This window comes from Dryobates pubescens, chromosome 23 (genome assembly GCF_014839835.1).
Source record: "Dryobates pubescens isolate bDryPub1 chromosome 23, bDryPub1.pri, whole genome shotgun sequence".
Lineage (NCBI taxonomy): Eukaryota > Metazoa > Chordata > Aves > Piciformes > Picidae > Dryobates > Dryobates pubescens.
In genome coordinates, this window is record NC_071634.1 from 9,062,411 (window position 1) to 9,132,390 (window position 69,980).

Consider the following 69,980-nt stretch of genomic DNA (forward strand, 5'->3'; position numbering starts at 1 on the left):
TGTGTGGTTTGGATCCCAAATCAATGAGGCCAAATGGGTTTGCAATCAGCAGAAATGACTACGTTGCCTTAAAAAGTGTCTCTTCCCCTTCTGCCCCAACGCCCTTGCTTCTTGTTTTCCAGGCTTTTTTCCCTCTTCTGAGGGCATAAGAAGAATTGGTTGGAGGTTTCTAACCACCATAAAAATGCATTGTCCCAGAAGGAGAGTGTTTATCCTGGGTTTTTTTAACTTAGTCTATATTTACCTCCTGGGTCAATGTGGATAAGCAGTGACCTCAGCCGCAAGTCAGGATGGGTTTCTGCTGGCAGCTCCCTACAATGTGCTTTGAGTTAAGGTACTGAAGCTTTTCTCTTTGGTTGGTTTTTTTTTTCCCCTGCAGTACAAATTCTGGGGGAGGTGAGGGTGAAGCAGAACAATGGAGTTAGAGCCTGAAGACATAGAATCATAGAATCAACAAGGTTGGAAAAGACCTCAAAGATCATCAAGTCCAACCTGTCAGCCAGCACCTCAACACTACTAAACCATGGCACCAAGTGCCACGTCCAATCCCCTCTTGAACACCTATAATCATGCATGAAATCTATAAAATGATTCAGGAATTTCTTCAGCCTATAAAGTAGCAAAGAACACAGCCTAAAGTTAGCAGATCTCATCCTCCCATAAAAACAAACCAAGACAACCCCCAAAATAACTCTCTGTGAGCTACATTTAATAGAAGCATAGAATCATTTTGGCTGGAAAAGACCTTTAAGATCATTGAGTCCAGCCAGCATCTAACTCCACCAAGTCTGGTGCCAAATCATGTCCCTCAGCACTACACCTCTGTCTCCTTTCAACACCTCCAAGTCACAGGATCCTAGAACAGTTTGGGAAGAGCATTGGTGTGAAGTGGATATGTGATGACTCCAAAAGGTATGACACAACTACCTGCACAGGCACAGCTCTGGGCTGGCTGAGCCATGTAGACCTCGCAGTCCTGTAGTCTAGAGGCATCATCACTGCACTGCAATCCCTGGGCTGTGTTTCACTGACCTTACACTGCAGTCTGGAGCAGAAGCAGCTCATGGAATGCTTACCACCAGGTGTCTGCAGAATCTTTTTGGTTGGAAAAGGCCTCCCACACCATCCAGATCAACCACTCTCTAACTCTACCAAGGCTGGTACTAAACCATGGCCCTCAGCACTACATCTCTGCCTCTTTGAAACTCCTCCAGGAATGGAGAGGCTGAGGGAGCTGGGGTTGCTTAGCCTGGAGAAGAGGAGGCTCAGGGGAGACCTTACTGCTCTCTACAACTACCTGAAGAGAGGTTGTAGTCAGGTGGGGGTTGGTGTCTTCTCCTAGGCAACCAGTAACACAGTCTCAAGCTGTGCCAGGGGAGGTTTAGACTGGATGTTAGGAAGAAGTTCTTCATAGAAAGAGATTGGCCATTGGAATGTGCTGCCCAGGGAGGTGGTGGAGTCACCATCACTGGAGGTGTTTAGGAAGAGACTGGATGGGGTGCTTGGTGCCATGGTTTAGTTGATTAGATGGTGTTGGATGATAGGTTGGACTTGATGATCTTAAAGGTCTCTTCCAACCTGGTTCATTCTATTCTATTCTATTCTATTCTATTCTATTCTATTCTATTCTATTCTATTCTATTCTCACCACCTCCCTGGGCAGCCTGTTCCAGTCTTTGAGAACCCTTCCAGGGAAGAAGTTTCTTCTAATGTCCAACCTAAACCTCCCCTGGGGCAACTTGAGGCCATTTCCTTTCATCCCATCACTTGTTCCTAGGGAGAAGAGACCAACCCCCAGTGAATCAAGCAGAAGTTAAAGCTGGAATCTTTATTATCAGCTCTTTCTTTGCTTGCTGCCTTTGGCCATGGGGTGGTTGTATTTTTCCAGGCTGTTCTCAGCCCAGGCTTTTTTTTCCCCATGAATGTTGGGATTTTCACGTGTCTCCCCTGCATTTCTGAAGCTTCAAATGAAACTCTGAGCAACAGATGATTCATAAGAAAGGCACCAAAGCTGGCAAGAGCTGAACTCCAGCCACAGGAAGCAAATATGCAAAACATCATGTATCCAAAATTTATCAGACAGATCAGAGCTCAGCAAGCAGTGACAGACCAGGACGAGCAGGAGCTGGGGGTGAAAAGGGACTCACCACCCAAAATCCAGGGAGCAGAGGAATGATAGGACACAAACAGCCCCTTGGTGGCTGTAAACACGAGGTAATCAGTGCAATTAGCATCAGAGCAGTTCCCAGCCCCAGGAGGATGGCAGCTCTTGTTAATCTGCTTCATTTCTACCCAAAAAAACTTCAGCCTGCCCCTGCCAAACACCCTGGCTGTACATGGCCCCTGAAAAGCTAGGATCAGAACAGACCTTTATTGTGTCCTGGGGCTGAAAGGCCAACTCCTGCTCCAGAGATGAAAAGCAATTAATCTTGAATGACTGTTTGTACAGTAACTCTCCCCCTTCCCACCTCCTGGCCCTGATAAGTGGCTTTGTGCTGAGGGGACAGGAGCACCTTTCAGGCAGCCCATCAGCCTCCAGTCCTTCCTGGCAGCTCTTGGATTAGGGGGAAAAAATCATTTAGCAAGAAATGCTAAGGGGGGGAAGATTTAGACTGGAGATTAGGAGGAGGTTCTTTACAGTGAGGGTGGTGAGACCCTGAAACAGGTTACCCAGGGAGGTGGTGGATGCCCCCTCCCTGGAGGTGTTCGAGGCCATGTTGAATGAAGCCATGAGCAACCTGGGCTAGTGGAAGGTGTCCCTGCCCACAGCTAGATGATCTTGAAGGTCCCTTCCAACCCTATGGATCTATGAAATGTGCAGGGGCTGCCCAGCATTTGCCTTCTCACTGGGTAGGAAGAGTGGGGGCACAAGGGTGAGGGGCTGGTGGCAGCTGCTGTTGCTGTCATGGACCTCTGCCACAGCCAGCAAAGCATGTCACTTCTGGCAGTGGGCTCCTGGCTCCTATTCAAGCCCCTGACATTGCTGATGGTGATTCAGACACCAAAGTGATTGCTGAGACCAACAGTCAGAGCTGAGATCAGCAGGGTTCCCTCTGTGCATCCATTTAGACTTCAGCATTAGCTGTAGCTGTTCTCACCAGGGGCCAAAAACTGCCTGTAGGCACAGACACCAAGCCAAGCATCTGGCAGTCTCAGATGGGATAGCAGAAAAAACTTCTCTCCAAAAGCAGATGGGTCCTCTGAGACCACCACCACCATCATCATCATCATCATCATCATCTTTGGGTCCAGAAAAAGGCTGGTGAGGGGTCTGGAGAACAGGTCTGGTAAGGAGCAGCTGAGGGACATGGGGTGGTTTAGTCTGGAGAAGAGGAGGCTGAGGGGAGACCCCATTGCTCTCTACAGCTACCTGAAAGGAGGCTGGAAGGGGGTGGGGGTTGGTCTCTTCTCCCTAATAACAAGTCACAGGATAAGAGGAAATGGCCCAAAGTTACACCAAGGGAGGATTAGGTTGGACATCAGAAGAAAATTCTTCCCTGAAAGGCTTCTCAGAGACCAGAGCAGGCTGCCCAGGGAGGTGGCTGAATCCCCATCCCTGGAGGTGTTTCAAAGAGGCAGAGCTGTGGTGCTGAGGTTTAGCACCAGCCTTGGCAGTGTTAGAGAAGGGTTGGACTGGATGATGTTAGAGGTCTTTCCCAGCCAAACCAATTTTGAGATTCTATGATCTCCAGCTATCATTTTGTCTCCAGATTCCTCTCCCCTGTGTACAGAAAAGCCAGGCACACCACGGTGGCAAGCCCCAGGCGAGAGTCCTCTGTGGTCTGGCTGTGGAATTGTGTCTGATAGGAGCTGGGCTGCCTCCAATCTCATTTACCCCCAATTAGCTCACCAGGCTGTGTGGCAGTGATCACTTTTGTCTGCACCCAGGGATTTTTCACTTTAGACTGAGCCCTCTTAAACACTCCAAACACAGGTGCCACCAAACCTGCCCTGCCTCTCCCACAGGGGCTGGGGACCCTCTAGCTCCTGGGCTTTGTGCCTGGGGAAGGCATTGACCTTAACAAGGGTGTGCTGGGTGATGACAGGATCTCATCAGCCTGGGAACACCGAGGGGAGGTTCTCCTCCCCTTGCTGTTGATTTCTGTTGAGGAGTGTTAAATACCCATCAAAAAAGCATGTCCCCTCCTGCTCTCCATGCTCCTCAGGCTATGCCTTTTCCAGCACCCACTCCCATCTACATTTTTCTTCTATTTATATCCCTGCTCAGCAAACCCTCATGAACTGACAGAAACAAGAGAGCTAGAAAGCTAGAAAGTCATGCACAGAAATCTCCTGGCAGGGTCAGATGGCTTCCCACAACACTTTCCCAATGGATTCATTGTCTCTGATCTCTAACACTTCTAGCATCACTCCAGGGCCTGCTTCAGCAGGGTCACTTCCACACTGTCCTGATAAAAACAGCTCAAGTCATAGAACCATAGAATGCATTGAGTTGGAAGGGATCTCAAGGATCATCTTATCCAATCCCCCTGCAGTAAGCAGGGATATCTCCAACTAGATCAGGTTGGTCAGAGCCCCATCAAGCCTGACCCTGAATGTCTCCAGGGATGGGGCCCTGGGTGAGATGTTCCACCACCCTTATAGTAAAGAACTTCCTCCTAATGTCCAACACAAATCTACCCTGCTCTAGTTTTAAACCATTGCCCCTCATTTTGTCACTCCATGCCTTTGTACAAAGTCCCTCTCCAGCTCTTCTGTAGCCCACTTCAAACCCTGGAAGGCTGCTCTAAGGTCTCCAGGCTGAACAACCCCAACTCTCTCAGCCTGTCCCCACAGCAGAGGTGCTCCAGCCCCCGGATCGTCTTCGTGGCCCTCTTCCAGACCTGCTCCATGTCCTTCTTGTGTTGAGGGCCCCACAGCTGGTCACAGGACTCCAGGGGAGGTCTCACCAGACTCACTGGAATCCAAGCAGCCCAAAATATTCCTCCAAAATGGGGGGAAATGGATTCTGCTTGCCTTAGCAGTTTTACATCTTAGGTGCCAAGCGAACCTGAAGCAAGTGTCTCTGCTTCACCTCTGGGGAGGGAGAAGGCACTTTTGAAGTCTATGACATGAGGGTCTGCCCAAAGAGAGGCCACTCTCTTCACCGACCTTGCAGAGCCATTTTCACCCAGGGTAGGAGGATTATTCCCCAGCATGCCTTAGGCAGGTGGACAGGATTTCTCCACCAGCATTTCAAATGAATGCAGGAGAAATTACATCTGTGAACCCTCCCAGCCAACAAATGTTACCAGGACTCACAAATTCCTATTTTATTGCTGTCCCCAAGACAGCAATGGGAAACTTTCCATCAGCTCCAGCAGATCCTGAGTGTTTTATAGCCCCACAACGATCACAGTTATTTCGCTGAGATCTGGAGCTGGACCGTCGCTTGCTGTCAGCTCTCCAGAACGCTGCCTGCCACCTGCAGGCCCCTGCAGATCCCAGCCACAAGTGTCTTTCACAACATCCGTCTGTGCATCAGTGAGCCTACAGCTTGTAAGGAGCAGATGCAGCTCCAGAAAGGCAGCTCAGACTCTTGAGCAGCGCCTGGGGGCTCTGCCATCTCCAAATGCCTGCTTGCCCTGCACGCTCCCCCGGCGTGGGATGGCTCGGGGCAGGGGGGAGAGGGTGGGAGGGTGGAAGGCTTCCAGCTCCTGCAGGAAACAAAGGCAGGCACAGCTGGCAGAGGAGCTGCAGCATGCCCATAAATCCTGGCTGATCGTGGTGTTGCTGTGATGTGTTGTGAAGATCCCTTCTGAAGAGCTGGACCCAGACATCATTTGTAAACCCTTCACCGCTCGCCAGCAGTGCGAGAGGGTTTCAGGCACCCAAGAGCTGTGGCTTGGGCAGGGCTGCAGCCTCCTGCTTCCCTCCTTCTCCTTCTCTGTGCATGAATCATAGAATCAGAGAATGGAAGGGACCTCTGAAGGTCATGGAGTTCAACTCCCCTACCAAAGCAGGCTGACCTAGGACAGGTCACACAGGACCACATCCAAGTGGGTTTCGAATGTCTCCAGAGATGGAGACTCCACAAGCTCTCTGGGCAGCCTGCTCCAGGGTTCTGTCAGCCTTCAATTAAAGAAGTTCCTCCTCCTGTTTAAATAGAACTTCCTTGTCCTGTCACTGGGCACCACTGGTCCTTTCCTCCTGCCACCCACCCTTGAAGTATTGATCAGCATTGATGAGATGCCCTCTCAGGCTGCTCCTCTCCAGACTAAAAAGCCTCAATTCTCTCAGCCTTTCCTCATCACAGAGATGTTCCAGTACCCTCAGCATCTCTGTAGCCCTTTTCTGTACCCTCTCAGGCAAACCCCTGTCCTTCTTGAACTGGGGAGCCCAGAACTGGACATAACACTCGAGAGGGGAGGGACTTTTTAGGGTGTCAGGTAATGATAGGACTAGGGAGAATGGAGCAAAACTAGAAATGGGTAGATTCAGATTGGATGCTGGGAAGAAGTTCTTCCCCATGAGGGTGGTGAGACACTGACAGAGGTTGCCCAGGGAGGTAGCCGAAGTCTTATCCCTGGAGGTTTTTAAGGCCAGGCTGGACGAGGCTCTGAGCAACCTGATCAAGTGTGAGGTGTCCCTGCCCATGGCAGCAGGGTTGGAACTGGCTGATCCTTGAGGTCCCTTCCAACCCTAACAATTCTATGTGGCCTCAGTAGGGCACAGGAGGGGGGCAGAAGAACTTCCCTTGACCTGCTGGCCACACTCTTCTTGATGCAGCCCAGGATGCCATTGATGTTCCTGGCCACAAGGGCACATTGCTGCCTCAGATTCCAAGGCAAACACACTTTTCCCACAGATCTTTTCGCTGCCCTTTATTCAGCACAGGCTGCAAACAAATAATGAGCAGCAGAGAGCTACCTGGGATTAAACTTTGGTCCTGGCAGACATCACAGAGGGGATGTACAGCCTGGAGTCCCTCCTTAGTCACGTAAGCCAGGAGTAATTAGAAGAGGTTGGAGAAATGCCAGCTGAGGGTTGCCACTGGGGAGCATAATCCCTGTTGAAACCCAAGTGCCTCAGCAAGTCATGCAGGTATTTGTGCAAATCCTGTGCTGGAGGAGAGAGCAAGCTCTCAAATCTGCAAAAGGAAACCAAACACGGGGTTTGCTGTTCATAAATCCTGTTCTTGCTTGGATTTCTGATGGGACATCATTCCATTGGGCTTTTGTGTTTGCACTGCCATGGTGCAATGCCTCCAAATTGCTGGGGTTTTCACCATTTAGTCCATTTAGTGAGTGGTGGAAAGGGAGGGAATATTTTGAAGGTCTCTGGACTTGATGATCTTTGAGGTCTCTTCCAACCTTATTGATTCTATGAAGACAGATGTCAGCTCTCAAAACCATCCTTGTCTCTATTGTCAGGGTTTCCCAGGCCAAGGAGCAACCTCTGGCTCCAGAGAAATTCACTGCAGGCTGGTTTGCAGCCACAGCAGTCATGGCAGCCTCTGGAGTGGAATGTCTGAGTCCACACTGCTCATCCAGGCACAGAAATCTTGGTCCTTGTGTATGTTATGGGCAAGCCCTGTGAAGGGTGAAGCAACCCCAGGTTGTTTCTGACATGAAGTGTTTTGAGGTGGGTTTGAAGCCTGGAGAAAAGAAGGCTCTGGGGAAACATACGAGCAGCCTTCCAGTACCTGAAGAAAGCTACAAGAAAGCTGAGGAGGGACTTTGTACACAGGCTTGTACTGATAGGATGAGGGGAATGGCTTTGAGCTGGAAGAGGGGAGATGTAAACTGGAGATGAAGAAGAAATTCTTGGCAGTGAGGGTGGGGAGACACTGGTATAGGTTGCCCTGAGAGGTTGTGGATGCTCCCTCCCTGGAGGTGTTGAAGACCAGGCTGGATGAGGCTTTGAGCAGCCTGGGCTAGTGGAAGGTGTCCCTTCCCATGGCTATATGATCTTCAAGGTCCTTCCAACCCAAACCATTCCAGGATTCTAAGAGGAGAAGCAGAACTCAGCCCTCATCTGCCCGGGGTTTGTCCTCTGATGCAGCCTGAGTCTTTCTTGCAATGAGCAAGATGCTGCTGGAAGCAAAGAGAGGAGCTGGTGCTGCTAATGAGCAGAGTGCACCTGGGGGAAGCTGAACTGCATTCAGAAAGGCTCCTTGAAGGCAGGTGTGAGCATGGGGTGTAAAAGTATAGATGGGGAAGGACTGGAGCAGATACTGCTGGCAAACCCCAACCAACCAAACTAATAAACCAACCAATCTGACAGCAAACCAACCAACCTAACAAACTAACCATCCAATCTCACCAGCCCACCCACCCACCCTCCCTGTGATGCAGCTGTGATTTCATGGAGGAGTTATCACAGCACAGGGAGGTCAGAGAGGCCTGGGTGCAGGGTTGTGGTTTCCTTTGGAGACCAATCTACAGGAGCTGCTGACCACTGTGATGTTCTTGGGCAGCTGCACAGCCTCTCTGGGGTGAAGCAGCTGGACCAAGACTCAGCACAGTGGTGGTTAATTCCTGGGTTTAAGGTGACTTTTGGGGGGTTGTGTCACTTAGCTGCTCCATCTTTCATTTTCCATGTGAAAGATGAACCTAACAGTGTCTCCTGTGGTGTCCTGGCTGAGTCCCCCTCACAGTGAATGCTGGCTGCTGCTGCACCTCCAGGCAATGCCCAGCACAGTGGGGGCTAAAATGTCTCTGGCATGGTTTGGCACTAACACAACAACCAAGCAAATGTCCTGCTGTAGATGGCTCCTCCTGGCTGTGGGTTGGTTGGCTTGGTTTGTTAGTTACCCCCTTTCGTTCTCACCGTGGGAGATGCATTTTGCTTGATTTTCACATGACCACCCCTGTAAAACCCAGCATCCAGAGGAATGTGAGGCACAGGACACCTATTTCTTCTCTATGCTTTAAGCATTTCTGTTCCCACTTGAAAACCTTTGCAAAACCTCTCCTCCCACACAGGAAACTGGGATTTTCAGCTCCTTGGAGGCCCAGACTCCTCCAGAACTGTGCACCTGGGTAAGTTATAGTTTCCATGCAGCATGCACATTTCCAGCACCTCCCCAGAGCCTTTTCCCTGTGGTCATCAGAGATCTCATAAGAAATGTACATGTGCATGCTCTGAGCTGCCAGCAGAGCAGCACCAGGGGACAGGTCATGATAGAAACTGCGCTGCTCTTTCAGGAGACCAGAGGCTGTTTTGGGCTTGGGCTGAGCTGAACCAGAAGGTGCTCTTCTGAAATCCCTCCCTACGAAACCAAGGGAGAAAAATAAGCCCTCCCCAACGCGGCAGGCGAATGGGTTTAAGACAAATGTGGTGGAGTGGTGCTAATGAGCTGGTTGTGCCTCCTGGCTCTGGCTGGGGCTTCTCTGCAATCCCATCGATCACCCTGATGAAGGCTCCATATCCCCATGCCTTCTGTAGACAGCAGCTCCCACCAATCAAGCCTTGTGCTCATCCCAGAGCTAACTCGGTAACGGCTCCTTGCTGCCGGTTGTTTGTCGCTTTGTTTGTCTCAGGGAAATTGCCTTGAGCTGAGCTGATGCTAATCTCCCCCTGGTGGGACTTTCCTTTCTCCGGCAAGGCTGCTCCTAATGGAGTGGGGCAAGGGAAAGCAGAGCCACCTCCTGCGTGGGTCGGGTGAAATTCCAGGTTCTTGGCAGCCAAGAGATTTATAATGCAGGGAGGCAAAAAGAGAAAGAGGTTAGGAAGCACGTGTTGGAACAAGAATAAACATCCTGGGTTATAGCCGGTCACAGAGATCTTGCGGGGGGCTGCTCCAGCGGGGACTCGGAGCCAGGGACAAGCCCTCAAGCCCGCAGAGCACTGACATTCCCCACCTAGTAAATGAAACAGGAAATTAGTGCTGAGGGGAGCTCGCAGACTCATTAATAACCACTTTGTTCGGTGGGAAACCCAGTGGCTATCCACCTCCCTGCCCGTGGGCTGCTCTCCCGCCCGTGGGAGAACCTCCCTGCCGCCGCCACGGCGAGAGCTGGGCACATGCAGGCCGCTCTCGTGCCAGACAGGGTGTGATGAGGTGGGCTGGTAGGGGCTGGAGCTAACATTTGGAGGATTCAAGCAAATGGCAGCCCCTCAGGGCTTCTCTCTATGTCTGCAGACACACTGCAGAGTGGCTCCCTGCATCACAGACTCACAGAGCGCTGAGGGTTGAAAAGGACCTCTGCAGATCATGGAGTCCAAATGCCCCCTGCCAAGGAAGCTTCACCTAGAGAAGAGTCCAACCATCAAGCCAACACCACCATGGCCACTAAACCATGCCCCAAAGTGCCTTATCCACATCTTTCTTGAACAGCTTCAGGGATGAGGACTCCACCACCTGCCTGGGTAGCCTGTTCCAATCATAGAATCAGTCAGGGTTGGAAGGGACCACAAGGATCATCTAGTTCCAACCCCCCTGCCATGGGCAGGGACACCTCACACTAGATCAGGCTGGCCAGAGCCTCATCCTGCCTGGGCTTAAACACCTCCAGGGACAGGGCCTCAACCACCTCCCTGGACAACCCATTCCAGGGCTTCACCACTATCTGTGTAGAACTGCAAAGTCACCCCCTCACAAGAAACAATTCTTAATATCATTCTACATCTCTGACCATCAAAATGTTCTGAGTCTTGGGAATCTGACCTGCAGAGCAGAGCAAACTGACAGCAAGAGTCCCTAAATAATGGCACATCATAATGAAGACATTTCTCCAAGTATTATAGAATAGAATAGAATAGAATTAACCAGGTTGGAAGAGACCTTCAAGATCACCACATCCAACACCATCTAATCAACTAAACCATGGCACCAAGCACCCCATGAGAGAGGTACCTTAGAAGGGAAGCTCAGTTCCATCACAGAATCCTAGAATGGTTTGGGTTGGAAGGCACCTTCAAGACCATCCAGTTCCAACCTCCTAAAATGGGACACCATCCACTAGACTAGGTTACTCAAGGCCTCATCCAGCCTGGCCTTGAACACCTCAAGGGAGGGGGCAGCCACAACCTCCCTGGGCAACCTGTTCCAGTGTCTCCCCACCCTCCCTGGAAAGACTATTTTCCTAATCTCCAGTCTAAATCTGCCCTCCTCTAGCTTCAATCCCTTCTTTTGCTTGCACAACACCACTGACTTAACATCAGCTTCTAGCCCTGGGAAAGTGGCTGCTGTCAATGGGTCTAGCAGAGCTTTATTAACACTCCTTTCATGCTCATTCTCTTCATGCAGACTGTCCCTGTGAGGCAGCAGCTGCTGCAGACACAGGACATTCATCAGCTTCAAGCAGGCAGAAAGCAATGAGTTGGTTCTATCAGACCTGGCGCTTTGAAGCTTGGTGAAACGAGGTTGTTGCCACCTCGGGGAGCTCGGAGGAGCCACATCAACATCCTGAAGCACAGCAGAGCCAACCAAAGCCCCCTGACTGCCTGTTTGCTGAGGTCCCCCAGCACAAGTGGTGCCCCTGGCCACACAGCAAGACAATGTCATCTCCTTCAGGTCCACCGTGGTGTGCAACCATCAGCACTGCTGTCCACAGCTCCTCATCACTTCCTGGCCACAGCAGGTCTGACCCTGCCTCAGCTAGGGACTTGAAATGCCTCACAGCTGGTGAAGGCTCTGGAGAACAGGTCTGGTGAGGAGCAGCTGAGGGAACCAAGGTTGTTTAGCTTGGAGCAGTGGAGGCTGAGGGGAGACCTCATTGCTCTATACAACTCCCTGAGAACTCTTAGGCGTTAGGTAATAAGTTGGACTCGATGATCTCTGAGGTCTTTTCCAAGCTGTTTGATTCTGTGATTCTCCCAGCTAACCACCAACAGAGAAAGAGGAAATGGCCTCAAGCTGCACCAGGGGAGGTTAAGGTTGGACATTACAAGAAACTTCTTCCCTGGAAGGGTTCTCAAAGACTGGCACAGGCTGCCCAGGGATGTGTTTGAATCCCTACATCCCCAAAGGTGTTTCAAAGAGGTGGTGCTGAGGGCCATGGTTTAGCACCAGCCTTGGCAGAGTTAGAGAATGATTGGACTGGGTGATTTTAAAGTTGTTTTCCAACCAAAATTATTCCATGATGTCATTAGTGACATTTCACTGGTCAGACTTTACCTCAAGTCAAACTAACACCAGAAGAAGTTTAGTGAGCAAACCCCCTAAGCAAAGGGTATTCTGGCTTCTTGGGCAAGTTCCAAGGCAAGAGGGGGAGGATTGTTTGGATGGGAGTCCCATAAAGTAAAACCCAGGAACAGTAGAAAACAGAGAAACCTTCTCATAGAATCATGGAATTGCTGTAATTGGAAGAGACCTCTAAGATCATCCAGTCCAACCTTCAACCCAACACCACCACAGCCACTAAGCCACATCCCCAGGTGCCATGGCCACACATTCCTTCAACAGCCTGTTCCAACTCCTGACCACGCTTGCAGCAAAGAATTTTTTCCTAATCTCAAACCTAACCCTCCTCTGACACAATTTCAGGGCCATTGCTTCTCTTTCTATCACCTGATTCTAGGGAGAAGAGACCAACCCCCACCTGGCTCAAATCTCCTTCAGGGAGCAACGAGGTCTCCCCTCAGCCTCCTCTCTCCAGACGAAACAACCCCAGTTCCCTCAGCTGCTCCTCACCAGCCCTGTTCTCCAGACCCTTCATCAGCCTGATTGCCCTTCTCTGGACCCTCTCCAGAACCTCCATGTCTTATGTCTCCTCACATCAGTGCTCCTGCAGGCACCCTGCACAGCATCAACTTGGAGACCAGCAGGCTGCCAGAAGTGACAACTTTGCTAGGAGATGTAAAAGCAGGATTGCCTCTGACAGCTTAATCCCTTACATGCACAGAGCACTTCACCTGCCCAAATATCAACTGATTCATGGTTAATTAACTCCTGGCTGTAAATTTCTCCTGGCACTTTCAGCAAGGCTCAGGATGTGAATGTTGAACCAAGTGTCCCAGGCAAACTGCAGCACTGCAAGGAAAATACTGAGGGTGATCATCACCTGTGCTGGTGCAGCTCTTATGGATTTACTGGAGCTCAGGGCATGACCCAGTGGGTCTTGAATTCATTAAAGCAAATAGCAAAGAATGAGCTGCAGAGCCCCCTCCCCTACTTAACTCCAGGAATTAATTCTCTGTCAGGGCAGAGGCTGTGGTCTACAGGCATGTGCTCACATCTAATGGGATGAGGATGGCATAGCAATGAAGAAGCTAAAGGAGACAAGGTTGGTCAAGGTGACAGAACTGCAGGAGGATTGTAGAGGAGACCATGCTGGATGAAAGCTCAACCAATCCCTTGGCTTGAGTGGGATGCAAAGCAAAGGGAAGATGTTACCCCAGAAAAGAATCACAGAAACACCAAGGGTATGGGTTGGAAGGGACCTCCAGAGATCATGGAGTCCAACTCCCCTGCCCCCTGTCAAAGCAGGATCACCTAGGGCAGGTCACACAGGAACACATCCAGAGGGGTCTTGAAAGTCTCCAGAGAAGGAAACTCCAGAACCTCTCTGGGCAGCCTACTCCAGGGCTTCACCACCTTCACAGCAAAGTAGTTTCTCCTCATGTTGAGGTGGAACTTGCTGTGTTCCAGTTTATGTCCATTGCCCCTGTCCTACCACAGGACACCACTGAAAAGAGCCTGGCCCCTTCCTCTTGACACCCACCCCTCAGATATTTATTGGCTTTGAAGATCCATGTGGATGTGCTCCTGTGTGACATGCCCTAGGTGATCCTGCTTTGGCAGGGAGGTTGGACTGGATGATCTCTAGAGGTGCCTTCCAACCCCTGCCATTCTATGATTGCCAAGCCCTCAGCCCTGGGTGGGCACTGGACATCCCCTCGCACCCACGCTGCACAGGCAAACCCATCAAAGCCTGCTGGCTGATGTCCCTCCGCCACGACAACAGGCCTGGAGCCATCACTCAGTGATCTGTGGCCTACTGAAACCCAGTTTACATTGCAGAAATCTCTGATGTGTCCCTGGAAAGCAGTTACGAGAGGGCTGCATAGGAGCGTGGTGGGGTTTGCTCCGCCGGCAGATGTCCTCTTGGCGGCCGCTGCGCCGACCCTCGCTGCAGCCCAGCTCCGCTCCACCCCGCAGCCACGGCGAGGAGAGGACCCGTCCTGCCGCTCCTCGGCCAGGCTGAGCTTTACGAGGGCCTTTCTCCGGAAACCAGCAGCGTGGTGAAGCGAGGTGATCTTCCCCCGTGGCTGCTGGGGTGGATTATGGGGCTGGCAGCAGCAGGAAGGCATTAGGGAAAGCTCCCAGCGACGGGGAAGTTCTAGAATGAAAGCTGGCTCGGTGTTAATGCGCAAGTAATGTGTCCCAGCTGTCCTCCAGAGAGCAGCCAGCTGAAACCCAGCATCATAATAAACTGAGCAGGGATTTCACAAACATCCTGGCTGCTCAGAAAGAGACTCTCTCTCTCTCTCTCTCTTTTTCCCCCCCTTCTTTTTTTTTTCATTATATTTTTCTTTTCTGGGAGCTTGATTAAACATTTCCTGTTTTCAGCTTTCCAGAAAGGTCCTCAGAAGCCTTCCCCTGCTGCTTTCGTGCTGGCAGTCTCATTTGTTAACATCCTCTCCTGGTCCCAGCACAACACAGAAGCAAGAGGACTTGTCTGGACCTGGTGCCTGGGCAAGAAATGCCTCTGCTGTGGCTGCAGCCCTGTTGGGTTTGATGCCATCCCTGCAGGCACAGGGTGGCATGATGCTGATGGCAGTCCCACACGTGGGATAGTGTCACAGACCTCAGAACTCCCCCCACGTTTGAGCCTTATGACTCATCCTCTTTGCAGGCAAGATGTGGTGGAAGTTGGAATCATGGAATCATTTAGGCTGAAAAAAAAAGGCCTTTAAGATCATCAAATCCAACCTTTAACCCATTGAGCTGGCTACAGCTGGGACATGAAGCTCCAAGCATCAGTGATTTCTGCTTTTGCCACTGGCTCAGGCCAAGTCACCCTAACTCTAGACCATCAGAGCTGATGCAGGTTTCAAGGATGTAAGAACAAGCCCCTGAAGCAGAACCTGACGAAGCATATCCCCTCCAGTCCCAAGCCCCTTATCACTGCTGCTGAGGCAAGGTCAAGTCAACATCCTTGGCCAACCTCAGTAGCCTGAAAGTTGTAGAGGTTGTGGCATCTCCTTCTCTGGACAGATTCCAAACCAGCCTGGACATTGTGATCCTGGGCAAGCTGCTGTGGGTGACCCTGCTGGAGCAGAGGGGGGTGGATTGGATGATCTCCAGACATCTCTTCCAACCATTGTCATTGGAATTAAACTTCTTGTCTTATCTTGTTCAGACTGGATGTTAGGAAGAAATTCTTCAGAGAGAGAGTGATTACCCATTGGAATGTGCTGCCCAGGGAGGTGGTGGAGTCACCATCACTGGAGGTGTTTAGGAGGAGACTTGATAAGGTGCTTGGTTGCATCGTTTAGTTGATTAGGTGGTGTTGGATGATGGGTTGGATGTAATGATCTTGGAGGTCTCTTCCCTTCTCTTCCCTTCTCTTCCCTTCTCTTCCCTTCTCTTCCCTTCTCTTCCCTTCTCTTCCCTTCTCTTCCCTTCTCTTCCCTTCTCTTCCCTTCCCATATCTGTTGCAAGGGTGACCTGACACTCTGCAGTGTTGATTAATGAGCACAAGGTGCCTCCTGATGCTGAGAACTCCCAGGGGAGCTTGGGGAGTGGCATTCCTGAGGAGCGAGTCCGAACTTGACCTCTTCTAGATCACACAATTATCACCCACACCAACAGGAAACGGAGATCCTCTCTCACCTTCCTTTTTCAGTGAGGGGCTGGGGAATGGGGAGGGCTTCAGTTGATGCTTCTGGCTACCCATAAATTTCTGCAGGATTTGTAACCCTGGGAGGGATGTTCCAAGAAAACAGATCGATTTTCTTTTCCCCCCGCGGTCTCTTTGACTTTGAATCCTCAGCGTTTTCCTTTCCAAAAACAAGGTATCAAAATATCTTGGCTGGGATTATTTGATACCTACTGTGCAGCACCTTGCCAAAAACATACTCACTTCAAACAGGGTTTGTTTGGAGTACCTGAGTTTTCCTCCCAGCCTCAGGAATTCTGCTTAGCACAACTCCATCGCGTTTGAAAATGGAAACAAAACAACACGGAAAGGGCCCAGCCGTGAGCAGACCTTTGGGAGACTTTGTGCATTCATCTTGGGTAATGGAAAAGAAGCTTTGATGGAGTTTGCTCCAAGCTTTTTTTTTTTACACATAAACCTAGAATGGGCTGGGTTGGAAAGGACCTTCCAGGTTATATAGTTCCAAACCCTCCTCCCCCATCCCATTAGCAGGGACACCAAGCTGCCACAGCTTGCTCAAGGCCTCATCCGCCCTGGCCTTTGAGCACCTCCAGGGAGGGGGCAGCCACAACCTCCCTGGGCAACCTGTTCCAGTGTCTCACCACCCTCAGTGGAGAGAATTTCTGTGCATCTTCTTTTTTTCCTCCCTCTTTTGTACAACTCTCTGTTATCCTCTGAGGGCTTTGCAGGAGGGTTATGGGCTGTGAGCAGGCTGAAGATAAAGTGGAAGAACCTCACTGGTCTCTGCAACTCACAGCATCACAGAATCACCAAGGCTGGAAGAGACCTCAAAGATCATCAAGTCCAACCTGTCACCACAGACCTCATGACTAAATCGTGGCACCAAGTGCCAGGTCCAATCCCCTCTTGAACACCTCCAGGGACGGTGAATCCACCACCTCCCTGAATGGAGATTGGAGCTAGGTAGGTGCTGGTCTCTTCTCCCTAGTATCAAGTGCTAGAACAAGAGAAAGTGGCCTGAAATTGTGCCAGGGGAGGTTTGAGTTGGAGCTGAGGAAAAATTTTCCTTGCTGCAAGAGTGGTCAGGGATTGGAACAGGCTGCCCAGAGAGGTGGTGGAGTCCCCATCCCTGGAGGTGCTCTAGAACGTGGTGTAAGGGTCATGCTGCTTAGGCTGATGATTGGACTTGATGATCTTTAGAAGCCTCCTCCTACCAAAACAATTCCATGATTCCATGACCCTGAGCTCTTCACCTAAGCATCTGCAGGTGACTCCGAAGGAAGCTGCTTCCCACTTACCTCCTCATGATTCCTTACAAAACCATTTGCAGCAGCAGCAGCAAAGAGAACACCGATGCTCAAGGATCATCACCTTGCACTAAGTCCAGCAAAACCCTCCTTCTGCTGTCACCTGGCTGCATCCCATCTTCTCCAGCACAAAGTGAAAATGTCAGGGAGAGTTTACAAGCTCCAGGGTTAGAAGAAAAGTCCTCAGCTTCTCAGAAATGTTTTGTTCCCTTTTCATAAGAGACTTAGGTGGCCACTCTAAGGCCATTGACATCTACCAGAAGCATTTCCTGCCCTTCTGTATCCAAGCACAAATGTTTCTGCCTGGAGAGGAAAGCCTGTGAGGAACATGTGCTGCCCTGCAGCCAGTGTACTGTGTGAAGAGATGCAAGCACCAGGGCAGCCAAGAAACCTGATGGGTAAAACAGGCTGGGGTTCCATGGCTGGTGGCCACACCAAGACATGTATGGTGCTGCTGAGAGAATGTGAGCTCCTGGGTCCAGCAGCATGGCTGAATGGCATCTGCTCTGTGCTCTGACCACATAATAGCTCAACTGCTGCTGTATTTTCCACACTGCTCAGCTAAACAGCTTCAGCTGGACTCTCTCAAAGACTAAAAGGAATCACTTTCATCCCAAACAATTCCAAGGCCAACCTGGCCAAGGCTTTTCATTCATGCCAGTTACATTCTGAAGCTTTATGGTGCTGGTTATTTTTTAATATGCACTAGTGGGGTGAAGTGGGATGGTGGACAACAAACCCCTGAGCCAGCAATGTGCCCTCAGGGCTGATGACCTTTGGGGGGTGATGAAGAGAAGTGTGGGCCAGCAGGTCAAGGAAGGTTCTCCTCCCCCTCTGCTCTGCCCTGGGTCCAGTTCTGGGCTCCTCAGTTCAAGGGTGAGAGGGAACTACTGGGGAGAGTTCAGAAGAGGTTACAAAGATGCTGAGGGGCCTGGAGCATCTCTGTGAGGAAGAAAGGATGAGAGCCCTGGGGCTGTTGAGCCTGGAGGAGAGCAGCCTGAGAGGGGATCTGATCAATGCTCAGCAAGAGCCAAAGACTAGGGGGCAAGAGGGGCAGTGGTGCCCAGTGACAGGACAAAGGGCAATGGGCACAAACTGGAACTCAGGAGGTCCCACCTGAACAGGATGAGAAACTGGATCTGCACCCTTCTCCTTACCTGAAAGACATTAACTCCTTGGCATGTGCTCCCCTTCCAGGGGCCACTCCATAGAGCACAGTGCTGGCCAGTTCCTGGTGTGTTCTTCCCTCTGATTGAAACAGAAATGGGACAATTTCTGCCCTGCCAGGCACTACCTGAAAATCCCTTAGTAAATGCTTTGTCATGAGCAAATCCAGATCAGAGGGTCTCTAGGTTCCACTGATGAGGTCTTCACTTTTCAGCCAGGTAGGTAAAAAACATGCACATTTTGCAGTTGGGGAAGCTGTGGTGGAGCAGAAAGTGTAAGAAATGCACCCAAAATCAACAGTGATATTTTTCTGTGGTGGTGTGAAGAGCCAACCTCAGAACTCCTGCCACCCAGTGGGGTGCTTTCACCACACCACCATCCTTCCTTTGCAGGCAGGCCAGAGCTGGGTTCATAGAATCAAAGCATCCTGGAAGTGTTTGGGTTGGAAAAGACCTCTAAGATCATCGAGTCTAACCTTCAAGCTAAGGCCACCATGGCCATTAAACCAAGTCCCCAAGTGCCATGGCCACAGGTTTCTTGAACACCTCCAGGGATGGGGACTCCACCACCTCCCTGGGCAGCCTGTTCCAGTGCCTGACCACTTCAAACCCAGTGGCAGAGTCATCCCACAGACAGCAAAACAGTGCCCAGGAGCAGCAGCCAGCTTGCTAAAATGCAGAGGTGAGACACATCACACACACCTCCTGCAGAAAGAGAAGCACACAGGCAGGGCTGGAGCATCCCACCACTGTCGACAGCATAAGGAGATCAAATCTGCCTTGCAAAGGAAGTTACACAGACAGCTTGTGGAAACCACTTGCAAACAGCCCTGTCATCCAGCCCAGGACCTGACAGACCAGACCACCCACTCCAGCGTGGGCACTAGGTGCCATATTCCTGGAGATCAGTAGAGGAGGAATTATTTTCCCTTAATTTCAGATGCCTGCAAGGTAGAGCTGGCCAGAGCTGGCCACCCTCATGCTCTTCAATAGATGATTCATATGAAGACACTTGCCTGACCTACTTTAGAGGCTTATTTTAAGATAAGATATTGCAAGATGGAAAAGGCAGCTGCAGAGCCCAACTCAGATGGAAATATCCATGCTCCATGCATCTACTTTTGCAGGGACAGGGACACCTTCCACTAGCCCGGGTTGCCCAGGGCCTCATCCAACCTGGCCTTGAACACCTCCAGGGAGGGGGCATCCACCACCTCCCTGGGCAACCTGTTCCAGCGTCTCCCCACCCTCACTGGAAAGAATTTCTTCTAAATCTGCCCTCTTCCAGCTCAAATCCCTTGCCCCTCATCCTGTCACTACAAGTCCTTATAAAAAGTCCCTCCCTAGCTCTCCCATAGCCCCCTTCAGGTACTAGAAGTGTGCTCTAAGGTGTCCCTGAAGCCTTCTTTTTTCCAAGCTGAACATCCCCAACTCTCTCAGCCTGTCCCCAGAGGGGAGTTTCTCCAGCCCTCTGATCATCTTCATGGCCTCCTCTGGAACCACTCCAACAGTCCCCTGTCCTTCTTGTGCTGGGGACACTAGAACTGGACACAGGACTCCAGGTGGGGTCTCACCAGAGCAGAGGGAGAGAATCACCTCATTCATTGAACCAGGTAGATGAAGCTCCATGGAAACAAAAAGCATCTTTACCACTCTTCCCCTTCCACTGCTTTTAAGGGCTGCCAAGAAGACAACAAATCCCAGCTGGTCACCCACCTCAGGCAATGAGCCATGGAGTCCCACTGTGCAGACCTCTTGCCCTGCACACATCATTTTGGCTGCATTAGCTCAGAAACTCTGGGAGAGCAGAGCTGCTGCCTCATTATCCATTCTCCTTCCAGAATACCAAGAAGGGACAAAGAGGCAGGGCCAAAGTGTCTGAGATGCTCATCGGGAGGAACAATTCATCCTGCTGGGGCTGCATGAAGAAGTCCCTGGCTCCTTGGAGACTGCACAAAGGTCCTGAACAGAAGACCATGCATGCCATTACCATGCATGTCATTACCAGCAGCACCCAGGGCAGCACAAATCCCAGGGAGAAGTCAGCTGCCAGGGGCACTTCAGATCCAATGCCCACGCCTCGAACGGAGCCGAGCTAAAGCAACAGCCCCTTCCAAGTCCTTTGAATGGGTCATGCCTTGTAATGGGCTGGCACAAAGCTACATTATGCCACAATCTGCACCTGCTTCTGGAGCTGCTGTAGCAGTAGCAAACAGAGATGCCACCTGGCAAGATGGCATTTCCTGCAGCCCGCGCTGCCGGGCTGAAAGAGAAAAGGTTCCCAACAAACAGATGGTGCCTACAGAAATGGCAACAACAAAGGGCATTGCAGCCACCACAAACACACTGCCCTCAGCTCCTCTCAACTGTCACACACATCCTCAGTGGGTGGCACAGGGAGGCCCAAATTCAGGTGCTTTCTCTCCCCAGGAGAAAGGGATCTTGTTTTCCAAGTTCAAACTGGATGAAAAAAATAATAGTAATAATAAATAAAGAAGATTAGAATCACAAAGAGCCACTGAGCAGTGTCTGTCCCTCAGCACAAAGACAGCAAAGAGAAAAAAACCAACCTCCAGGAGAGACAGTGCTAGAAACAGGCCATCTGCAAGGGGATGTAAATGTGCCCCCAAGTCATGGCTTATGGTCTTGGAAAGCAGAGAGGCGCTGACAAAGCACACAGCTGATGCAAGGAAGAGTTGTGAAGTATGGGAAACACAGCAAGTGGGGAGGTGGCTGAACTTGCAAGAGGAGAACAAAAGTTTGTTTATCCCAATGAATTCATTGCAGAAAACTTGGAAGCAACAACCAACCAGAGGTGCCTCTGCCACGGGTTATTGATTGTGCCGGGGTTCGGCTCCAGCCGCAGCCATCGGTTAGAGAATCAATGGCCTGAAAGGAGGATTATTTCCTGACCCCCAAGAGCTGTGCCCCGAGACAGAAGAGTTTATGTTCCTTCCCATAGCTCTTGTTTATCTGGCCTTTAATGTGTTATGACTCCAGTGCTGTCATCTACTGACATAACTCACCCTGGTTTGCATAGGGCCAGCTCTTTCTGGAGTCACGGCCCTCGGGATTTCACAAGAGTGTTGAAATCCCAACGGCATCTTGAGGAGCTGAAAGAGCTCTGCAGATCATGGACAAGAGCCTGCCTCCCTTGCCAGATGCCTCGAGTTCATTCTGATGGAGCCTCCAAAGCAATGGCCTTAGACACTGAGGTTGCCTTCCCATGGGAAAGGCAGGAAAAGGAGATATGTGACCCTCCAGGTATACCAAGAGCAACTGGAAGATGTCATGTGTCTAAAGTCATCCACGGAAAAGTCAGTGTCACTGTCTGCTCAGAGCAATTCTTGACAGTGAGGGTGGGGAGACACTGGAACAGGTTGCCCAGGGAGGTGGTGGATGCCCCCTCCCTGGAGGTGTTCAAGGCCAGGTTGGATGAGGCCCTGAGCAACCTGGGCTAGTGGAAGGTGTCCCTGTCCCTGCAAAGGTAGATGCATGGAGCATGGATATTTCCATCTGAGTTGGGCTCTGCAGCTGCCTTTTCCATCTTTTAATACCTTATCTTAGAATAAGTCTCTAAAGTAGGTCAGGCAAGTGTCCTCATATAAATCATCTATTGAAGAGCATGAGGGTGGCCAGCTCTGGCCAGCTCATAGCTGGCAAGGTAGTCCAGAATATCTAGATTGGAAATTAGGAAGAAATTCTTGACAAGTGAGGGTAGTGAGACACTGGAACAGGATGCCCAGGAATGTTGTGGATGCCCCCTCCCTGGAGGTGTTCAAGGCCAGGTTGGATGAGGCCCTGAGCAACCTGAGCTAGTGGAAGGTGTCCCTGCCCATGACAGGTGGGTTGGAACTGAATGATCTTGAAAGTCCCTTCCAACCTCAACCATTCTATGAATCAATAACTTTAGCCCTGGACCTACTCTGATATAGGCATCAGACTGTAAGCCCCAACACTTGGCCACCTAATCTCAACCTTCACATCTTTGTCTCTATTTCAAGGAGCCCAGATTCCAGCCAGGATCTCAACAGGCAGCAACAGCACAGCTGCTGTTGGATGGAACTCAACACACTGAGCCACTGGACTCACAGCCACCACTTATTTAGGGACTCAGCTCCTAACTTGCACTGCAGGTGAGAAACCAGTGGGAATCAGGGATGTAAATGCTGCTGTGAGTCACAGCATCACAGTACATTAGAGGTTGGAAGGGACCTCCAGAGATCATCAAGTCCAACCCCCCTGCCAAAGAAGGATCACTTAGAGTAGTCCACGCAGGAATGCATCCAGGTGGGTTTTGAAAGTCTGCAGAGAAAGAGACTCCACAACCTCTCTGGGCAGCACTGCTCAAGATCCACATCCCTGACTTACTGGAAGTGTATCAGCAATGAGCTTTACTCACCTTCCAAGGCCTTCAGAAGAGTTGTTGTGGCTTCATAGTCCCTCTAACATCCACTGCTGCTGATCTACTGACCTCAGGGGTCCTGGGATGCAGCCCACACTTGGGGCAGGGTGACAATTGGCACCGTGGCCTTTAGAGCGTTCCCAGGAACCAGCCTGCAATGAGAAATGGGCAAACCTCAGGAAGTTTGCTGTGTCATGCAGAAAAAAGTTCACATGAAAACATTAGGGGCAGGAACTGGGATCCAAATCTGCTGAGAGCAGAGCTTCTTACCACAGCAGGGCAGAGAGTGCTACCAACAATGGGCATTTTGTGGCGCTTCACTTGGAGCCCCTCCTTGGAGCCAAGGAGCACACACCATCTGCAGATGTATTTTCAACTGCAGTGAACCTTTATTTCCCCCTCTTTCATTCTACATACCAGAGTGGGGGGAAAAAAAAGGCTGGGAAAGGCTCTGGGTTGTCACTTGCATCCATTCACATATAGCTAATCAATGACAACCTGCTTTGAGACATGTCCAAAGCACAAACTAACCCTTTGATAGAGGTCTTTAAGTCTGAATAATAGGAGCTGGGATTGGTTGATTATTTTTTTTTCCTTATCCCTCTCCCTCTCCTCTTCTTTCTCTTCCCCTCAGCTCTTCAGGGTCCCCAGATCAGAAGCAGGGTGCCAAAATGCAAGGGGAACTGCCCATCCTGCCAGGTTCCCTCAAAGCAATGAATGCTGTTATTCTTCAGTGTCCCACATTGTGCTTTCACCAAGGTCTCTGCTCACTTCAATTCCTGTTGTGATTGGCCATCCAAGCCAGGAAACTTACTTCAGAACCCTGGGCTGCTGGGGGCTGCTGGGGGCTGTCTTTCAGGGAAGGGGAAGAACATCTTTGGACTGAAGCTTTCCAAGCTGGTGAGGAGAGCTTTAAACTAGAGTTGCTGGGGGAGGGGGTGAGGAATCCATCCCGCATCGAAGCCAGTGACCCTAATAAGCACCCTGGGCCTGAAGCTGGACAGCAGGCTGTGAGGAGAGTAGCTGAGGAGCAAGATAAGGGAATCCCAGGCAGTAAACCAGCTCAATGGAGCCCCAACTTAAATGCCTCTACACTAACCCATGGAACATGGGGAACTACAAACATGTGCATGCCTGCAGGGCTGTGATGACCCTGGCATCACTGAGACATGGAGGGATGGCTCTCATGGCTGGAGTGTGGGACTAGGTGAGTGCAAGATCTTTAGGAAAGGGGAAGGAGAGGAGGGGAGGAGGTGTGAGCCTCTATATCAAAGACCAACTGGAGTCCATGGAGCTCTACCTGGGGACAGAAGAGGTGACTGAGAGCTGATGGGTGAAGACTAAAGGAAAAGCAAGGGAAGGTGACACCATAGTGGGGGTCTGCTACAGGCCACCTGACTGAGAAGACCAAGTAGATGAAGCCCTCTATAAACAGGTAGGAGCAGCTCTGCATTCACAAGCCCTGGTCCTCATGGGAGCTTCCAACCATCCATAGATCTGTTGGAAGGACAACACAGCAATCTAGGAGATTCCTGGAATGCACAGAATCATAGAATCAACAAGGTTGGAAAAGACCTCAAAGATCATCAAGTCCAACCTGTCACCCAACACCTCATGACTACTAAACCATGGCATGGATGAGAATTTCCTGTTCCAGGTGGCAAAGGAAGCCACAAGAAAAGGTGCTATGCTGGATCTTGTGCTCATCAACAAGGAGGGGCTGGTGAGTGATGTGACACTTAAGGGCTGTAGCTGTAGCTGTACTTTGGCTGTAGCTGCCATGAAATATTAGTTTAAGATCCTCGAGGAGTCAAAGAGAGCATGAAGCAAGGTCACTGCTCTGGATTTCAAGAGACTCAATGATCTTGGGAGGTCTCTTCCAACCAAAACAATTCTGTGATTTTATGTGAGGGGAGCACCAAGGTGGTGCTCCTGCCAGTGGATCCAGAACTGTCCCACAGAAGTCAGACAGAATCAGAACATTCCCCACTGTAAGCCTCTGAAGAATAAAGATCACTTTCAAACCCAACCTGCCTCTGGAGGTGAAAACCAGAAGGCAGGCAGAGTGGAGCTGTAGGGTGGCCTCTAGCAGCTGGCTCAGCCAGTGACTGTTTCTGGTGGCATCACCTCAGGGTTTGCACTGCTGAGGCTGCTTCCTGTGCCTGTGTCAGGGAACACAGACAGAAGACAGCAGATGCTCCAGCTGGCCTGATAAGATTAAGCCAATTGTTAAACAGCATCATTCCATGGGGGAAACCAAAATGCCTGAGTTTGTCTTCTCCTCCTCATGCCCTCTCCCAGGATGTGAGTGGGGAAAGCAAAAGGAAAGCCTCAGCTCTTTCTGGGTGGCATTTCAAAGCTGGCCACCTCCCTGGCTAGAAGATGCTGCAGCCTGAGTGCAGGAGAGGTCACTGAACCTGCCTGAGCCAAGCCACACACCAGAGCCTGAGTGACCTGCTGAAGAGCTTTTTCATCTTTATCATTTGAATTCCACTCTTCCTTCTAATTAAACAGCTTGTTTCCCAGGATCAGGAGGAAATCCCAAATGCCTTTCCTTGGGAATTGTCAAACAGTTGTAATCTTGCAAATTCTGTCCCTGGACACTCAAAGGTTTTGTACAGCTTGGTACTGGCTAAGGAGCCTTCACAGACCCACCTGTAGAACAAATGTGGATTTGTGGGAAGGTCCTATGGACCTGAGGGAAAGCCTGAAAGGTCATCAAGCAGATCATAGCTTGAAACTAAAAGAGGGAGATATAAACTGGAGAGATGGAGGAATTTTTTTACACTGAGGGTGATGAATCATAGAATCATAGAATCAGTCAGGGTTGGAAGGGACCACAAGGATCATCTAGGTCCAACCCCCCTGCCATGGGCAGGGACACCTCACACTAGATCAGGCTGGCCAGAGCCTCATCCAGCCTGGGCTTAAACACCTCCAGGGATGGGGCCTCAACCACCTCCCTGGACAACCCATTCCAGGGCTTCAGCACTCTCATGGTGAAGAACTTCCTCCTCACATCCAGCCTGAATCTCCCCACCTCCAGCTTCATTTCATTCCCCCTAGTCCTATCACTACCTGAGATCCTGAGCAGTCCCTCCCCAGCCTTCTTGTAGCCCCCTTCAGATACTGGAAGGCCACAATTAAGTCACCTCGGAGCCTTCTCTGCTCCAGACTGAACAGCCCCAACTCCTTCAGTCTGTCCTCACAGGAGAGGTGCTCCAGCCCTCTGCTCATCCTCCTGGCCCAGAGAGGTGGTAGATGTCCCATCCCTGGAGCCACTCTAGGTCAGGTTAGATGAGGCTCTGAGCAGCCTGCTCTAGTTGCAAATGTCCCTGCTGACTGAAGGGATTGGACTGGGTGAACTTTAAAGGTCCCTTCAACCTAGCCAGTCTGGGATTCTGTGAAGACAAGAAGAGAGGATGCTGCTCCATTCAGCTGTGCCTCTTGCAGTTACCTGGCAAAGCCCTGGCCTGACCCTTCTTGGGCCACCCCAGGATTTGGCTCTGTGGACAGTGACAACAAGTGACATTTGGATAACATCCCTTATAGCACTTTCTTCCAGTGGCCTGCTACAGAAATCTGCTGTTTAGCTGCCTCACTGCCTTCATTGCCCTGTGAACTCTGAATCCCCAAATTATGAGATGGCAGACAACACAAAAGGAAGCTTTTGAGCCCTCAGCAGTGTTTTGGCCGCTCCAGCAGACCTGTGTTTGAACCAGCAGCTAATCCTCTGAACAATTTCTCACCACTTCATCTACTGTTGTGAGCAGAGTGTCTGTCTGATCCCCATGGCGAGATCTCTCGGGCTGTGCACTTCAGAGAGCCTGTGAAAACAGAGGGGTTTGATGTGCTTGGAAAAGAGAGCTGGAGAGACATCCCATGTCACCACCAGAGCCCCTCTGCTTTGATGGAGGCAGGAGCAGTGACCATGCAGCACCAATGCTCAGCCATGCCTGGCCAGAAGGTTTAGGGCTGACTTAAGCAACCCACACAAACACATTATCCATCTGCTTTGGTGCTGGATGCCCAGGGCAGAAGTCAGGGGAAGGGTTTGCTTCACTTCTTTCCCCCCACCCACCCAACCTTCCCACCTTCCCCCCATGTCATGTCCCCCGAGCTGGAGATGCTCCTTCAGGAATGGTGTAAGACTTGCAAGGGGATTGAGGGCCCTGGGGTTGTAAGGCTGCACTGGTGGGGTAAGGGGCACTGCTGGGATCATTTCAGTTGGAGAACACCTTTAAGATCATTGGATCCAACCATTCATAGAATTGCCCAGATTGGAAGAGACCTCATAGAGTCCAATCACTGACTTAACACTGACACATCCTTGACTAAACCACACCTCTAAGCACCACATCTCTCTGACTCTTAAATACCGCCAGGGATGGGGGTTCAACAACCACCCTGGCTAGCCTGTTCCAGCCCTTGAGAACCTTTTCAGTGAAGAAATTCTTCCTAATGGCCAACCTCCCCTCAGCCTCCTTTTTTCCAGACTAAACACCCCCAGTTCCCTCAGCTGCTCCTCACCAGACCTGAGCTCTAGAAAGCCCTATCTAACACAGGGAATGATGCAGAACTTTCCAGCCCAGCAGAAGAGCTGCCTGGGTGGGACAGCCTCTGCTGGGGTTGTTTCTATCACCCTGTAGACTGCTCAGGGCATCAGGCTGAACCTGGATGGAGTGTACATGGTGGGGCAGGTCTGCTCTGAGTCATGCAGCAGGGCACAGCGGGAAGCTGTTGAAGCAGGAACAAATCCTGAGGGAGGAACAGGTCTGTTAAAGGCTTTCAGAGACCTCAGTGTCAGTTCTGCTTTCTCCACTCTCATTTACTTCAGCCCAAGCTCCAAACCCTGTCCACACACAGGGGAGGAAACACACCTTGAGGGCCATGCTTATGATCCTACCCCTGACACACACGCACACCTTGAGCCCGTGGGAGTCAGGGGAGAGGTGGGGCTGTCCTCCTGGGGAAGGCTTATGCAAGCAAGACCTTGGGGACTCATTCTCCTGCCAGCCATCTGGTCCCCTTAGGAAAATCTCACAGACAGCAAGAGCTGCTACTACTTGTTTTGGCTCCCCGTGCCTGGCAGCATCCCACACATCCAGCTTTTGAAGTATGCTCCCAAGGCTATGTTGGCCAGATCAGTCATCCCCCAGCCCTGCATTCTTTGAGTCTGCTGACGAGTTTGTCATGCTCAGCATACCAATAGCTCACAACTTCCACCCAGCTGGAAAGCCACCTCTCCATTCCTCTTAGCCTCGTAAGGTGGATGTTGTTCTGATGCTTAAACTCTGCGCTGTTTCCATGGCCAGCAAGGGCAAGGAAAGTCTGCTAGTCTCAACAATCCCAGCAGTCTCAGGAAGAACATGAACACAAATATCTCCAAAAGCATATCTGCAGATATGGGGAGGAGTGGCTGGAAAGCTGCCCAGCAGAGAAAGACCTGGGGGTGTTGGTTGGCAGCAGCTGAAGATGAGCCAGTGTGTGCCCAGGTGGCCAAGAAGGCCACCAAGCATCCTGGCCTGGATCAATAATGGTGTGGCCAGCAGGAGCAGGGAAGTGGCTGTCCTCCTGTGCTCAGCACTGCTGAGGCCACACCAACAAGGATGTGGAAGGGCTGGAGCAGGTCCAGAGAAGGGCAACAAAGCTGGGCAAGGGTCTGGAGAGCAGGGCTGGGGAGGAACAGCTGAGGGAACTGAGGTTGTTTAGTCTGGGGAAGAGGAGGTTGAGGGGAGACCTCATTTCTCCCTACAACTCTCTACAACAATGATGTTCATGCATCAAAGCCTCTTCCCTGAAAGGGTTCTCAAAGGCTGGAGCAGGCTACCCAGGGAGGTGGCCGAATCCCCATCCCTGGAGGGGTTTCAAAGAGGCAGAGGTTCAGCACCAGCCTTGGTAGAGTTAGAGAATGGTTGGACTCAATAATCTTCAAGGTCTTCTCCAAGCAAAATGATTCTCTGATTCTATGAAGAGGCCAGTGGCTGAACACTGGGGCTGGTGAGCACCTTGCTGGCCAGAGGAAGCCTTGCCTCAAACCTCGTTGAGATGTGAATTCTGCCACTGTGCAGGGCTTGAAACCTGAATGTTTCCTGACGTCCCACACTGCTATTAAAAATAAACCCCAGAGGTTTCCAACAAAGCAGCACATTTTATATCTGCCAGGAAGAACATGAATTAAAAATGCAGATCTTTGTTTCCTCCTGACAGTGTCCCATTGATGCAGGGGGGCGAGCAAACCACAGCAACAATCAGTGCTCTGCAAGAGGTGCCCGTAGCCGTGTCAGGAGGAGGCTTTGTTCCCCACCCACAGACTATGCTCAGTAGTAACCTGGATGTCCACACACATCTTGAGGAGGAGAGATTGAGACTGGAGATTAGGAAGAAATTCTTTCCAGTGAGGGTGGTGAGACACTGGAGCACGTTGCCCGGGGAGGTTGTGGCTGCCCCCTCCCTGGAGGTGTTCAAGGCCAGGTTGGATGAGGCCCTGAGCAACCTGGGCTAGTGGAAGGTGTCCCTGGCCAAGGCAGGGGGTTGGAACTGGACGATCTTGAAGGTGCCTTCCCACCTAAGTGATTCTATGAATCTATGAACGAATCACAGAATCACAGAAACAGGTTGGAAAAGACTCTCAGGATCACACAGCCTGCTCTCAGAAGCAAGCCCCCTCCCCCACACACAGATGGGCAGGAAAACAACCCCAAAAGAAAAACCTCTGGCTTGAGATCAAGAGTTCACTGAGATGATAGCTATACAATTACCTTAGCAGAAGCTGTGGGGGCTTTTTTATTGTTTATGGAGCTTCATATTGGCCTGTCAAAATCATGTTTGGGTTTGCCAATACATTGTCCAATACCCAAGAGGAGTGGAGCATCCTGAAACTGGCCACGTCAAGCACCTAGCAATCCCTAGAAGTCAACAATTCATGTGTGAATACTATCTCAGTCTCCATCCTTTCTCAAGAACACTGCTCTCACACTCTGCCTCTTTCCCCCCCCCCTTTTTCCCCTCAAATCCCAGAGCACCTGGGCTCTATTGTGGTCTCCTCCCACCCCAGGTGTGGTCACTTGCCCCTCCCCACCCACTCCCCTATTTAATCCCCCCCAGGAAAGGCAGCAGCCCCAAGCTGAGCCCATCTGGGCTGGAGGATCCTCCTCTCATTGCTGGTGAGTGCCCCTGGTGCACACTGGGTGATGGTGGTGGTGACAACAAAGGCTGGGGGGCCTGGTGGCCCCCCGGTTGTTAGGACCAGATCTGATGACCGCTCCAATCTCACCCACAGGTGCTGGCTGGTCACTCAAATTCTTCCTCTGAATTTGGAACTAGATGATCTTTGAGGTCTCTTGCAATCCATCCCACTCGAGAGCCCTATGATCCCCTTCCCCACCCTGGGGGAGCTCCAGGCCTGTTTGGATGCTGTGGCTCTTGCAGGGACTCAGCTCTTGAAACCATCCCTGACACCGTGGCAAAAAAAAAAAACCAGGAAACTTTAATTAAGGGAGAAAAAACACAAAGCTACCCACGAGGCATTTTGGTGTTTGCTTTCCCTAAGTGCAAACTCCAACTTCACAGGAGTTTTGTCCCACAGGAATTTCCAATATTTTAGGAGTTGTTCCTGTGAGGGTTTGGGACAAAATGTTGAAGCATCAAAGGGCTCTCAGAGAATGAAGTGTTCTGGGGAGCCAGACCTTGTACGTCAGCTTGACGTGTTTAAGGCTTGAACCTGCACCTGGCTGAGCTGCTGAGAGGTCACCACGCCAGTGGCTCTGGTGCCCAGGCTCCTTTCTAGGTCAGCTTTCAGAACATCCAAGGTTTCCTACCCAAAATGCATAGTTTTTAGAGTAGAATAGAATTAACCAGGTTGGGAAAGACCTTTGAGATCATGGAGTCCATCCTATCACCCAACGCCATCTAATCGACTAAACCATGGCACCAAGCACCCCATCCAGTCTCTTCCTAAGCACCTCCAGTGATGGTGACTCCACCACCTCCCTGGGCAGCACATTCCAATGGCAAATCACTCTTTCTATGAAGAACAACTTCCTAACATCCAGCCTAAACCTCCCCTGGTGCAGCTTGAGACTGTGTCCTCTTGTTCTGGTCCCACAGCACAACACAAACCCAAGAAGGCAAAGGCTCATCATGGGAGAGGAGGTTCAGCTGTGGTCAAGTCTTCCTGCACTGTGACATCCAGCTATCATAGAATTATAGAATCATTTGGGTGGAAAAAGACCTCTGAGCTCATCAAGTCCAGCTGTCAACCTAACCTCACCTTTAAACCAGAATGCATCAGGTTGGAAGGGACCCTCAAAGGTAATCTTATCCAACCCCCCTGCAGTAAGCAGGGACATCTCCAACTAGATCAGGTTGCTCAGGGCCCTGTCAAGTCTGACCTTGAATGCCTCCAGGGATGAGGCCACCATCACACCTTTGGGCAACCTGTTGCATCCTGATCTGCATCCTAGAACTCTGCACAAGGGATTCCTCCAGGCATGAGCCCCATTTTGGGTAGAACATGCAGGCTGGCATGTCCATTGCTTCCTTTCAGACCCCATGCAGGTCTCTCCCTGAGCCAAAGTCTTATGGGCAGCCTGGGACAAAAGTGGACTTCTCACTGCAAGCTCAGCTCCAAGGCTGGTCCAAGCCCCTGGCAGAGCTCCTGGTGGGGTGTGGGGAACTAACCCTGGGGCTTGGCCAGAAATGAAAGTGTTGCAGTGCTGTGGGTTTCCTGGCAGGCTGAGCAATCACACCCTGCTGAGTTAGGATCACAACTGGTGATTTACTGAGGGCTTCCTTTCCAAGGCAACAAAAGGTTTGATTTCCACCATAACTCCTAAGTTGTGAAGCCCTAGGCTGTGAGGATGCATCTAGCTGAGGTCTGGAGATGATGCACTGGACAGAGTTCTGTCAGAAAGGGATTGTTCCAGTGCAAAGGCAGATCTCCACCCAGCCAAAGGTGTTGCCAGCAAAGGCAGCTCATTCCTGGACCCCACAGCCCTCTGTGCATCTCTTGCAGCACAGCCCAAGCCTGGCCATTCCTGATGTGCTCAGGGTGTAGGAAGGCTTTGGACACAGGGTCTCCAAGACCACAAACACACTGTGCATGTGAGGGGGCTTAGGAGACAAGGAGGGCTTGTTACACTTTCCTGTAGATCACTTTCACCAAGCCATGGCACATTCCCAAGCCCCCTCAGTGAATAGCCTGGGAATGAGGTCTGCTGGAGCAGATATCCACTGGTGTTCACTGGGAGGGGGGCCTGCCCTTCTGCAGTGCTGTGCTGACTCAAACCAGATCAGCTCTTGCTGGACACAGGGGTGGCAGGCTCAGGCTGTTGCAAGAAGCAGGACTGGTGACAGGAGCAGACTCACCTGACCTGAACCCTAGGAATGCTGTCACCTGGCCACAAAGCACCTGACTTGCTGACAGGGGAGGTTCAACTGGCCCCGCTGCTGTGAGGGCTGCCCATTCAGATGTCCAATCCTATGTCAGGCCAGGACTTCACCTCTTTTTCCTTGCCATGGTGCCAAGAACACTCAGTCCTCCACTCTGCAAAAGGCTGGAGCATGTGGCTTGCTTCCCAGCCAGCCAAGAATCAGGGAAATCACAAATCCTCAGCCTCTCAGTAACCTCTCAGTGATGCACAGCTGAGACAGGTCCTGTCATTTTGCATCACTGCAACTTCATCCAGTAGGAACTGATGAGGAGTCACCTTATGAGGGGAGTAATTTGCTGGTGGTCAGGGCAGGAGAATTTATTACTTCCCAGCCCTGCAGGAGCAGGGATATTTATATCTGTGGCATTAGGTTCAGGGCTTTGGGTCCCAAAACCCTCTTGTCTCAGTTTGCTCGAGACACAGGGAGTGAAGACATCAGAGAGCCAAATGATGCTTCTCAAAGGACAGCATTCCTCAGGACTGTAGGAATCAGGGTGTCCAGATTCAAATGCCTCTCATTCCAGGAAAAACTGTCCAGACAGGAGCAACAGCAGCCTGAGAAACCCTGCCTGCTGGCCCCAGCTTTGGGTGGGGGTCCCCTTTGGTCACAGAGAGAAGGCACCATGGTGGCTGACAGATGAGGTAAAATCACTCTTGTGATCTGCTCCCTAACTGCACTTTTCCAGTGCATCGTTTTACCCCTCACCTTTGTTTGCTCTCTCCCTAACTCATTTGTTATCCACACACTTGCTTCTTACTTCTGCTCCCAGTTACCATGGCTTACTTTCTTCTGGCGATGCTGAGTGCCTGCTCTGAACAAAATCATTCCCTGGAGCCACAGAGTCACCGAACCACCTCAAGCTGGAAGAGATCTACTACCCATGGATGGGTTCAGCCCCACTGCCTCTTCAAAACCCAAACTATAAAAGCCTCCTTTCCCAGAGCAGGCACAGCAGCCCCAGAAAACTGCTCTTTTTTTCCAGCAGAGACCATCAACTAACATTAGGAAATTAAATGCTTAAGGAAATCAGGGAGCAAAAATATAAATACATAAACTCTTGAACAGGAGCCAAACAATACAAATTCCATCATTTATCAAAAAAAAAAAGAGGGAGAGAGAGGGGGAAGAAGAAAACCCTGCAAAGTGAGGCTGGAACGGTGTGGGGAGGCTGAATGAAAGGCTATATTCAGGCAGCAGCAGTGTTTAGCTTTCTTGTTGGACCTTTTCCCTTTATTGATGCTGTTGGGAGGCCCTCATTCCAAAGCCTCTACCGCCGGCGTGTTCTAGGATGAGTTCCTAAAAGCAGCCATTCTTCTGCCTATGAAAACATTCAATTATTTGCATGTTCGGTGTCTTTAAGGCCTCTTTTGTGCCTCTGGGTTTTTTTGGGCAAGGGGGAGGCAGATTGAGGGGGGGTTTGGGGAGGGGGGGTCTTGAGTTTCAGCAGTATTCTGAGCTAAACTTCCTCTCGGAGAGGGAAGGCGAAGAAGAAAACATCTTTGCGAGCCTGAAACGGAGTCGAGGAGGGCTGGCTGGCTGGATGTGCTTGAAGGGGCTGATGAAGGTGTTGATTCAGGGTTTGTGGAGTCCTGCCAGCCTTTAAAGAAAGGGCCCTGAAGTTTCAGCATTACCTTGAGCCATGTGACAAAAAAACTAGCCAATGTGAACCATCCCAGGCTGCTGCTGCAGTAGCAGGACTGCCAGTGCCGAGCACGGGACGGAAGAAGGGCTCTCAGAAAGCTGCTCTGTGAGCACCTCCACGCAGAAAAGGCTGAGGGATGAAGTTCTGCACAATGAGGGTGGTGAAACACTGGGACAGGTTGCCCAGAAATGCTGTTGAGGCTCTCTCCCTGGAGACATTCAAGATGAGACTTGATGTGGCCCTGGGCAGCCTGATCTAGTCGGAGGAGTCCCTGCTGGCTGCCGTGGGGTTGGACAAGATGACCCTCGAGGGTCCCTCCCAGCCTGATGCAATCTGTGAGGGTGTGCAGTGCTAGGCAAGGGTATTGGGGCAGAAAACCTCCTGGCAGGTCGCAGCAGGCAAGCCCAATCCTCCATGTGGTCACCTTGGCTCTGTTTTACATAGGCTAGAAAGTTACAGGAAAGCTGAAGGCACCTGGCCAGCTGCAGAGATGTTAGCAGCAGCAGGAAATGCTTTAGATACTGCCCAGCTCATCTGTGAAACTCACTGCTACGAGGCGCTACCAAGACTGCTTCCAAGCAGACCATGTCTTGCTCCCCAGCATGTTGGATGGCAGTGAAAGAGGATCTGGTGCTGGGGGACATCTCATTCTTCTGCAATAGCAGGCTTGGAGCTCAGTTACAACTGCTGCTGAGCTCTCCTCTGCAGAGGGTTCACAAGCCATAGCTCAGTGGAGAGGTGATCATTCATGAGCCCATGACAGCTCAATTGCTCCTGGGTTTTTCTCCCCAAACCACCACATCTAGCAGGAATTCAAGAAAGAGCTGCTTGCATTTCTTGCTAACAAGATTAGCTGGTTGTGAGAGCCAGCAGGAACCAAACAAAAAATAAGAGGTCTGGGGGGGGGGAAAAAAAAAAATACAAGTCCTCAGGGTTGAAACCATGGAATGGGGATTGGGAAGATGTTTCTCTGAGGTTCAGTCAGTCCTAATCTCTTGCAACATCTCCTGCCAGAGCCTCTAGCCTTTGCCTGAGAAGAACTGGCCCAGACAAATCACCAACCTGCTTCACCAGGGGCAGGGATGGGTCTGCAGAGGACAGCCAGAGGAGAAGGCCTTGTGCCCATGAAACACATGGTGGCCCTCCATCGCCTGACCCTGTTTCTCTTCATCCCATTTTTGACGGGTCAGCGTTTGGCAGCAGCTCAGGGTTTGCCCCTCGAGGTGCTGCCGCAGCTCGGAGCTGCCCTGGTTTCCTTAGAGCGCCTCGCCTCACGCTGCAGCTTTGATTAGCGCCGAGTAGAGCCCAGATTTGCTTTCCTGGGCCAGCAGCACCATCTACAGCCTGGACGGACGTGCAGCACACCTCTGCCTGCAGGAGCGTGCAATGAAAAGCTCTTGGTTGGAAAAGACCTTTAAGATCACGGGGTCATTAACTCTGCCAAGGCTGGTGCTAAACTCTGGTCCTCAGCACCACGTCTCTGTCTCGTTCCAGCACCTCCAGGGATGGGGATTCAACCACCTCCTCAGGCAGCCTGCTCCAGCCTTTGAGAACCCTTCCAGGAAAGAAGATTCTTCTGATTTCCAACCTAAGCCTCCCATGGTGCAGCTTGAGGCTATTTCCTCTCATCCCATCACTTGTTACTAGGGAGAAGAGACCAAGCCCCACCTCACTCCAGCCTCCTTTCAGGGAGCTGTGAAGAGCAGTGAGGTTTCCCCTCAGCATCTTCTCCAGACTAAACAACCCCAGCTCTCTCAGCTGTTCCTCACCAGCCCTGTTCTCCAGACCCTTCATCAGCTTCACTGCCATTCTCTGGACCTGCTCCAGCATCTTAATGTCCTTTTTGGAGTGAGGGACCCAAAACTGAACCCAAGAGTCAAGCTGTGGCCTCAGCAGTGCCCAGTAGAGGGGCACAATCACTTCCCTACCCCTGCTGTCCACGCTCTTGCTGATCCAGGCCCCAGTGTTGGTGTCTTTCTTGGCCACCTGGGCACACACTGACTTATCTTCAGCCAGCTGTTGACCAACATCCCCAGGTTTTTCTCTTCTGGAAAGCTTTCCAGTTGCTCTGTCCCATGCCTGGGGTGGTTGTGACCCAAGTGCAGAAACCAGCCCTTGGCCTCAGCCTCAGCCCATTACCCTCTTTAGAGCCTCCCTACCCTCCAGAAGATGATGTCGAAGGTCCAAACCAAACCATTCTCTGACTCAGTTTGAACCCACATACATCCTATCCACTGGAAGCTGAAGAACTGGTATCTAAGACATCAGCACACAACCCTTTACTGGGGTAAGTGTCTCCTGCTATTTCTGCAGGAGGAAACACACCACAAACACCACCAGGCTCCCATCTGCTGCAAAAGCAGAGCTCTTAGCCCGTGCAGCACACAAAGCAAGTCAGCAGAGCTGAAGGTCTTAACCAGCCTGGCCAGGCCCAAAGTCTGCACAGCTCCATGGGATTTCATTCTGTTTACCCCTTTAGCAAAGAGATGGAGAAGCAAGGGCCTAAATTAGAGCCCAGGCCAAAAGAAATAGGACAGAAATATGCAAGAGGCAAAGGAAAGAGGTTGGGGGCTGAGGGGCTCCTCGCCCACCGCTGGCTGCTCCCTAAGAAACGCTCTCTTCTGTTTTCAAACGTGCTGCAGAAGCAGCCAAGGAAAACCTGTGGGTTTTCATGCAGAAAAACAATGAGAGCAAACATCTCTTCCCCTCCTCAGTGCTCTCACACCAGCAGCATTTCACAGTCAGAGCCTTGTGATACATTTCTCACGTCAGGTGCCTCCTCCATCCTTCTGCTGGCAGATCTCCAGCCAGGCTGCCCACAGAGCCATCAGGCTGGCCAGACATTCCTACCCTGTCTTGTCTAAAAAAGCCTCCTAGTGAAGGTCTAAAAGATGCTGCTGAGCCACAACAGCCAGCCCCAGCTCCTCTGCTCCCTTGGCCGAGTTCAACAGACGAGAGGCATCGTGTGCCGTGCTGGAGCAATGCAGCCACTGCTCACCTTGCATGGAGACTGGCTGCTCCCTGCTTGCTTCCCTCATGAACAGATCCAACCCACTGCCTTCATGAATGCAGGCCCACGTTAGCTCCACCATGCCAGATGTGAGCCTGGCTGGCAACAGCCAAGTGTCCCAGGTGCCAATCCTCAGCTATCCACAGATAAGGAGCTAAGCACCTCTAAGGCTTCCCTGGAGCCTTCTCTTCTCCAGGGTGAATTCACAGCCCCAACCCTCTCAACCTGTCTCTATAGAGAGGTGTTCCCAAATGAAGGGCAGTGTTGAGTGCCCAGCCTAAAACTGCCCCCTCTGCACAGAGCAGCCTCTCACCCTAGATTCTGTGTCAGAGGGAGAAAGGAGCAGAGAGGACAGAAGAGACAGAGGAGAGGGGCAGAGAGGACAGCGAAGGGGAATGGAGAGGAAAATCTCTCCCTGTCTAACAAGGCTCCTTGGCAGCATTTGGGAGCCAGAGTGCCTCCTGTCAGGAGCACACACAAAGTGCTTTTGAAGCAGAAGTGTACATGCAGTCCTTGGCAGTTGGAAACAGCAGTCAATATACAGACAAACAGGGGTTGGAGCATATGTTCTTCCAGCTCCTAAGAGAGTGCAGCTTATTCAGGGTTGGGGTGTTTCTTTCCAGGTCATCTCCAAATTTATTATGCAGTCAGTCACCTGCTGGTGTGCAAGCCACAAGAAGCATGAGAAATAAACCCCCACCCTCTCTGCAAGCAGAAAGGTCTGACAGCAAAAAAGGGTCAGGGGAAACAAAAAAAGAAACAAAACAAAACAGCTTCTAATTTCCTCACCAGTGGCTGCCAAGAGGAGACCAGGGAGGAAATAAAATCCCTGCTTTACTTCTCACTCAGCAAGTTTTGGTCTGGGAGAACCTCTCAAAAGTCATTTCAAGCAGCTTGGCAATTCCAAGCCCAAGTAAAACCCAGGTCATTTGCAAGAATGTCCTGGGCTCAGGAAATGGCTGGATTCCCACCTGCAACAGCTCTGTGTGCTGGGGGAAAGAGCTGGGAGGAAAGTTAGCCCTCAGCTAGAGGGATGGATTGCAGTGGAGTGACACCAGCTTCCTTCAGCAAGATTTGCAAAGGTGTCTTTAGAATCATAGTTCAATAGCCATGGCTGATGGCTGAACCTGATGATCTTAGAGGTCTTTTCCAACTGAAACCATTCTATGATTCTATATTAACATGTAGCTCAGCAGACAGCAATTGCAGCACACCCAGTGGGTATGAGCTAGCAACTAAAGACTCCAAACCTGCAGCACACATCCACCTCTCATGGACCCCCTTAGTCTTTTGCACATCACAGGCTGAAAATTGTGCTGGCTCACTCTGCCCTGTGTCCTACAGACAGCACAGTGCCCATGACCTCCCACGAGCTCTGGGGCTCATCAGCATCCTCTACCATCACCTCATGGCTCAGATCCCTCTCAGCACAGTGGTGGGGACAGAGATCCACACTCACCTGAGCCATTATGCCCCTGTACTCAGCACTGGTTAGGACACCTTGACTCCTGTGTCCAGTTCTGGGCCCCTCAGTTTGGGAAAGATGTTGAGTTGTTGGAAGGTGTCCAGAGAAGGGCAACAAAACTGGGGAGGGGGTTGGAGCACAGCCCTGTGAGGAGAGGCTGAGGGAGCTGGGGTTGCTTAGCCTGGAGAAGAGGAGGCTCAGGGCAGACCTTCTTGCTGTCTGCAACTACCTGAAGGGATACTGTACCCAGGTGGGGGTTGGTCTCTTCTGCCAGGCAACCAGCACCAGAACAAGAGGACACAGTCTCAAGCTGTGCCAGGGGAGGTTTAGGCTGGATGTTAGGAAGAAGTTCTTCATAGAAAGAGAGATTGGCCATTGGAATGTGCTGCCCAGGGAGGTGGTGGAGTCACCATCACTGGAGGTGTTCAGGCAGAGACTGGATGGGGTGCTTGGTGCCATGGTTTAGTTGATCAGATGGTGTTGGGTGATAGGTTGGACTCAATCTCAAAGGTCTCTTCCAACCTGGTTAATTCTATTCTATTCTAGACAGCCTGGAACTCAAAATGATTTCTCCTGCAGTCTCCAGGTCAAAGCTCTTTCCTTTGTATTTAACCAAACTAAAACCCAACCCTCAGCTCCTTTTACTTACAAGAATGCAAATCCAAATCCCTGTGATTCATTTCTTTAACACATGCTGGATTTCAGAGCAACCAACCACAGCAAAACCCAGCTGAAAGAGGTACTCAAGTAATTATTTGGTTAGCTGTCAGAAGGAAGAGGTTCCCATAAGCAATACCCCTGACAATGCTGAGAAACTGAATAGCCCTGTGAGGAAAGCATGGCATGAATGACACCTGGACAGGCAGGGGAGACAGCTCCATGACAGGTCACTTCGCAGCTCTTGCTCCTTTCCCATGGCAGCAATTATTGATGAACATCAAGCCCAGCCAAAGGCACAGCCCCCAGCTCTGCAAGGCGCTGGAACCCAGCCCGGGCGGACGCTGCCAAAGAGCAGCAGCGACACCTTGTGGGGAGCTCTAGCATTGCAGGGCAGCAGCCACCAACACAGCCCCTCCGCACCTGGGCTTATGTCTGTCATGGGTTAAGCTGAATCTGCTACTGCTATTCAGTGCCTTTTTCTACCCCTTTTGCTGCAAGACGTAAAGAGTAAGGCTTCACAGCAAGCTGATCCACTGCAAACCAGCAGGTTTCTGTCAATACTTAGCCCCAGAGCAGTGTGGCTAGCTGACAGTCTTCTGAGCAGCAGCTGAGGGAACTGGGGTTGCTCAGCCTGGAGAAAAGGAGGCCAAGGGGAGACCTTATTTGCTCCCTCCAACTCCCTGAAAGGAGGCTGGAGGCAAGGAGGGGTTGATCATCTCTTCCCCAGAAGCGAGGAAACAGCCTCAAAATTGCACCAGAGGAGGTTTAGGCTGCACAAAAGAAGCTTCTCCCTTGAAAGGGTTCTCAAAGGCTGGAACAGGCTGCCCAAGGAGGTGGCTGAATCCCCCTCCCCAGAGGTGTTTCAGAGGCAGAACTATGGTGCTGAGGGCCATGGTTTGGCAGAGTTAATGGTGGGACTTGATCTCAAAGGTCATTCTGATTCCACCAAGTCCAAAACACAGACATGTCCCCTGCTGCCCCTCCCTTCACCCAGGCCATGGGGACAGAACCCTGGTGTTCTTATACAAGGGAAAGACTGAGTGGAAGACAATTCAGGTCTTTCCTTTGGGTGAGATAGAGAAGTGTCCCAGAAGACATTGTTACCTCCTGGAAGCAGCACCTGAACTGAAGCTTACTGAGATCTACAAGAGAGGCAGGCAAGGTGCAAGACAAGTGCAAACCAAGATTTTTATTCTTCCCAACATACATACAAAGTGAGTGGACACACAGAACAGCAAGTCAGAAACTGGACATATTTACAAGACAGTGAAGCTATCAGATTTTTTCCATCTTGGAGATCAAGTCATCACAGATTTTTGTTAGCTCATCATTTTCTTTTGTCTGTTGAAAACAGAAGGGGGGGGTGAAAAAAGGGTGAGTTTCAGGTATGTGAGTTATGCCACATCAACAGAGAGCCAGCTCAGCACAAATCATGTTGGCTAACAGAATGCAACAGAAAGCCCATCTCCCCACCAGGGACTTGTGTACATCTACTCTGAAAGGCCACAAAGAAACTGAGGGCTGGAACACCTGCTATGAGGATAGGCTAAGGGAGCTGGGCTTGTTCAGCCTGGAGGAGAGAAGAGTCTGGGAGGACCTTAGAGCTGCCTTCCAACACCTGAAAGGGATCCTACAGGAAGGCTGCAGAGGGACTTTTCATAAGGGTGTCTGGAGACAGGACAAGGGGGAATGGTTTGAAGCTGAGGCAGAGCAGGGTTAGACTGCATCCTAGAAGTTCTTCAGTGTGAGGCTGGTAAGACTCAGGAATAGGCTGCCCAGGAAGGTTGTGGGTGCCTCCTCCCTGGAGGTGTTCAAGGCCAGGTTGGACAAGGCCTTGAACAGCTGAGTCTAGTTGTGAGGAGGCTTGCCATGAGTTGTGCTTCAGGTTCAGAGCCTATTTCCCAATGTCTGCCAGCAGCCACCAGAACCAGCACTGCTACAAGATGGGTTTTTTAACCTAGCTTAAGGCAACAGCTTGAAGGGGTTCACCCATGGCATTTCCACCAACCTTTTGCTCAAGGCTCTTCTCCAGGGACTGTATCCTCATCTGTTCCTTGCGGAGAGTGGCTTGCAGTGCGGCAGCCTCCGACTTGGCCTTGCTCCGTACCTGGGCGATCTCCTCGTTGGCTCTGCAAAGGAAGCAAGGTGGTGTCCACATCAGAGAGCTCAGCAACACTGACCAGAGTCACAACAGCTGCTTCCACAGGGGATTAATCCCCACACCAGAAGTTTTAAGCCAAGTGTTGGTATTAATGAACATTTTCTCTGTTCCAGTGAGACCTCACCTGGAGTCCTGTGCCCAGCTATAGGACTCCCTACACAGCGACATGGACCTGCTGGAGTGGGCCCAGAGGAGGCCATGAAGATGATCAGAGGGCTGGGGAAACTCCTCCATGGGGACAGGCTGAGAGAATTGGGGCTGTTCAGCCTGGAGAAGAGAAGGCTCCAGGGAAACCTTAGAGCAGCATTTCAATATCTGAAGGGGACCTGCAGGAAGGCTGGGGAGGGACTGTTTAGAGGGGCTTGGAGTGATAGGACAGGGGGCAATGGTTTGAAACTGGAGCAGGGGAGATATAGGCTGGGCAACAGGAGGAAGTTCTGTACAAGGGTAGTGAAATACTGGAACAGGTTGCCCAAGGATGTAGTTGAGGCCCCCTCCCTGAAGACATTCAAGGTCAAACTTGATGTGGCCATGTGCAGCCTGATCTAGTTGGAGATGTCCCTGCTGACTGCAGGGCACTTGGACAAGCTGACCTTTGAGGGTCCCTTCCAACCTGATGCACTCTGAGCTTTTAAAGCAAATGAAGACAACACTCCACTCCCAGTACTTGGCTTCCTGCCATGGTACTTACTGCTGCAGCTTTTCTTCAGCATGTGCCTTCAGTGCTTTATATCTCTGCTCCTCTTTTTTGATTCTAGCCAGGTATTCCTCAGCACATTTTTTCAGAGCTTCTTCATTCTGTCCCAAACCCAAAGGAGTTCAGTTAGCTTTGTGTGCTTCACAGACAGGCTGTTGCACTACACCTAAGTGGCACTATTTGCTCATCAGACTGATATGGATGGCTGCAGTCCCAGACCTACACAGGACTGAAGCTTCCCCTTCCCACTGTCTTCACTTTGCAAACTGAGATTTATCCAGCCCACCTCCCTCCCAATGTGCTGTTTATTATTCAGGAGCAATCTGGGAAAGGGGAAAAGACACAAACTAAGGTCACCAATCAGTTCTGTGGGTTGAACTTCTTAAAGTCAACCTTGCCTTAGCTTGCAGTTGTCCTAAGGATAGCTACAAATAAAAGTACTTCAGAGAACCCAGGGAAAGAAGCAGGTGTTGGACCCTGATGTAAGTGACTCCAACATGAACAGCAGGAAGATTACCTTGCTAGGCACAGGACACCCTTTGTTAGCTGTTCTAGCAAGCTGGAACTGTTAGAACCAAGTGCTAAGCTTCCCTACTAATTTCCAGCCCCTGAATTTAGCACCCAAATTTAGCACCCAAATTCTGCTACAGCAGAATCTTCTGAACACAGGGTGAGAAGAGGAAGACACAAAGTGAGGAAATATGGGATACCAGAAAAATTATTTCCAGTGAGGGTGGGGAGCCACTGGAACAGGGTGCCCAGGGAGGTTGTGGCTGCCCCTCCCTGGAGGTGTTCAAGGCCAGGCTGGACGAGGCCTTGAGCAACCTGGGCTAGTGGGAGCTGTCTCTGCCCATAGCAAGGGGTTGGAACTGGATGATCTTGAAGGTCCCTTCTAACCCAAACTGTTCTAGGATTCCATGAATGAAAACCTAGCTGTACCAAATTGAGAGGTTCAAGCTGAAGATGACCAAAGAAGCTATTTCCATTTTGACTTGTAATAGTAAGGGAAGCAAGCTGCCTGCACAGGAGTTCATCTGACCAGCAGGCAAGTGCTGTGCATGCAGCAAGGAACAGCTCCTTGTCTGAAGGAACTTTGGCTCCTAGCAGAGATCATCATAACTCTTTAAAGCCAGACACTCAATACAAACCAGTCATTTTAAACCTTTAAGTCAACAACACCTCAGCCCCTGGTTTTCAGGTGGTGCCTCTGTGAGCTAGGGAGCAGCTGCTCCTCTCCACTGAGGCTCCTCTCAAGCCTCAGAAGGGCTTTGTCTACATTGCAGCATCTTACTTGGCGGTAACCCTCCAGCACTTCTTTCTGCTTCTCAAATCGTTTGAAGAGTTCAGAGAAAGATTTCTCCATGGAATGCAGATCTGAAATGGCTTGTTGCTTTTCTTCCTCCACCTTCTGTATTTTCTTATTTAGTGACTCCTCCTGCTTCTGAGCATCCCCTAAAGAAAGTGGAGTTGACAGGGTTACACCTGTGATGTTTTATGCTACCACAATAACCTGCTTCCGCTGCATGGACAGATTAAGCCCCACACCTTCAGTCCCTCTAAGCACAGAAAGTGTTTGCTAATGCAACCTCTTCCCTGAAAGGACACCAGCCTGGCTTTCTGCCCCTGTGCTCAGCACTGGTTAGGCCACACCTTGAGTCCTGGGCCCCTCAGTTTAGGAAAGATGTTGACTTGCTGGAATGTGTCCAGAGAAGGACAACAAAGCTGGGGAGAGGTCTGGAGCACAGCCCTGTGAGGAGAGGCTGAGGGAGCTGGGGTTGCTTAGCCTGGAGAAGAGGAGGCTCAGGGCAGACCTCATTGCTCTCTACAACTACCTGAAGGGAGGTTGTAGCCAGGTGGGGGTTGGTCTCGTCTCCCAGGCAACCAGCACCAGAACAAGAGGACACAGTCTCAAGCTGTGCCAGGGGAGGTTCAGGCTGGATGTTAGGAAGAAGTTCTTCATAGAAAGAGAGGTTGGCCATTGGAATGTGCTGCTCAGGGAGGTGGTGGAGTCACCATCCCTGGAGGTGTTCAGGCAGAGACTGGATGGGGTGCTTGGTGCCATGGTTTAGTTGATCAGATGGTGTTGGATGATAGGTTGGACTCAATCTCAAAGGTCTCTTCCAACCTGGTTAATTCTATTCTATTCTAAGACAGTAAAGAAGCAGTCAGCCTGTTTGCTTTATTTCCTTCACCCCAATCCTAATGCCATTAAAGACTAATTATAAAGTGCTTGCCCAAAGCAATGCAGTCAAAACACCACACCTGAGTTCACCCTAAGAGCCTCAAATGTTGTCATAGAAGCAAGGAATCCAAAAGTGGTTTTGTTTTCCTTACATGTAAGAGCTGGATGCTTGAGGAAACTGGGATAACAAGCAAGACTAGCACAGCAAATTCTCTCAGGACAAGTTTTTGTTGACACAGCTGAACTGTGTCTCCATAGGCTTAAAGCAGAATGTAAGAGCTGACATCAATCTGTTTCCTGGAACTATATCTAAGGAACATGGAAGAAGCACAACTGAGATGAGACATGAAGAGGAAATTCTTCCCCAGAAGGGTGGTGAGGCACTGGAACAGGTTGTCCAGAGCAGTTGTGGAGGCTCTGAGCCTGGCTAGGTTGGAGGGGACTTTTAGCAAGCTGCCCTGGTAGAAAGTACCCCTCCTGCCCATGGCAGGGGAGTTGGAACTAGATGATCTTGAAGGTCCTTTCCAAGCCAAAGCAGTCTTGTGATTTGACTGTTCAGCTTTGAACTAGGAGAGCAGACCTATAAAAGAGTTTCATTTAATGCCCTCCTAGCTTTTAAGCCACAAACCAGACTGAAGCAAAGGTCAAATCTGTCCAGCAAGAACTCCTGCTGACATCTCAAATGAGGTCAGATAAGAAACAATTAGAAACAGACAAGTGCCAGGTTAAGTAAAGTAGCAGCTTAGACTCCCCTGGAGAATAAGAGAAAGTTAGATGTGTCCATGCCTTACTCAAGAAGTCATCATGACCTGCCAAGGGACAGCATGTCTGTATGAACATGCATCAAAGTGTTACTCTGCCTTGTCTGAAGCCTTACCCTCACCCTGGAAGCACTTGAAATATGAATGCTGTCAGAAGGCAGAGTGCTAGCTTCAGATAGTAACCTTGGGGTAAGCATGCCCCACACCCCCACCAATCCACTCAGGGTAAATCCAGCACCTACCTATCACTTGGTTTATCATGCTTTCAAACTCAGCAACTATTTTTCTGAAAAGACACAGAAAACACATTGAACATGTTAGGAAAAGCAGCTGAAGTGATTAAAATGGGATGTATAAAATCAGGGTGGATTCATACCCCATTTCCTTGTATTCCCCATGCAGCTTCTCATACTTCTTCTTCCACTCCTCAGTCTCCAACTGCTTCTCTTGAACCTTTGAGGGAGAAATGACCTTTATTTCTTGCACAGGAAGAGAAGATTTGATACTTGGAACAATCTGAAGGGCAGCTTACAGTACTTCCCTTCCTCCACACCAAGCTAACTGCTTAGCAATCAAAATGGTTTCACTGCCTGCATCAAATAAGATGCAGACTCAGATGTATTTCACATGCATGATTCCCAGTGCCACCAGTATCTTCTACAACTCTGTATGGTTAAAGGTTCTTTAAAATGAGAGCATGAATGTTAAGATATTCCAAGCTTTCCTGTTGGAAAGCAGCTCCATGGAAAAAGACCCTGGGGTCCTAGTAGACAGTGAGCTCTCCATGGGACAGCAACGTGTCCTGTGGCTAAGAGGGACAATGTCATCCTGGGGTGCATCAAGAAGAGTGTGGCCAGCAGGTGGTGAGAGGTTCTCCTCCTGCTCTGCCCTGCTGGGACCACACCTGGAATACTGTGTCCAGTTTTAGACTACCCATTCATGAGACAGGGATCTGCTGGAGAGAGCCCAACAGAGAGCTGCAAGGATGACTGGGGAGCTTGAACATCTCTACTATGAAGACAAGCTAAGAGACCTGGGGCTGTTTAGATTAGATGATCTGATATCAAACACAAGAGACTTGCAGGACACGAAGAGTTCTGCTTTGGAAGGGTCACCATACCTCTTTTTTAACCAGCTCAATGGCTGCATCCATGTCCTTTTGACTGTATTTTAGCACATCTATAACATCATCCACTGCAGTGTTTGGGAAGGCAGCAAGAGGGAGTGGAGAAACATCTGGAATCAGGGAATCTGTTTCCTGGGAGGGGGAAAAAAAGAAGTAAAAGAAATGTAGTTTCAGGCTATTTCTCATGCCATTGTGTGCAGATTATTAGATGGTAACACTGAAACACCCAAAATATGCCCAGAACTTTGTTCCCATGACTTTGATTGGATGTGGCACTTGGTGCCATGGTTTAGTCATGAGGTCTGTGGTGACAGGGTGGACTTGATGATCTTTTGAGGTCTCTTCCAGCCTTGGTGATTCTGTGATTTCATAGGTCTTACAAAACTATGGAGTTACTTTTAAGGGAGAAGAGAAACTGCTATCCACCAGTGACAGCCCAGAAACATCTGCCCAGGGAGGTGGTGGAATCACCATCCTTGGAGGTGTTCAAAAACCCTGTAGACATGGCACTTTGGGATGTGGTTTAGTGGGCATGGTGTTGTCTGGTTGATGGTTGGGTTTGATGATCTTAGAGGTCTTTTCCAACCTTAATGACTTTGTGATTCTAATCTATGAGTCTGAGTAACAACAGGATGCAAAGATAAATCAAAGCAGATGACACCACGCTGCTCCCCCCTCCACTACAAAAAGCACCACTTCAGGCTGAGCTGCTGTGTGTGGATCTGTTTGTAAAATGCTGTTTATACTACAGACTTCAGACTGCAGAGCACCAAGTTTAACCCAAGAACTGCTTTTCAGCCCAGCAGTGCAACTAAAAGACTTTGTGGCTTGATTGAAGCAGTCTTAAAACCAGCTCCAATTCTCCTACACCACCATGTGCAACAGGAGAATAATGAACCAGCTGCAATATGTCATCTTCCAAAACACATTAGAAGTTCACCAACAGCTTTTAGAAAGGATCCAACCTGAATGTTAAGATAACTGCTTCATAAGCATGAAGCTATTAGGTGCCCAGGGTGGGCAAGGCCTTGAGCAAGCTGGTCTAGTGTAAGGTGTCCCTGCCCATGGCAGGGGGGGTGAAACTAGATTATCTTGAAGGTCCCTTCCAACCCAAACCATTCTGTGATTCTATCATCCTTAGTATATCTGTGTAAGTCTTAGTTTCAGAATCTAGCCCAGCTCTTTCCTAGAAGATCAACATGGAAGCACAATACTCTGGACATCCTTACAGGAACTGTAAATGTTCCCAGAAGATCCAGTCCTTGGGGTTTTTCTTCCTTTTGAAGGCTCACTGCAGGCTTTTCAGTTTCCTCAAGCAGTTTACTTAAATCAGCAGCAGGACTGAAAATGAACACACAGACACACAACGTTACACCCAGGTGCTGCCTTTCTTTGCAAAGCTTTGCACCAGAGCCTAGCCTGAGTCAGTACCTACCCACTGTGAAGAAGAGCTGGCAAGAGCTGAGTATTTGTTTCAGCAGTGCCAGAAACTGGTTTTCTTGGGCTGTCTTTCAACAGAGGGTCAAACTTCAAATACAGTGACTGCTTCCTCAGGGCAGACTCTTTGAACTGAGTGGAGAAAGACAGAAACTGGCAGATCTGCTGCTTCATAGCAAAAACACACACACATCCCACACAGGCAGAGAAATCATCCCCTGGAGAAAGGGTGAGCCAATTCTTCATTGTTCTCAGGAGAAAAGTTATGTAAGAGAGCTCAGTGCCCACACTCTTGTGTCTTTATGTAATACCAAGTGAGCTCAGACTGCTCACAAGCAGAACCAAAAGGGCAAACGTTTGTTAACTGCTCACAATCAGCAGAAGACAGTGAAAGGGAAAGAGTTTGCAAGCTGGGTGAGCAGTGTGTGCCACCCTGCCTTTGCTCACCCAAGGACAAGCACAGTGTGATCACAACACAGTTTGCTATCTCCCAGAGCCACTCCTACTCTGCCCCAAAGCAGGAGAAAGGACAGCTGAGCTGAACTGATTCAAACATGACAGACTATTTCCAGAGATTTCCTGAAACTGCCCATAAAAACAAAAAGAGCTTGGGGGGGAGGGAGGAAAGTAAAATGTTTTCAAAGCAGTGATGCTGCACTTTCAAAGCCTGATGTTCTGAGAGCAACCAGAGAGGTGAAACATCATCCATGTCACCCCTGTTAAAGACAAATAAGCTGCAAACTGAAGGCAAAAGGCCTCTCATCCATAGCAACAGTGCTTATAAACACTGCCTTCCCCCTCTCCCACCCCCTGCCCAGGCTTTCTGACACATTCCTTTGGAACAGATTTCTGTGGGCACATTCAGAGTGAAGAGATTTCAGGAAAATATTTAAGGCTTGACAGTTTCAGTTTCCTCTCCCACCCCTGCCAGGGAGGCAAACAAAACATTTCAGAGTCATACTTACTGAGGAAGTGCCAAACTGTTCCAGATAGTCTATTTCTATGCCCATTCCTAGAACTGGAAGAGGAAATGATACAATGAAGATGCAATGTTGTGCTGTTTCACAGGGAAGCACCCACAGACAGAAACAAATAGATGTGTACAAAGCAAATCAATCCCTGCTCCCATCTCACCAGCTCTGGGTTTTCACCTGCTAAAAATGTTATCTTTCTGTCTGGATCTGAAGTAATCAGGCAGAGATTTCTAAGGTAAGTAAGCTTACAGCTTCCACTTGTCCCCAGGTACTTGTAACCATATGTAGAATTTAAACACACAGCTAGCTGGGGAGGGACTTTGTGACAGGATGAGGGGTGATGGCTTCAGACTGGAAGAAGTTGGATTGAGATCAGACATGAGGAGGAAATTCTTCCCATGAGGGTGATGAAGCACTGGAACAGGCTGTGCAGAGAAGCTCCAAGCCTGGCAGTGTTCAAGGTCAGGCTGGAGGGGACTTTGAGCAAGCTGCTCTAGTAGGTGTCCCTGCCCATGGCAGGCCCCCTTCAGACATTTTACTCTTATAAAATAACTCGGAAAAGCATAAGATTGGTAACATGACCTTTAAAAGCTAGCACACAGCTCAGATTTGACAACAAAGGTACAGCTGTGTCTCAATATACTGATTCCACTCAAGCATTAAGTGACAACTACACTGCTGCCAGAGCATTTGCTGATCCTCCCACACAATGTCCCGACAAGGTGCTAATATCTCATCTCTGTAATAAGCTGCCCTGACAGCAAGTGGAGGAAGCTCATCCACACAGCAGTCTGAAGAGGACAGGGTACAGCAAAGGGCTACAATGATGCTGATGGGCCTGGAATACCTCTGTGATGAAGAAGGGCTGAGAGAATTGGGGCTTTTTAGTCTGGAGCAGAGCAGCCTGAGAGGGGATCTCATCAATGCTGATCAATACTTGAAGGGTAAGTGGCAAGAGGAAGGGACCAGGCTTTGTTCAGTGGTGCCCAGAGACAGGGCAAGAGGTAACAGGCACAAACTTGAAGGTAAGTTTCACCTAAACCTGAAGAGGAACTTGTTTAACTGAAGGGTGACAGAGCCCTGGAAAAGGCTGCCCAGAGAGGTTGTGGAGTCTCTATCTCTGGAGTCATTCCAAACCCATCAGGACATATTCCTGTGTGACCTTCTCTAGGTGACTCTGCCCTGGCAGGGAGGTTGGACTCAATCTCCAGAGGTCCCTTCCAACCCCTAGCATTCTGTGACTCTGAAATCAATACTGAAGCAGTGCTACAGCCTGCAGCAATCCACAAGACAAATCCAGGCAGCTGCACAGCTCTAGTGCACTTATTTAAAGAGTCCTTCATCCCAGAAATTTTTCAGGGAGCCTTTTTTCAGCACAAAACTGTTCCAGCACAAAGTTGCTTCTGTATTGATCTAAACATCATCCCTCCTGGCAGCTATGCTGCTTCCAGCAGCCAGCTGCTTGAATTTAGCTTAATTCATGGAAAGTCAGAAACACTCAGGTGCCTTCAGCCCCCTGCTAGTCACTTGAGGCTTTGCAGTCCCTTCAGAAGAGCAACAGAAGACAAAAAAAAAAAACTAGAATCAAAGGCAGAACTGAAGTAGAGAAATGCACACAGAGGTTATTGGAACAATCTCTCTCCAGTTTGCTCCAAAGAATTGCTCTTACCTTCTGATGAGGGCCTGAATTCCTCCTCAGGTTCAGTGTTAGCTGCCTGCTCATCTGCTGCTGCTTCAGTTCTGTGGGAACTGGGTTTAATTTCTTCCACAGACATTGACTTTTTTCCACTGTCAGCAGACACTAAATGATCTTGAGAGGGGGCATTAGCTGGAAATGTCTTAGATGGGCTCATTTGCTTCTCCTGATGAGAAAACACACCACACAGTCCTTTTTACTGTTAAAATGCCGAGTTAAGTGCAATGAAAGTCACAATAATGATCACACAGGTTTGTCATAAACCAGCTGGGCAGGTGGCACAATAAATCACAAGTTCATAGGCAGAGACACTAAGCTACCAACACTGAGTGCAGCTCACATTATACAGGAGTCCACACCCTTGTGTTTGCCCTTGTGAGCGATCAAAAAGGGTACTAAGCACCCAAAGCACCAATTTGGCTATCTCTGATGTTACCTTCAAAAAGACAAGTCTACACACTTGCTATTTGTTCCAGAGTTGCTAAAGAGGCACAAACCCACCAATTCTTGGACAAAATATCAGACATGGGCTTGTCAAAGGGCTCTGATGGAACACACTGAACTTGTCTGTACTTTACCGTGGCTGTTTCTCCTGGAAGTTCAGCTTCTGCTTGAACTCCTGGCTTGTCATCTTGAGTTCTTGGTTTGCCTTCCACCACACTTTGTTTGCTGATTTCCCTAAAGAAAAAGAAAAGGAAAAATAAATCAAAAGCAAAAAAAAATCAAAGCTGCACAGTTCTCAGTTCTCTATTGCCAGATCTACTGAAGCATTCAAGGTGAGCTGCTTTAGTTCCAGCTGCCACCATACAGGAAGCTCTACAGAGGGTGGGGATGTAAATTCACTCTCTTGTCTGGTGACAGCTTCAGTGGAAGCTCTCCTTCCTTCAGAAGCAGAAAGTCACAGCAGTATCACTTATTTCTATTCACTTCACACTGCTCTGTTCCATTCCTTAAGCTCATTTTTGTAATTAAAGATAGGCCTTGTTTAATTAGGAAGAGAGTTCCCAGCAGTCTGCCTCTCCCTCTGAAGCACTGCAGCGAGGGTTGGTGTAAAGCACAGAACTTCATTAGAGAGTCCAATCCTCTAGCTCCTGCTGACAGCACCAACTTAAGCTTCCCACCTTGGTATTGAGCAGCAGATCATATTACACAGGGAGCAGAGCACAAACATTGCTGGCAGATGGACATTTTGTGCCAGGCTAGCTCTGATAAGCACCTAGCGCCTGTAGCAATGTTGACATTAATAGCTGGACTTCCCAGGAAAGGCAACACAGCATCTCTCTCACTCAAAGATTTATGTGGTGCCAAGAAAATGCAGCTCTAGTGACAGACCTTTTGACTGCAGAGAGCAGATACCAAGGGACCCACAAGAAAAGGTGCCACACTGGACCCTGTCCTCAGCAACAAGGAGGGGCTGGTAAGTGATGTGAAACTGCAGGGCAGCCTTGGCTGCAATGACCTCACATTTTAGAGGGCTGCCTGCCCGTGGCTGGAGGGTTGGAACTGGATAATTGTTAAGGTCTCTTCCAACACAAGCTTATCTATGACATGGGAAGAAGCCAATGCACCTCAGAGTTCAGCCAGGACCCTCAGAGAACACAACTTCATAGTCCCTTCCCATCATGTGCAGCACTGCTGCCTGCTTTAGCTGTCTCTGAAAGACAGTCAGCTGATTCTCCACATTTTACTCTAATCCTGGAGTGGAGAACTTGACCAAGGTACTAATGCTCTTCCTGTAGGAGCCTGTTGGCCCTTGCTCCTCCAGATCTCATCAAGTTTTTTTGCCCAGAGCTAGCCATCTTGGGATGGTTGCCCCAAGGAGGTCTTTGCTGCTGCACCACACTGTGTTAAAGGTTACAATACATGGCACTTCAGGACATGGTTTAACAGCCATGGTGGTCTTAGGTTGTTGGTTGGACTTGATCTTAGAGCTTTTCCAACTGAAAATTCTATGCTGTGGACTTGGCCAACCTCAGAGGGAAGAAGTCAAGGAGGTTAAGAATCAACTAGTTCCAAGATAACCATCTAGCTTTTCCTCACATGAGTGAGGAACACATTCAGCTACAGATCTACTTACAGACTTTGGGGCTCTCTTTTCTCAAGAGCTTCACAGGCACTCAGTCTCTTATCCTGCTCCACTGGATGAGGCTCCCTTGATGAGGTGTTATCCTGCTGCTCTTGCAGCTGAGCTTTCTGAGGGCCAGGTTTAGAACACTTCAATGAGCCAGAAATTTTAGAGCCTCCTCCAAATGGATTAAAGTTTGGATCATCAAGTTTGTCCCAGTCCAATGTGTAAGATGCTTTGGGCACAGGGACTTCATCTTCCACGGTAGTTTGATTTTGCACTTCAGTATTCTCTGGTTTGGGTTTGGCAACAGGAATTTTTTTGGATGGTGGTTTAATTCCAGGTCTTCTCCCTAGGTTCTTAGGGGGTGGTTTTCTGGCAGTGGTCTTATCAAAGTCAAATTCCAGTTTTACTGGTTCAGCCTTGGTGACACTAGGCTTTTCTGCAGGTTCCCCTTTGGGGACAGCCAGCTCTTCTGCAGGCTTTGACTCTTCTGTGGAGGCTTTTTCTGCTACTGAAACACCCTGAAGCTTCAAACCTCCAGTTTTAGAAGAATCAGCTACATCAGAGCTACTGGGACCTAAGCTGCCAGACAACTGAACAGGAGGTGCAGGTGCTTCTGCTGACTGCACTGAATTATCAGTCTGGCTGTCATCTGGAGTAGCAGCCCTCACATCCTGGACAGAGTCACTGATGGCTTGCTTAGGGGACAGCTTGGCTTTGTCACACTCCAACTCTCTCAATACAGGCTCTTTTCCAGAGGAGACAACCTTCTCCTCCCTGGAGTGCTCTGTACTTGCTGTGGTTGAAGCAGGAGCTGGCTGATCCCACAGAAGAGAATCAGCACTCTCTTCAGTTTTCTCAGGGCTGCTGGATACTTTTCCAGAAGGCTTCTGCAGATTTACAGGGGAATTCTGCAACTGTGCTGAGCTTTGGAAAGGATTGATGTCATTTAAGTTATCAAAATCCAGGTTGTAGGAACCTCGACTCCTCACTGGCATCTCATCATCTGGGTAAGCAGCTGTGCTGACCTTCTCTGGCATTTGTGTTCTTAACACCGGGGTGGTTGCTTCAGCCTTTTGTTGACATGTGCTGCATTTAAAAAGGAAAACAAAAACGTCAATCACATGCTACAGCTCTTCTCTAGACATCATTTGAAGGCAGCTTCAGAAAGAAATTTGCACAAGTAGCTTGGCATGCTCAGAGTAACCTGATTTCTGTGATAAGGCAGCTGACAGCAGAAGAATATCACAAGAGCAGGAATTCAGTTGCCATCTAAACACTCAGAAGCTTGAGCTGTGGCAGACATGAAGCACACGGAGATGAATCCTTCAGCTAGTCAGTGCTCTTCAGCTATCTGTTCCATAAGCTGTGCCACCTTATGCCAGCCATCACTGGAGACTGCTCTACTCGCAGCAGAAGGATGTTGCCACATCACCAGACAACAAAACAACACACTGCTTAAGAGGAGACATTAATAGTGAGCAGCTCAGACACAGCCACAACTAGCAGGATATCTTCATGGAGATCCACCTATGAGTCATGACCAACTCACAAGCCTAGGTCCAGACTGAGTTTGTGAGTCAGGTTCTCCCACTCTAGTCATTACTTTGGTCATTCCACAGATATTTTTAGCCCCTAAAATATGCACCGGCAGTTCATCTGTGAGGACCTACAAACAGAACCTGGGCTTCAGGCACTCCGAATTAGCAGCAGGTCGGGAGAGCAAACTGGTCACAGGAAAACACAGCTCCAGTAAGAAGAGAAAGATAAATCTCTAGAATAAACAGGTTAAAGAGTTGAGTGTGCTCATTGCTGCTGAATATTCTGCAAGTTACTGCTCTCTACTCTCTTTCCCCAAACTCTAGCCAACTTTAGAGGCTGCAGCCTCAGACTGCAGAGAGTTAAGCCATCACTTCCTGAAACAGGATTTCCTCCCATTGTTTTGTCCCTTCTGAAGTTATCTGTGCTCTGCACCATCCCCATCTGCTGCAGAACACAACCCGATCACAAGCTGCTCACTACAAGCACCCCTTGGCTAACCCCGAAAGCGAAGCAGGAGGGAAGAGTTGGGGAAGTTCTCACCGGTTTGAGAGCCTCTTCCCTGCAAGAGCTCAGCCCCAGGCTGGCTCAGCTCCTAAGGCTCCTCCCCGTTCTCCATCCGTCTTTAACCAGATAAATGCCAGCCCAGAGTGAAACACCTGCTCCAAATCCCAACTGCTTGAGACCAGCCCTAAGGGACACCAGTCGATAGCTCCCTGTCCCTCAGCTTTGTGCCTACAACCAGATCCTGACATTGAAAAGCAGAAAGGGCACATACAGCAAGAGCAATGTCTCCACACATAATTATGCCCTAACTGAACTCAATTTTGTGCTAGCCCTGCTAATTCACTTCATTCTCATGTATGAAATCTTCACTTACTCCTGTGAGCAACAAGTTCAGGGCATAAATGCCATCTAATGTCACCACGGTGGCTAGAGCAGAAGGACTCTTCTAAACTAGAGTTAAAGTGAAGCAAATGTCTGTGGCAGGGGAGGTTTAGGCTGGAGATTAGGAAACTTTTCTTTGTTGCAAGAGCAGTCAGGGATTGGAACAGGCTGCCCAGGGAGGGAGTCACCATCCCTGGAGGTGTTCAAAAAATGTGTGGACATGGCACTTGGGGACATGGTTCAATGATCTTAGGTTGATGGTTGGACTGAACCCTGGAACTCTTTTCCAGCCATGATTCTATGACAGACTATTTAAGAGTGCCCACCTATCCCCCTCCACCCCATAAACAAGAGCAGGGGTGAGATGAGAGCACTGGGTAGTTAAAAAAGCAGCAAAAGGATGCATCTCCTTGCAGAAGACAAGCATCTGAGACTTGCTGCCCCTGGGAATTAGATGGCAGATATTAATACAGTTGCTAAAAGGGGCTAAAAGGGTCAGCACCAAAAAAATATGCTGAGGTGTATTAAATATTGTCCTAGCAATGCCACAGCAAAAGCAACATCTTGTCACAATTATGCCCTAACTGAAAGTCAGCTTGGTGCTAGCCCTTTTCATTCACTTCAACCTTTTAAATACTAAACCTTCACTGACTCCTGGGGGCAACAGGTTGGGAGGATAAATCATAGAATCAGTCAGGGTTGGAAGGGACCACAAGGATCATCTAGTTCCAACCTCCCTGCCATGGGCAGGGACACCCCACACTAGATCAGGCTGACCAGAGCCTCATCCAGCCTGGTCTTAAACACCTGCAGGGATGGGGCCTCAACCACCTCCCTGGACAACCCATTCCAGGGCTTCACCACTCTCACAGTGAAGAACTTCCTCCCCACCTCCAGCTTCATTCCATTCCCCCCAAGTAAATTTATTCTATATTAAACATTGATATTAATTTCTGACACCGTCATGACAGTATTTCTAGTAAAGGAGGGCTACAAAACCCCAGACTGGAACCCTGCAGATTTTATGCTCTTCCCCAAGCAGCTCCCAGAAGTCACTCTGAGCCACAAGGTGCCAGCCTATAAAGACACAAACTTGTGCTTCCTTGGGAGCTGATGTTACACTCATTTTTGTGTTCCTAGATCTTCTTTAACCTCAATACTCATTGACTCAAGGCATCAAGTCAAACTAAGCCTTCAGGAGATATCACAGGGAGAAAGATCTGAAAACTGAACATACAAGGGAAGAAATTCAGGGCCTTGCATTAAGGATTGGTTTCAAAACAGCTCAAGCCTCACATGAAGACCTTACTGTAGGAGGGAGTTTTGTGCTCACTGCCTGATGTGTTTTTCTCTTAAACTCTTTATCCATCTCAAATCACCTCTATGAAATCCATTGCTGAGGAGCTAGGAAGAGCTTGGTGTTCACTATTACACCCAGTGTCATTGCTTTCAAGGACAGCTGACATTGGAAAGAAGCTTGTTCTTGCAGAACACTCCCCACCCAGCTAGTTTCTCTTCCACAAACTTCTTTGGTGGGCTTCAATACTACAAAAATATCCAAATCTCCAAAAAGCCATAGCTGACAGATGGAGAGCCAAGCTGAGTCTGGTGAAAGAGTACAGATCAGCTTCCTAGGCTCCAACTTGATGCTACAAAGAAGTCATTCAAGCAGAACTTCATAGATGTGTACAACAGTTTGGGTAAGGGACCTTGAAGATCTAAGTTCCAACCCTCCCTACCCCAGTCAGGGATACCTCCCACAAGACCAGACCTTGCTATAAAATACAAGATTACTTTTAATCTAAGAAGGCTTAGAACGAGGAGGAGTTAACCTGAGCACGTTCCAGAGTGAGAACACTACCAGCAGGGAACACATGACTTACTCATCACTGAGAGGAGCAGAGAAAATATCATCCACCAAGGCTTCACTGCAGTCATCAATTGTGAACGTGGCATCGAGTCTGTCTGTCATAGCAGGACTCAGGATTTTTCGAGTCTGAGGATCTCTTAGGGGAGTGTGAAAGGTCACCTTTGAGAAAGGGGAGGAAGGAAGAAGGAAGAACATGAACACAGCATTTTTTTTTCCAAGCTCCAACTAGCAAATGCATTCAGTAGCAGAGATGACAGAAGAAACAGAACTGATACAAACCCACCAAAAAAAAACCCCACCCCAAAACAAGCCAACAGTTTACCTTCATAGCTTTTGCCACACCTTTAGGTGGCAAGTTCTCCTTCTGGGACGGGCGTAGGATGGAAGGTCTCCCTGTGAGTTCTGGTTGTGCAAAGAAGAAGCTGCAGTCTTCTGCTGTTAGGTCCTCGCTGAGGCTGCCTCCATTGCCCCCATTTTCTGCGTTTAAAATCTGCAGACTCATTCTAGAACATCAACACATCCGAGAGGCAGCGTGAGCGAGAGGGCGGGGGCAGCCAGATGCACTCTCAGATAAAGCAAGAGGCTGGAAGCCTGGCATTGGCTAGCAAAGGTTAACAGCTGCAGAGGGACTTCTGAAAGCATTAGGAAACCCTCACAGGGGGGGAAAAAAACATCTTTCAGAATCAAATGGTTCAGGTTGGAAGGGACCTTTGAGGTCATCTAGTTCCAACCCCATGCCATGGGCAGGGACACCTCCTACCAGACCAGCTTGCTCAAGGCCTCATCCAACCTGCCTTTGGATGCCGCCAGGCTTAGAGTCTCCACAGCTTTTCTGAGCAACCTGTTTCCAGTGCCTCACCACCCTCAAAGGGAAGAAGTTCTCTCTCATGTCTCATCTCAATCCAGCTTCTTCCAGTTTGAAGCCATTACCTCTCACCCTGTCACTCCATGACTTTGTCCAAAGCTCCTCTGCAGCTCTCCTCTAGCCCCCTTCACATCCTGGAAGGCTGCTCCAAGGTCTCCCTGGAGCCTTCTCTTCTCCAGGCTGAACACCCCAACAGTCTGTCCTCACGGCAGAGGTGCTCCAGCCCTCTTACCTTCTCAGCCTCTTCTGGACCTGCTCTAGCAACTCCATGCCCTTCTTGTGCTGGGGGCTTCAGAGCTGGCCCCAGCACTGCAGGTGGGGCCTCAGCAGAGCAGAGGGGCAGAATCCCCTCTCTCCCCCTGCTACCCAGGCTGCTGGGGATCAGCCCAGAGGAGGGCTGGCTTCTGGGCTGTGAGCGCAGTGTCAGCTCAGGGTGAGCTTCTCCTCACCCAGCATCCCAAAGTCCTTCTCCTCAGGATTGTCCATGGATGGTGACCCCAAGAAACATAATTAGTAATCTGTCAAACCACTTACAAAGTGATTTGTCTCAGAGCTGATGTGTTACCTTGCACCACCTACACAGGACAGTCAATACTGGCTGCCTGCAATGGCTGACCACACAAGCTCAGGTGCTCGATGTGATCTGACAGCTACTCCTTAGCTTGTTTTTACATCCTCCATCATGCACTCGAGATTAATCCAGAAAGCCAGCTGAGGAAGACTCAAAGGATTGCCTTCATTGTCACAGAGGCAACAAGAACACTCAGGTATATTTTCAATCTCCTTCCCCTCACATACTCAAATTCCTGTATTCAAGCCTCCATCCACATTTCCTCGCTCCTACACTAATCCTTCTGGGAAAAATTTCTTCCATCTCCTCACTGAATTCAGCTGCTTTGTCTGCAAGCCCCAAACCAGCACTTTTAATCAGCAATGGAATGCAAACAATGGCTACAGAAGCACTGGCAAAACAAAGCACGTCTGTATTAGCTGGATTTTCATCCCTTCTTTGTTCATCATGTTCATATTTCAGCCCAAGAAAAGTATGCTTAGATGAAAACAGATGCAGGAAGTACTTTAATGTGAATAACTGAACTCCACTGCATTCCTTCATGTCAAACTACAACTGAGACAACAGGTCAAATGCATCTTTACCAACTGTAGCTCTTTATTGCAGTCAACTTAAAAACAAAGCCCAGGACATGGGGGGAAAAAGTTTTCATCACCTTCTCAAACCTGCTGCATAAGCAGAGGGGCTGCTTTAGAGAGTTCAGCTTTGTCAGAGCTGCTACTACCATTGCTAAAACCAGACCACTATCCTCAAGAGATGAACACCATAAAGCACATGTGCCCAGCATTTTAGATGCTGAATCTAAAAATAACCACCACAAAACACTCCTAAGATTAGATCATTAGACTTTATCTGCAACACAGGTTTGATCCAAGCTGGATTTCCCAAGTTTATTAGCTAGGAGCTGTGATGAAGTCGAGGGGGAAAGGAAGCTTTATTAAAGACATCATTTTTGTTTGAAGTGGCCACTCTTGGAGGCAGCTAAATATTGTGGAATCATAGAATAATAAGGTTGGAAAAGACCTCAGAGATCATCAAGTCCGACCTGTCACCCAACACCTCGTGACTACTAAACCATGGCACCAAGTGCCACGTCCAATCCCCTCTTGAACACCTCCAGGGATGGTGACTCCACCACCTCCCTGGGCAGCACATTCCAATGGCCAACAACTCTCTCTGTGAGGACCTCAGAGATCAAGTCCAGCCTATCACGCAAAACCTCATAGAATCAACAAGGTTTGAACAGACCTCAAAGATCATCAAGTCCAACCTGTCACCCAAGCCCTCATGACTAACTAGACCATGGCTTCATGCAACAGATTCTCCCACCATGGCCAAACCTCACAGACTCAGTACCCTAGAATGGGTTTGGTTGGAAGGGACTTTCAAGATCATCCAGTTCAACCCCTGCCATGGGCAGGGACACCTCTCACCAGCCCAGGTTGCTCAAGGTCTCATCCAACCTGTGCTTGAGCACCTCCAAGGAGAGGACATCCACAGCCTCCCTGCACAACCTCTTCCAGTGTCTCACCACCCTCGCTGTCAAGAATTTCTTCCTAACCTCCAGTCTAATTCTCCCCTCCTCAAGCTTCAATCCATTCCCTCTCAGTTTTGCAGTTCACAACAATGCAAGTGCTCCCAGCTTGAGAGGAATATTCATCCAGGCAGAAGCAGTCTGTCACTCTGTATGTGAAAATGGATATGAATTCCATGGCATCAGGTACCCATCATCTGTAAATTGAAGGCCTCATGGCAACTGCCTGTTTAATGATCACAACATCCAAAACACCAAGGTGACCTCAAATGCCTTTAAAAGCCACTAAACATGCAGGATTTTTTCTAGGCCATTATCCTCCTGACCTCCTCCAGCAGCTAAGATGCAGAGTGCTGCTCACTGAGCAACTTAGTATGTGCTGTGAATATCTCCATATAACCTGACACAAGGTGTTTGGGTGGGGGTGTTTTCAGTGCAAGCATCTCAAGTCAGAAAAAAATGAACATTTTTTTGGGTTGATGCCCTGACTAGGGAAGTCACCTGACTCTCAGAACACTTGAGGAAGGGAAATTCAGAGTTTTGGCCAAAACCCCAGGCTTGGGAGGCAGCAGATATGGAGCCCCAGCCCGCAGCCGATTGCAGAGAAACAAAAGATGGCCTTGGCCTTCAGGTGAGGCAGCTCTGGGAGAGCAAAGGAGGAAGAGCAAAGCTGGGGGAGGCTTGGCAGGCTCTGCAGAGAAACATCAGCAAAAGTCAAGCAAAAAACCCCAAACAAACAAAAAAATCCAAAACAATCCCCTCCCAGCTCCCCCAGTTCACCTCAACACTCTTGAGGCACCCCAGGCCACAAGAGCCCCACATCACCCACCTAGAAACTCAAGGAGGTGCCCTCAAGATCCTCCGAGCCCCACCTCGTCCCCAGATTCATGAGGGAGCCCCTGAGCACCACTCTTATCACTCTCAACATCCCCAAACTCCTAGTTCTGCTTTCTCCCCATAATCACAGGGGTGCACCCCAGGTCTCTTATTCCCAAGCTCCCAAGAGTCCCTAAGATCCCTGAACAGGAGCTTCCTCCAGCCGCCCACCACCTCCAAGCTCCCAGAGACTGCCCCTCTGAGCCCCATGGCTCAAGTGGGCTCCCCAAGCCTGTACCCCCCCAGCCTCACAACACCTCTAAGCCCAGAGAGAGGGTCCCAGAGCCTTTACCCCCCCGCCCAAGACTACTCCAAGCTCACAGAATAGGCCTCAGAACCATCCAGCTCCGCACCACGAAGCTCATAGAGGTGTCCCTAAAGCTGTGTCCCTCCTCGATCTCAAACCACCGGCAAGATCACAGAAGTTTTCCCCGAGCTTCTCTCCCCCCCCCCACGCAGATCCACACCCCAGCAAGTTCACAGAGGAACCCTCTAGGTCCACACACCGCCCCAAGCCCGCAGAGGAGGTTCCCAAACCCCTCTCCATCCCTCTCACACCCAAACTCAGCGAGGCAGCTCGCAGACGATGAGATCCGCGCTCACCACAGCGCCCCCAGACCCCCATCCCCGCCAAAGTCCCCTACCTGCCGGCGGGACTAAAGCGCGAAGCCACAGGACACGGCACTGAAGGGGCAGGGCGCTGACCGGGACGCCGCAAGCACTGACTCGCCACCGCCGGGCAGCGCTCGCTACGCCGCGACGGGAGTTCGAATATCAACGGCGTCCCGGGCCCGCCAATCGGGACGCGGCAGTCGGGACGCTTTCACCAATCAGAAGAGCGGTCCGAGGGGGAGGGGGTGGGGATCGCCGCGAGCTGTGGCGATGAGGCGCTCCGAGAGCTGCGCGTGGAAGTGACGTCATGACGCAGTGGTGACGCATAACGGCTGCCCAGGCCTGCCCCGAGGGCTCTGTGGAAGGAGCGCTGAGTGGTTTGGGGAGAAAAAACATCAAGTTTGGTGTTCTTCAGGAGGAGCTGAGTGAAGTGCTTGTGCTGCCAGTGCCAGGCCTCACAGGAGTTAAGCGTCTCTGGGTGCAGGGACTGTGGCAGCAACTCCTGAGGTGCGTAACTTAGAAAAGGGAATCCCCAACGCTCAAAAGTCTTTTGGAATGGAAGGAGACCTTAGGGCAGCCTTACAGGAGCTGAAGAGGCCTACAGGAGAGCTGGAGAGGGACTCTGGATAAAGGAGTGACAGGATGAGGGCTAATGGCTTCAGACTGGAAGAAGCAGGATTGAGGTGAGGTCTGAGGAGGAAATTCTCCATGGAGATGGTGAAGCACTGGAACAGGTCACCCAGAGAGGCTGTGGAGGCTTCGAGCCTGGCAGTGTTCAAGGCTGTATGGAGTGTTTAGCAACCTGGTGTAGAGGAAGGTGCCCTTGTCCATAGCAGAGTGTTGGAACTAGGTCTTGAAGGTCCCTTCCATCCCAAACCTTTCTAAGACTCTGTGCACTTCTACTCTCTTCAGGACTCTTGCACAACTGTCCCATGTTGCTGGTGAAGCACTTTGTCCCTGTTCCCCGTCACCGCACAAACCCACCAGTCCCCTGTACTCCCAAGTGCATCCACAACCTCTCAGTTACTCTGCTTCAGCAATCTCTTGAACAAACCCACAGAGAACTTGCTGATTCACAAACTGAGTTTTATTATTGAGTTACACAGTGTGTTCTGAAAATTAGCCCAGTCTTGACATCAGACAGCAGGAATGGAACTTGGGTGTGTACAAGAGGCAGAGATGCAGTGCCAAGGGACACGGTTTAGTCCCCGCCTTGGTCGAGGTCGAGAATGGTTGGACTCGGTCTTTTCCAACCAAAGGTGCCTAGTGGTGATGGAGGTGTTCGGCAGCAGGTTGCACTTGATGATGTTAAAGGTCTTTTCCAGTACCGGGATTCTATGATTTGAAAAGGATTCTGAGATTCTCTAACCTCCCCACCTAACAGCTGCGGGAGGAGCAGATCGGAGCCGCGGCCAGCAGCGGGGTAACGGGTGGGTGGCTGTGCGGCCGCAGCCTCCGCGCTCGCCGCTGGGGCAGCCGCACCGGCAGAGCCCCGGCAGGGAGGCCCCGCCTGCCTCGGACAGAGCCGGGGCCGCGCCTCCGCCCTGCGCACCGCCCCCACCGGCGCCGCCATCCGGGTCCGGGCGGGAACTACCGCCTTGCAGCGGGTCAGCTCGGGCCGGGCCGGGCCGTGGCCCGCGGGGCGCAGTATGGAGAGCCCGGCGGTAACCTTCACCCTGGCCTACCTGGTGTTCGCCGTCTGCTTCGTGTTCCCGCCCGACGAGGTGCGCTCGGCGGGGCTGACGGTGCAGAGCCTGCTGGCAGCCTGGCTGGGCAGCGAGGACGCGGCCTTCGTGCAGTACCACCTGCGGCGGAGCACCGGCACGCTGCTGGCGCACTCCCTGCTGCCCCTGGGTGAGCCCCGCCGGCGGCCGGAGGGATGGAGGGCTCGGGGGGATCCCGGCGGGAGAGGCACCGGGCAAAGGCGGGGGAAAGTAGAGCCGCTGCCGGGGGAGTCTGCCCTCGGTACCTGCGGTGCCCGGTGCGACCCTGGCCGTGGGAAGCAAGGAGGGTCCTGACCTGTTTCCCGCTGGCTGTGGGAGAATCAGGTTATGCTCTACATCTTGGAAATGGGCTGGTTTGGTATCGCTCAAGCTTCTTTGCAATGTGCAGCCTGAGCTTTGTAACTCGGCTGCATCGGAGTACATGAGGTTGTAAAGGGATAGTGTTTCATTCAGCAAATTTAAATCGGCTTCCTTTAGGTGCATAATTCTAGTAAATGTGAGGTCTTGCAGGTAGTGTTATTTAACCTGCTAATTCAAATCAGCCTCCTTCAGGTGTTTCATTCTGATAGAAATCAATGACAGGAAAGAGCTGACCTCAGATTGCTTAAGACAAGAGGCTAGAACGTAAGTTGTCATCCAGAACTGCAGCAGCTCTCTGGAGTTTACCTTTAGTAAAAGGTAAACTGAGAAAAATCACTTTGGTTAGACCTCACTGATACCTTTGCTGATCCTTAATCCATTTGTAAAGTTCTTCCCAACCTTTGCAAGTGTTCAGCAATGCAAGCACACCAGTTGAGTTCCTCCTGCTGTGATTGAGGGCTATGGGTTTGTACTTAGTTGCTTTCTGAAAGCAGCCTGCTTTTTCCTCCTTGCAGGTTATTACCTTGGTATGTGCATTGCTGCACCTGAGAAACAGCTTGGTTTTTTCTACCTGGCTTCGAAAGGATGGAAAACTTTCTTCTTCTTGGCCGTCCTCCTGCCAGCGGTCACCAGCGCCCTGGCCTATTACTGGTCACGGAAGGGTTGGAACAACCACCCGCTGGCCCGGGCCCTGGCCGTCCATGCTCTCCCCCAGTCAGGCTGGAGGGCTGTGGCTTCCTCCATCAACACAGAGTTCAGGAGAATTGACAAATTCGCTACAGGAGCCCCAGGAGCGCGGGTGATCGTTACGGACACATGGGTGATTAAAGTGACCACCTACTGTTTGCACGTGGCCCAGCAGCAGGACATTCGCTTGACAGTGACTGACTCCAGACAGCACGAACTCACCCCAGACTCCAATGTGCCTGTGCAGTTCCTCACCATCCGTGTGGCCAGCACCAACCCCTACGTGAAGGCCTTTGATATCCGGTAAAGCCACCGTGTGTTATGTCTGTGCCATTGGATGGTGCCACTGGGCTGCTTTTGTGGTGGAGTTGAAGGCTTCCTGAGTCTCACCCTTTCCTTTCTGCTCCCTGCCTGATGTTCAGAGATGCTGAACGTGTGGTTCTGCCACACGTGGTGCAGGGAAGAAAGGTTGTGTAGAAGGAGTGGTCAGGTGCTGGAACAGGTGGTGGGGCTGCCTTCCCTAGAGATGTTCAAGAAACCTGGGGACATGGCACTTGGGGACATGGTTTAATGCCTGTGGTGGTGGTGGACTCAATGATTTTAGAGGACATGGTTTAATGGCTATGGTGGTGTTAGGTCCATGGATGGACTCAGTGATCTTGGAGAATTTTTCCAACCCAAATAATTGTATGATTGTGATTCATCTGGCTGTTGAATGCACAGTGGTGAAAGAGGGACTGCCCTGTTTGATCCCTCCTTAGGAAGAGGATTCTGTGGATGCAGAAAGTAGTGACTGGAAAAACTTGGGTGAAAGATAGAGAACAGGAGTGGAAAGGTTGGCTAGGTTGTGTCAAAACCAATAACAAAACAGCAAAAGAAAACAAAATGCTCAGTGTGTCTATTCTGACTAGTAGGTACCCACCTAACCATCTTTTCTGTGGGTCCAGGTCTCTGATGTTCACCTCTGCAGTGTAGTGTTCACTTAGCTGAATGGATCATGATGGTCACACTTTGTACCATCTTCTCTTCTTCAGGCTGAACTCGACAGAGTATGGGGAGCTGCGAGAAAAGCTGCGTGCTCCCATCAGCAATGCAGCAAATGTTGTGATCCATCAAAGCCTTAGTGATTTATTTCTGGAGACCTTCACGTCTCTGGTGGAAATTAACCAGACATATCCTGTTCCAAGCACTCAGGTGAGACTTTCTGCCCATGTCAGGCTGTCACAATTGCATTTCTCAGTGTAGGGGAGCCTGTGTGGACAGTGTGTCATTGATTGCTTAGGGCTGTCCCAGGTGAATTATTAAGAGAGATCATTGCTCTGAGGTTATCCAAAAGGTTATCTTTTTTTATGAGGAAAGGCTGAGAGCCGGGGCCGCGCCTTCGCCCTTCGCACCGCCCCCACCGGCGCCGCCATCCGGGTCCGGGCGGGAGCTACTGCCTAGCGGGGGGTCAGGTCGGGCCGGGCCGTGGCTGAGAGAGCTGGGGATTTTTAGTCTGGAGAAGAGCAGATATAGGGGGGAAATCTCATCACTGCTGATCAATGCTTAAAGGGTGGGTGGCAGGAGGATGGGACCAGGCTTTTTTCCGTGGTGCCCAGTGACAGGGCAAGGGGTAACAGGCACAAACTTGAACATAAGTTCCATCTAAACATGACAAGGAACTTCTTTAATCTAAGGGTGGCAGAGCACTGAAACAGGCTGCCTAGAGAGGTGGTGGAGTCTCCATCTCTGGAGACATTCCACACCCACCTGGACATGTTCCTGTGTGACCTTCTCTAGGGGGGTTGAACTGGATGATCTCCAGAGGTTCTTTCCACCCCCCACCATTCCATGATTCTGCCCAAGTCAGGTTCCTTCTATGTGTGCAGATGACATTCTAAAAGCCTTTGAAGAGCAGAAACCATGCTGTGCAGGTCATCACGTTGATGTTTTTCTTCTCCTTTAGGAGCTGGAGCCCTGCATAGGCTGTATGCAGAGCACTGCTAACATCAAGCTCATCAAGAACTGCCAGGAGCCAAACGAAGGGGAGTGCCAGCAGTGCTACTGTCGGCCCATGTGGTGCCTGACCTGCATGGGCAAGTGGTTCGCCAGCCGCCAGGACCAGCAGCACCCAGAGACGTGGCTGTCCAGCAAAGTGCCTTGTCCCACTTGCAGAGCCAGATTTTGCATCCTAGACGTTTGCATTGTACGATGACTCATACCTGGCTACGTTGTAGCTTTTGTAGTTGGGGTGCATTTCAGAGAGGCTTCGCTTACAGGGCCTCTGGATTTGTCTCTGAGACTTGCACCTCCTGCCAGGGTGCAAACCCCAAAGCTTTCTTGAACAGTGTTGAAAACAGGTGTCAATCTTTTAAGTTCCTCTCCACCTTTACCTCTCTCTTTGGGTTTTCTTCACCAGATGTTAGTCTGTGGGATTTATTTTATTAAGGTTTTTTTTAACTGATGTTTTACTTTCATGGATTTATAGAATGGTTTGGGTTGGAAGGGACCTTCAAGACCATGTAGTTCCAACCCCTCTGCCCTGGGCAGGGACACCTTCCACTAGACCAGGCTGCTCAAGACCTCATCCAACGTGGCCTTGAACACTTCCAGGGAGGGGGTGTGCACAGTCTCCCTGGGCAACCTGATCCAGTGTCTTTTGTCCTGGGTGGAGCAAGGGTATCCCTCTCCCTTTGCGGTAGCAGCCTCTTTTCGAGTTTTAAGGTCAGTTAAATTCTGTTCACTTTTAAATTTTACTGGAGCTTTGATTCCTTAAGTAAAGGGCTAACTGAGAAAATCACTTTGGTTAGATTTCATTGATACTTCTGCTCTTATTTAATTCATTTGTAAACTCCTTACCCTAGCAAGTGTTCACCACACAAGTATACCAGTTCTTTCTGCTCATAACAGGGATGGGTTTCTGTAGGCTGAGGAATTTAATCCCTCAAGATGTAGAGCTCCTGCAGGAACTTTTGATTCCTGTTATCTGCCTCTAGTTTGTTATATCTTAGTTTAAATTCCAAAAAACAACTGGATTCAGAAACACAGCCCCATTACCTCCACTGCTAATGCTATGCATTGTGAAATCCATTGGTTTCCAGGAGCTGCATTGCTCAGGGCTTTGATGCTCTTTAGGTAATGGACTTTTAAAAATACATGTGAAGGGAGTGCAACAAACCTCTGAACTGTGTCAATAGTCTGAAAGAAGGCTCAGCTGTTTCAGAGCTTGCCAGCTGTTCTTGAGGGGTAACCTTCCATGAAAGAGACACCAGAATCACAAAGCTGCAAGTTGCTGTGCTATCATTAACTAAAGTTTGTCAGGCTTGCATTTCAACAACTGATCATAAGCAGTACTCATTGGTTTAATACTCACAGGGTACTGATGCACACTTCTTGATCTGATCTGCATCAGGATGGTTTGTCAGTTAAAATCCAAGCATGTTCCATGCATTTGAGAGGGCCCTACCCCCAGACCTCAGTGCAGTGCTTGTTGCTCTGGCTGTCTACCACACCCTTCAATGAGCAATGATTTGATGAAAAGCCTCAAGCTGCTGGACAGCATGGGAGTTATTACACTCACCTGTGCACTTCAGGAGCTGAGGAGCAAGTCTTTGCTTGCTTGGCTTGTCCATCCTAAAGGGGTAGGCAGACAGGTGGGTCAAACAGCCAGAGAAGGGAATATTTTAATGCTTTGGTCTAGGAGAATCACAGAACTCTTTTTGGTTAGAAAAGCCCTTTAGAATCATGGAGTCCAACCACTCTCTAACTTTACCAAGTGTGGTGCTAAACCATGTCCCTCAGCACTACGTCTATAATTAGGAGTAACTAGGTCTAGGAGCCCCCAACACAAGAAGGACATGGAACTGTTAGAGCAGGTCTAGAGGAAGGCTGGGAAGATGTTCAGAGGGCTGGAGCACCTCTCCAAGAAATCTACTTGAAATTGACAGGAAGCTTTCATTCCAGTGGAATTTTGCTTTGATTCATCCTCCTTTTGTCAATCTAACAGCACAACAAACAGTCAGAAGTGTGTAACTCTTTTGCATCTGTTAAAGGCAGTGCTCTATCCACGGAAGTGCCTCTTGGAAAACTTAGTGACAGTTACCAAAACTATGATTTGTGGTCATAATAGTGCCTGGCTTACATTCCTTACAACAAGCATTTGGGTTTTTTTTCCCCCCCAAATTTAAATTCCCAAAGTAACCTGGCATGCCTCCAAGCTTCATAAGCTTCTTAAAGGCTGTGTTAGAGAAGGAACTTGTTAAAAATCCATATTACTGTTTCTAAGGAGGAGCAACTGTGGTCTCTCCCAGCACAGTTATATAATACCTAATAAGGTATTATATGTGTCTTGAATAAATCATTGGATATGGAAATCATACAGCACAAAACCAGGGATTTGTCTTTGTAAGAGCTTCAGGTCATCTCTGAAGAACCCCAGGGCTGTCCATGCAGGGCTGGTTGTAGAGAAGCTCTCCCTCTGTGTGCAGTAAAAAGAAACAAACGCGTTGCCTTCCACCCAGTCTTGATGTTTCTTAAACATAAGGGGAGTGTTCAGAATCAGTCTTTTACAGCACTGACACCAGGGAATGTGATAGGCTAAAACACTTCCAGATTGTCTCGAATTCCAGGTGATTTCCTGGCGCTTTTTCTGCTGGGTGTGTGCTTTTCCACATCAGTGAGGCAACTTCAGTGACCTGAAATGTCTTCTACAGATGGGATATCACTACAGTGGGACAATCTATATGTTGGGTCCACAGTGTCAGTATGAGCACCGCAGATGAGTGGGGAGCCCAGATTTCCCTCTCTGCTGCAGCTCAGCAGGTCTTGAAACCACGGGCTGTAGCTGCTGTTTATTTCCACTGCTGTGTAATTTCTGCCATTGTAAGCATTCCAGAAAATAGGGGCAAAAGATGTTATAATAATTATTGTTATAAAATAATAGGGGGGGGTTAAGCCATTTTTGTCCAAGCAGGACATATTTTGAATCCATGATAGGCATGCAGGTGTTTACCTTGACTCTTGAAACCAAAACACCACAGGTTATGATGTGGTCTCTCCAGTGTGAATATCTTTATTGTGTTGAAGCTTGGTAAGCTGCAGCTCTGTACCATTCCAGTCAGGCCAAACCTCAGTGAGACATAACTGAGTAAACTTCTGAATGCCAATATGGACTTGGAAACATTTGATTCATGCTCTTACATACATTACAAGGCATTTTTTGGGGGCCAAAGATATATATACCACAGGGTTTGTTATTTGTGGTGGTTTGTTGTTTGGGGGTTTTGTTTTAGCCTACCTGTTTTAAAAAGGAGAGTATTATTTGGATAGCCTTTAAGGGAAAGTCTTAATGTAGTTAATCTTAAAACTCTCTGAAGAGCTGAATAAATACTTACTCATTTTATGTAAGACTTCTGGTTTTCATTTTAAACTTATGCCTACCAGTTGGAACTTCATGTGGGTGGCAATCTGACTGAACCTGTACAGTGTTTTAGCTGAGAGCATGGGAATATAAAGAGGCTTTAAATTCTCCTTGAAGGTGCACCTGAGAATTCCTTCTTTGGTGAATTTTCCTACAACAATTTGAATGCAGAAGGCTGCAAAAATGAAACGGGGTGTGTAAAATCATTTGTGTATCTCAGGGCAAAGAAACCCCACAATAGTTATGTCCCATAACTGGGAGGGGGAAAGACTGACACTGGATGTCATGAAACCAACAGGGGCAATGACTAGACATTTGTCTTTCCAGGAGACCACCAGCATAGAGCAATGATGTGACCTGTGGAAAGCAAGTATTTTGTTGTGGCATCGCTTAGACATGCTGAGCAGCACAGGCAATAGAAGAGCACAGTACATTCCATTAGTGGTATGAAATGTGGGACATCTTGCTCTAGAGCATACATTGTGGTGCCTATCAGCCCCCTTTGCTGATTTAGCTCATGACATCTAGCAGAAGACTAACTTGGCCAAAACCAAATCCATGACTGAGGAGTGAGGTAACAGTAATGTGGGAGCTGGGTTTTCACTGGGTTAGTGAATGGACTGGGTCTGGGGGTTCAACTGTGTTTGAGCTGGGTGGGAGCAAAGAAGAGGCAGTGGGGGAAATTATTATTCTGTTGAATTGGTTTGCTTGGAAAAGGCCTTTTAAAGTCATCCAGCCAACCATTCCCTAACTCTACCAAGGCTGATGCTGAACCCTGTCCCTCAGCACCGCATCTGTGCCTCTTTGAAACACCTCCAGGGATGGGGATTCAACCACCTCCCTGGGCAGCCTGTTCCAGTCTTTAAGAACCCTTTCGGGGAAGAAATTTCTTCTGATGTCCAACTTAAACCTGCCCTGCAGCAACTTGAGGCCGTTTCCTCTCGTCCTGTCACTTCTTCCTATGCTCCAACCTCCTTTCAGGGAGCTGTGGAGAGAAGGAATGGCAGCCTGGGTGCGAGGAGACTCCTTCTTTCCCCTCTAAACCCACATCGCCTCTTCAGCAGGAGCTGCATCCTTACGCTGCCTCCCCTCACCGCTTTCCACTCGCTGTCACCTCAGCCCCCCGGCACGCC

At 49.9% G+C, this 69,980-nt stretch overlaps 2 protein-coding genes across 2 annotated transcripts; one reads left to right on the plus strand and one right to left on the minus strand.

Annotated features, from left to right (window-relative positions):
• Positions 1-40,028: 40,028 nt before the first annotated feature.
• On the minus strand, positions 40,029-56,722 carry TACC3 (transforming acidic coiled-coil containing protein 3). Its single transcript, XM_054172346.1, has 15 exons — positions 56,543-56,722; positions 56,234-56,379; positions 51,933-53,012; positions 50,434-50,533; positions 49,829-50,021; positions 48,151-48,203; positions 47,184-47,317; positions 46,978-47,089; positions 45,743-45,880; positions 44,999-45,075; positions 44,865-44,908; positions 42,971-43,131; positions 41,674-41,780; positions 40,830-40,950; positions 40,029-40,162 (listed from the first exon to the last, which is right to left on the minus strand). Exons 1-15 carry the CDS (start codon positions 56,720-56,722, stop codon positions 40,097-40,099), a joined length of 2,712 nt encoding a protein of 903 aa, XP_054028321.1. The 3' UTR covers positions 40,029-40,096.
• Positions 56,723-62,321: 5,599 nt separating this feature from the next.
• On the plus strand, positions 62,322-65,765 carry TMEM129 (transmembrane protein 129, E3 ubiquitin ligase). Its single transcript, XM_009904212.2, has 4 exons — positions 62,322-62,532; positions 63,278-63,752; positions 64,484-64,643; positions 65,395-65,765. Exons 1-4 carry the CDS (start codon positions 62,328-62,330, stop codon positions 65,641-65,643), a joined length of 1,089 nt encoding a protein of 362 aa, XP_009902514.1. The 5' UTR covers positions 62,322-62,327; the 3' UTR covers positions 65,644-65,765.
• Positions 65,766-69,980: the final 4,215 nt, after the last annotated feature.

Coding starts and splice junctions, on each gene's coding strand:
- TMEM129 (XM_009904212.2), top strand. CDS start 62,328: ATGGAGAGCCCGGCGGTAACCTTCACCCTGGCCTACCTGGTGTTCGCC. Junction 62,533..63,277: donor GCACTCCCTGCTGCCCCTGG/GTGAGCCCCGCC, acceptor TCCTCCTTGCAG/GTTATTACCTTGGTATGTGC. Junction 63,753..64,483: donor GTGAAGGCCTTTGATATCCG/GTAAAGCCACCG, acceptor TCTCTTCTTCAG/GCTGAACTCGACAGAGTATG.
- TACC3 (XM_054172346.1), bottom strand. CDS start 56,722: ATGAGTCTGCAGATTTTAAACGCAGAAAATGGGGGCAATGGAGGCAGC. Junction 47,090..47,183: donor CCAGCTCTTCTTCACAGTGG/GTAGGTACTGAC, acceptor GTTCATTTTCAG/TCCTGCTGCTGATTTAAGTA. Junction 45,881..46,977: donor TGGGAACATTTACAGTTCCT/GTAAGGATGTCC, acceptor TCCCCCTCCCAG/GAAACAGATTCCCTGATTCC.